Raw genomic sequence first — 55665 nt, forward strand, 5'->3', positions numbered from 1 at the left:
AAACTTTTCATATAACAAATGAATAAAGATAAAACGTCAATAATGCCACTTTTGATGAAATGCAGCGAGCAAACGCGATAATTTCCGATCTTTATATCTCCACGGCGAATGTCCGCTAACCACTTCTGCTGTTCAGCTCCCTCTTGTATTTACCTTCGTTTTTATCTTTCTTCCGGACTGTAAAGTTAGATAACTGTGTCTCACGGTCACCCCGACTGGCAGTTATTTACAGCTCAAAAACGGGCCGTTTTCGCGTTTTTTAACGGGTGTGAAAGTTCGCGTTTTCAGCATCACTAACATGTACCGGAAGTGACGCTTGTACCCCAGTTGGATTTTGCGGTCACGTGGGTGAGGATCTATGCTCCAGTGACCTTTCGTGAAATCACCCTATACTTTCTTTTGAGAATCTCATGAGTTTAATCGAGGGCAACTATGGGGCTTTCAGCATTTTCTTTTTTATCTTGCTGTTAATTTATTTTGCTATGTACTTTGTCAGTAAACCAGCTAGTAATGTATATTTAGAAATGAACGGACGGTTAGAATTTTTTTTATTGTCTGGAAGTCTCCACCAGCAGCAGATCCCAGTCGATTCCTTCACAACATGGAAGTTTGATACCGAAGACAGACACAAAATGCTGGAATAACTCAGCGGGACAAGACAGCATCTCTGGAGAGAAGGAATTGTGACGTTTCGGGTCGAAACCCTTCTTCAGACCTAATCCTTCTCTCCAGAGATGCTGCCTGTCCCGCTGAGTTACTCCAGCATTTTGTGTTTATCTTCGGTAAACCAAAGATCATAGAGCGGAGCTTGGTGTTAACCAGCATTCTGCGCTTGCTTCCCAACATGGAGGCTTGTTGTCCCACCAGTGGCTGCGCCGCTGCAGCGGATGGCGAGGCAACTGATGTCTTCCGGGTAATTTTAGTTTTAGATCCGGTTTAATGTTAGGTTTGAAATGGCGGACCAATTGTTTACGGGCTTGGAGTCGCAGCTCAGGAAGGTGAATGGAGATTCAGTGCAAAGTGAAATGGGTGTAAGAGCGAAGGGCGCGACGAGTCAAACGTCTGGTGGAGCCAAAGCCGATCTCCGGAATCTCGAACGAACAGCGAACCACTGGATTTTGGAGTTTAACTTCCACTGTGCACTTCAGGCTTTTCGAGATGGCGAGTATGAGGACTTCTACGCCATCCTGGACGTGATAACAGGTGAGAAGGGAGATTACGTTTTGGTGCTGGATTAATGATCAGGGACACAGTCAGTTAAAAAATGCCCCAAAGTAATAAATGTTGGTAAAACTCAGCAGGCCAGGCAACCTCAAGGATACAAGGAGAGAGCGAACGTTTCAAGTCCGAGACATAAACCCTTCGTTCATATTTGCCGTTTTTGAAGATTGATAAAGAATATATAACCTGCTCGGTATAGAGAGGAAAGGAGACATTCGAGTTAAGGTTTTTTCATTGAACTGTTTACACTTGCACCAAATCTTCAGGGAGTTAGCTGAAAACTGCGAAGTGACAGAAAAGCAAAGGTTCGCAGATGAAATAGAAGGAGAAAACGTTGCAGGTTAATTAACATTAGTGAAGAGTCAAACGGATCATCAAGCTGAAATGTGAATTATCTCATCAGTACGAGTAAGAACTTTAAATCGTGTTTTAGGGAAGGTATTAAATAATATATTAATGAACCCGTGAGAATCTTCACAAACTGCTGAGAATACTTAGCAGGTCAGACAGTGTCTGGAGAGAGAAAATAATTCAGGAGACCCTTGAGAGAAAAAAACAAGGTGGCCTTTTGTTACAGATAACGTGGAACAAAGAAACGTTTGCTGATGTAAAATAATGGCAGCAGATCTGTCTGATGAAAATATAAAATACTAGACAATCTCAGCAAATAAGGCATCATCTGTGGAAAGTGAAATAGTTGGTATTTTGGTCTGTGACCCTTTGTCAGAGCTGCTTTCTCTGCCAATATTTTATGATATTTCTCTTTCACCCCACCAGCCTCCACATTCAGTTGATCATTCTGCTCTCTAGGCGAAGTCTTTTCTCTTTCTCGGTTCTGATAAGGTGTCCCTAACCTGATACGTTAATTGTTTTGCTTTCAACAGATCGCATCTAACCTGCTGAAATTTTACATTTTCTGTTTATATTTCAGATTTTCAGCATCTGCAGGTTATAAAAAAACAATTACTTTTATAAACTTAATTCATGATTGCAATTTTGCTTAAAGTATCCATTACTGTAGTAATGCAGGAGAATATCCTAAAAGGCTCTTCAAATAAGGCCCATTTGGGTCAAGAGGCACAGAAAAGTACAGAAACATCATCCGTCCTCTCTCCCCCCCCAGAGATGTTGCCTGAAGAAATTAGCAGTTCGTGACCACAGTGCCCTCCATAATGTTTGGGACAAAGACCCATCATTTATTTATTTGCCTCTGCTCCACAATTAGAGATTTGTAATGGAAAAAAATCACATGTGGTTAAAGTGCACATTGTCAGATTTTAATATAGGCCATTTTTATACATTTTAGTTTCACCATGTAGAAATTACAGCAGTGTTTATACATAGTCCCTCCATTTCAGGGCACCATAATGTTTGGGACACAGCAATGTCATGTAAATGAAAGTGGTCATGTTTAGTATTTTGTTGCATATCCTTTGCATGCAATGACTGCTTGAAGTCTGCGATTCATGGACATCACCAGTTGCTGGGTGTCTTCTCTGGTGATGCTCTGCCAGGCCTGAAAATTGTCGTCATCTTTAGCTTATGCTTGTTTTGGGGGCTAGTCCCCTTCAGTTTTCTCTTCAGCATATAAAAGGCATGCTCAATTGCGTTCAGATTGGGTGATTGACTTGGCCACTCAAGAATTGACCATTTTTTAGCTTTGAAAAACTCCTTTGTTGCTTTAGCAGTATGTTTGGGATCATTGTCTTGCTGCAGAATGAACCGCCGGCCAATGAGTTTTGAGGCATTTGTTTGAACTTGAGCAGATAGGATGGGTCTATACACTTCAGAATTCATTATGCCATCAATGAAGATAAGTGAGCCAGTACCTTCAGCAGCCATACATGCCAGGCCATAACACCCCCACCACCGTGTTTCACGGATGATGTGGTATGCTTTGGATCTTGGGCAGTTCCTTCTCTCCTCCATACTTTGCTCTTGCCATCACTCTGATATAAGTTAATCTTCGTCTCATCTGTCCACAAGACCTTTTTCCAGAACTATGTTTGCTCTTTGTTCTGTGTTTGGGGATTTTTCTTTATTATAGAGAGAATTCTCCTGTCATCAGCTGTGGAAATCTTCCTTGGCCTGCCAGTCCCTTTGCGATTAGTAAGCTCACCAGTGCTCTCTTTCTTCTTAATGATGTTCCACACAGTTGATTTTGGTAAGCCTAAGATTTGGCTGATGTCTCTAACAGTTTTATTCTTGTTTCTCAGTCTCATAATGGCTTCTTTGACTTTCATTGGCACAACTTTGGTCCTCATGTTGATAAGCAGCAATAAAAGTTTCCAAAGGTGATGGAAAGACTAGGTGCTGAGAGCTCTCTGATACCTGCATTAAGGAGGCAAGTAAACACACCTGAGCAATTACAAACACCTGCGAAGCCATGTCCCAAACATTATGGCGCCCTGAAATGGGGGAGACTATGTATAAACACTGCTGTAATTTCTACATGGTGAAACCAAAATGTATAAAAATGGGCTTTAATAAAATCTGACAATGTGCACTTTAACCACATGTGATTTTGTTTCTATTACAAATCTCAAATTGTGGAGTACAGAGGCAAATAACTTCTACTTTCTACTGCAAACCCACTGACTCTCATGGCCATCTGGATTACACTTCTTTCCTCCTTGCTTCCTGTAAGGACTCTATTTCCTACTCCCAATTCCTCCATCTACACCGCATCTGCACCCAGGATGAGGTGTTCCAATCCAGGGCATCGGAGATGTCCACATTCTTTAGGGAATGGGGGTTCCCCTCTTTGACTATAGACAAGGCTCTCACCAGGATCTCCTCTATATCCCGTAGCTCCGCTCTCACTCCCCATCCCCCTACTCGTAACAAGGACAGAGTCCTCCTTGTCCTCACCTTCCACCCCACCAGCTGTCGTTTACAACATATAATCTTCCAACATTTTCACCACCTCCAACGGGATCCCACTACTGGCCACATCTCCCCATCTCCTCCCCTTTCTGCTTTCCACAGAGACCGTTCCCTCCATAACTCCCTGGTCAATTCGTCCCTTCCCACCCAATCCACCCCCTCCTCTGGCACTTTCCCTTACAACCGCAGGAAATGCTACACTTGTAGCTTTACCTCCCCCCTCGACTCCATCCAAGGACCCAAGCAGTCTTTCCAGGTGAGGAAGAGGTTCACCTGCTCCTCCTCCAACCTCATCTATGCATCCGCTGCTCCAGCTGACGTCAGGAGGGAGAGATAGATAAGGAAGTGTGAAGGTGTGAAAACAGGGCAAAGGGAAGGAAGGTCAAGGAAAATGTAGAATAGATCATTGTTAGCTGGGAGAAGGTAACAAAAAAGTACCAGATAAAATGTAATTGGAGACAGTAAGACTGGTCGGAGAACTGGGATGGGGCGGGATGGAGAGAGAGGGAAAGCAAGGATTACTTGAAGTTAGAGAAATCAATATTCATACCGCTATGGTGTAAGCTGCCCAAGCGAAATATGAGGTGCTTTTCCTCCAATTTGCGCTGCGCCTCACTCTGACAATGGAGGAGGTGCAGGACAGAAACACGATATATACGGTAGGAAGCATATTGACTGGTTGCATCATGGCCTAGTTCGGCAACTCGATTGCCCGGGAACAAAGGACATTACAAAAAGAGGTGAGCATAGCATAGTCCTTCACTGGTCCTAACCTCCTCATCATCAAAGAGATCTATGGGGGCTGCTGACACAAAAAAGTAGCCAGCATCATCAACGACCCATACCACTTGTGCCACGTTCCCAGTTTACTCCTGCCATCAGGAAGAAGCTGTAGGAGTTTGGAAACCATGACTTCCAGGTTGAGGAACAGCTTTTGTTTTGCACTATATTGTTTTTTTTTTTCAATTTATTGAACTTTTTTGTTTGTTATTATGTTATCTATTGAATACTATGTTTACAAAACGTGTGCTGCTGCAAGTAAGAATGTTTTACTGTTTCGGCACATATTGATACTCTTGACTCTTAATACCAGATAACCATAACAATGTAAAACTGATATCAGTTGTGCAACTTATATCACATTTCTTGCAATCAGATTTTTATTTGATTTCATTATGCATCTTATCTTTTTTTTCTCCCTCTCAAATGACAGCTGTCCTAAATCGACCATACAATGATACGGAGGAGATTGGAACGAAACTGCTAACAATACAATTTCTCTCCAAATTTGGTAAGTAACTGTTGTTTCTGACGACAATGCACTTAAGGGTCTGAAGAAGGGTTTAGGCCCGAAACGTTGCCTATTTCCTTCGCTCCATAGATGCTGCCGCACCCGCTGAGTTTCTCCAGCAATTTTGTCTACCTTCGATTTTCCAGCATCTGCAGTTCCTTCTTGAACAATGCACTTATTATCTTGGCTCTCTATGGCACTTCTCTGTTCTGATCTTTACTGTATCATAATATTAAAACTAATATTGCCAGTGCACACAATTGCATTTTATTGAGTTGTCCATTGAGTCCATGGATGCACAACCATTCATTCTAATCCATCCAAAGTTGCCAGTAAACTTCAATTTAATTACTTCAGGAAGCCTGGATCAAAAAATAGTATTTGTAATAGTGGCTGTGAGAGTTCAGTTTTTCAAAAACATCCAAAGAAAAGGAAATCTGCCATCTTCATCCTGTTAACTCTGAAAGTATCCACACCCACAGCTCGGCGATTGATTCTTATCATCTGACATGAACAAGGTAGATACTTGGTACAGGGGGCAGATATACACGAGCAGCAGATGTTGGTCAAGCTGTTGACATCCACATCCCAGGAATGAAATTAAAATTGGTACATTTTTATAGGAAAAATTAAGAGGTGCTATATGTTAGTGCCATTCTAAAGGGCAGCAGGACAGTTGTTATATGATGTTTTTTTTAAACTAAGGATTGTGGAGATCATAAATAGAGGGATTCAAGATCCAAGAGTTTATTGTCATGTGTCCCAGATAGGACAATGAAATTCTTGCTTTGCTTCAGCATAAATAAATACAGAACAGATGCACTACAGCAAAAAGTTACACTTAACTTTTATAGTCAGAAAGTCATACAGCACAGAAACAGTCCCTTTGGCCAAACTTGCCTATGCCAACCAAGGTGCTTGTGTGGGTTCCAATTGGGTGCTTTTGACTAATATCTGTACCTGTCCAAATCCATTTTAAATGTTGTTTGTATCTGTCCCTACCACTTCCTCTGGTAGCTCATTCCATATAAGTACCACTCTCTGTGGAAAATGTTCCCTCTCAGGGTTCCAATTAAATCTTTCTGCTCTCACCTTAAACTTACGCCCTCTAACTCTTGATTTCTCAAACCCCAGGGGAAAAGCCTCTGCATTCACCTTATCTATGCCCTTCGTGGTTTTATACATCGATTGCATCACCCATCAACATCCTGTGCACTGAGGAATAATGTTCTAGCCTACCCAATCTCTCCCTATAACTCAGTTCCTCAAATTCTGTAAACACACTTGTACATTTTTTCTGCGCTCTTTCCAGCTCAATGGCACCTTTCCCCCAGCAGGATGGCCAAAACTGAACACAATACTCCTGTAGCAGCTTCACCAATGTCTTGTACACTGCAACATAACGCCCCAACTTCTATCCTCAGGGCCCTGACTGATGAAGACTAGGTCACGAAAAGCATTCTTCACCACCCTGCCCAACTGTGACACCGCTTTCAGGGAACTATGCAATTGTACTCCTTGATCTGTTGTTCTAAACACCTCACAGATCACCACCGTTCATTGTGAAAATCCTACATTGCTTTGAATTCTCTTTTATGACTGGTTTGGTCACAAATGGAATTTTGTGCCCAATTCTGATCACTGCATTTTATGAAGTGTGTCAGACCTTAAGAAAAATTGCAGAAAATATACCTCTTTCAGGGTTGAGGGATTTATAGCATTGAAGAATGTGGAACTTTTCTTTGGAGAGCAGAAAAGGTTGAGAGCATAAAAACACAATAGAGCTCGAAACAATTTAGGATCAAAACAGCAGTACAAAGTTATTCCACTAATAGAAGCGTTCCCCTAATAGAATGAGACGCCACAGATTTTAGATCTTTGTTTTATATAGCAAGCTTATCTGTTATTATCCATTGAGAAGATGGTGAACTCCAAATTAATATACCTCCACAATATTCTTGTAAATTCTGGGATTTAAATCCAGTAATATAGAAGAATGGCAAAATTGATGTATACATTCAAGATGTTATGTGATTTGGAGGGGAATTTGCCAGAAGTTTGGGAGATGCATTTCAAGTAGTATTAGCAAATACATTTAGTAGATGGTACATGCTACAGCCACAGCAAAGGGGCTAAAATGACAAGGACAGAAACTTTTACTTTATTAAATATATGTTTAGCGTGGAATTCATTGCATAAGGGAGCTTAAAGGAATTATGAGGTTATGGGGGAAATGGATGGCCATGTTGCTTTTGCTGAAAGTAGCAATATTTTGAAAAGCCAAAATGTTCAACTCCTGTGCTGTTGTGATTGTACAAATCTAATTTTCAGAAAGTGATACCTTTCCACTGGGATCTATTTTAACAATTTTGGGCCAGATGAAGACAGAATTAACACTGGATGAGGATTTGTTCGAAGAAGTCAGAGAGGCTGTGGTGAAGCAGGTTATTTTACCCTTATTTCTTTTGTGAAATCAATACATTTTTTGGGAGTCTTTGGTGTGACAGCAATGTTTTCCAATAACTTTATTACAAAATTGTTTGTTATAAAATGTTTGTGGCACTGAAATGATAAAATGTTACATAAATATTTAGCAACTACTATTGTTGCATTAATAGTAGGGAATTGTCCAGGTTAGAATTTGTGTTTATACGTGGCTTCCTCTGTATTTTAACACATCCACATGGAAGAAAGCAACTGTGTATTTGGCAGCTAGGTCTTGCAGTCAGTCATTTCAACCTCATCAAATTAGTGATTCCCAAAATGAACAGGTAAAATGAGGATTGTTGTTCCTAACATTTCAAGCGTTATCCTAAAAAAAGAAATGTGTCCAAAAGAAGCTAGGGTAACTGGTAGAGAAAAGTTCAGCTTCTTAGTTAATCCTTGTGCTGCCAAATATGGAAGATCCACAAAGAAAATAGTGGCATTGGCTCCAATAAATTCTCAGCTGTTGTTCTATTTCTCTCCTTTACAAGTGAGCATCCAAGAATAGCCATTGAATTTCTCTGTAAATTGTATTTCTAAAACATTCATCTAAAATTACCAGCTGTGATGAGTTTATTGGTAGTCAAAGATTTTGCAAAATTATTCTGTTATTTTTATACCTAATAACATGTTGGTCCTCCCTCAAGGCTGTGGTTGAATCTATTAAGAATAGACGTTTTCGAGAAGCATCTACGATATTGGAACGGCATCTGAATAAGGATACTGCTCACCAGGTATGTGTATCAATATTCAGTATTTACTTTAATGTCATTTTAACTGAGTACTTACATACACAGATGAAACGAAAAAATTGTTTATCAATCAGTTCCCATCAGTGCGGTTAATAAAAACAGAATAAATGCATATAGCTTTAAAAATTAAAATTACCATATCTAAAATATGCCTAAAAATTGAAATAAAAACAGGCATTCAGACCGAACAGTGGCTTTGCTTTGACAGGTGCCTAGCTGTCAAAGTATGGGCGAGGTTAGATGTGTTGGTGTATGATATATGGGGAGGGGACACAGCCCGTTAACCAGTCTTATTGCCTGTGGAAAGAAGCTGGCAGAATGGAGAAGATGTGGTGTGATGGACGATAGGGGTCCTTGATAATGGAGATGGCTCTGCTGATGCTCCGCTTCTGATAGATCTCCAACAGGAAATTAGGTGTGAGGCAATTACTTAATTTGGGGTACTAAAATAAGATGATTAAATGCTATGACGGTCATTTTTTATGTTATTGATTTTTTGTTATCAATGTTTTTCCACCCAAGTCAATACCTAGAAATAAATAACTAGAGGTGCCATGGTCTTGTTTAAATAGTGCATAAAATAATAGACATAGGCAGAAGGTGATATGTGGAACCCAATAAGGAATGGATGATGGGCAGATGGAACCAGATGGAGGAGAGGAAAGTGAGGATGGGTAAGGAGAATAGAAAACCATATGGATAGATAAGCGGGTGATGGGCAGACAAAAATTGGAAAAGTGAACAAAGAATGGTTAATTGGTAGGAATGGGAAATGAGGAATGGACAGATGGAACCAGATGTGGGAGAGGAAAAGGAGGAAGGTGCAGGAGACACCAGATGGGTTTCTACTGGGAGCTACTTACTAAAATTGGAACAATCAATGCTCATGCCTTCAGGTTGTAGGCTCTGGCACCCATTTTGTCTATTGTATCTGGTCCTGATATGGCCTCCTCTATATTGGCATGTCCAGACAACCATTTTGCAAAGCGTGTTGGCAATGGCTCTCTTACCTGGAGCTTGTTGCATTTCACTTCAATGCCCCTATCCTCTTCATGTACCAATATGTCTGTCCTTGGACGTCTCCACTGCCTTCTCACTCGGAAAGACGACAGCCCAATGATATGAACACTTTTTTGTTTTTTTTTGTTTTAAGTAACCCACCTAAGATCTCTCCCTTTATTCACCTTTCCCATTTCCAACTGCCCATCACCCAGACACCTGTCTAATTGGGTTTCTGCTTCCCTGACCTACCTCCCAATCTTTTCCCCATCTGCCCATCACATAGAAAATATAAAACATATAAAATTATTAAGAGATTGGACAAGCTAGATGCAGGAAACATGTTCCCGATGTTGGTGGAGTCCAGAACCAGGGGCCACAGTTTAAGAATAAGGGGTAGGCCGTTTAGAACTGAGATGATAAAAACTTTTTCACCCAGAGAGTTGTGAATTTGTGGAATTCTCTGCCTCCAAAGGCAATGTAGGCCGATTCACTCGATGCATTCAAAAGAGAGTTAAACCCCTGTCTCACGGTGCGAGTCCACCCACGAGTGAACCCGAGTTAAAAACAAATCAAACTCGTAATCACGTAGAATTAACGTAGCCGGAACATCGGAACTTGTGGACTGAACTTAGCGACTCGTAACGCTAACGGCAGGTACTCAGGGAAACTTGTTAACTCGTGAAAATGTTTCATCATGTTGAAAGATTTCCACAAGTCAAATTTACTCTTGAAGAAAAAATTTGAAACTTTTAAACTCGGTTGTAATATCGTAGTAGCCCATGAGTTTACCGTAGTGGCTCGTGAGTAACTCGTAGGTTTGGCCTGAGTGCCAGAAGTGAAATGTTTAAGATTAGTCAGATCTTAATGGAAAATGAATGAATGGATGGATGGATATAGGAGTCTGAAATTAACTTGGATACTTTTGATGGGAGTGAGCCGCCGATGAAGCTGAAGGTACTGAGCGAAGATGGGGGCTCAAGCATTGATGGGAAGGGTTAACACCGGGCGGGACGCGTGAAAAGTCACCATACTGAGGGAATTCCCACGTATATGAAGCAGAGAGAAACGTGAGTTCTACATAGAGTACGTTTGAGCCAACAAGGAGACATTTCTTCAGATAATGATTTTACAATGTGAGGTGACATTATAAGACATGGGAGATAGACACAAAATGCTGGAGTAACTCAGCGGGGCAGACAGCATCTCTGGAGAAAAGGAATTGGTGACGTTTCGGGTCGAGATCCTTCTTCAGACTGGTTTTGTGCTGTGCTGTTGCCGTATCTCTGGAGAGAAGTAATGTGTCACCCATTTCTTCTCTCCAGAGATGCTGCCTGTCCCGCTGGGTTACTCCAGCAATCTGTGTCCATCTTCGCTGGCGAGGAACCGTGCCCGCCCTATGCATGTTTTCGCTCTCGAACACAGATAGCAGTGGATTATTAGGAGAAGAAACTCGCGTTCATGCCGCACAACGTGTTTGACCACCTGCCCCCGCTACTCAAGGAGCTTGTACTGAGCGGTAACCAGCTGCGGAGCTTCAACTGGGGCAGGCTTTACCTGCTAAGCTGCGCATCTTCAACCTCACCCGCAACCAGATCTCCAAACTGACCAATGACTTCCTGCGGGACATGGCCTCCCTGCAGTACCTGGATCTCAGCTACAACAACCTGAAGACCATCCAGGCCTCCAGTTTCCCGGACAGCGCCATCAAACACCTTCGGGAGCTGCAACCACTTTCTCTGCACCTGCGACGCCAGGTGGTTCGTGTGGTGGATCAATCAGACCACGGTCTACATCCCTCGCCTGGTCACCGATGTCACCTGCACCTCCCTCAAAGCCCACCGCGGCCACGGCGTCGTCATGGTGGACATGCACTCCTGCAACTTGGACTACCTGGGCATTGGCCTCTACACTTTCTCCGCCTTGATCACCCTCTTGCTCCTCTATTTGATACTTAAAACAGGCCTTCATTCACGGTGGTGCAGCTGCCTGACAGCGAATGCAGCGTTGGAGACCCAGGTTTGATCCCGACTGCGGGTGCTGTCTGTACTGAGTTTGTAAGTTCTCCCCGTGACCTGCGTGGGTTTTCTCCAATATCCCCCCACACTCCAAAGACGTACAGGTTTGTAGGTTAATTGGCTTGGTGAATGTAAAAATGTCCATAGTGGGTGTAGGATGGTGTTAGTGTGCGGGGATCGCTAGTCGGCGCGGACCTGGTGGTCGGAAGGGCCGGTTTCCTCTCTGTATCTCTAAACTAAACCAACAGGGGAGAACACTGGACCTTCTTGGTCAGTTTATTATTTTGCACTTATATACATTACACAGATCACGGAATGTGTAATAAAGCTGGCAAGCCGAGGACATGCAAGAGACGGAGGGAAACGGGAGACGATTTTATTCAGAAACTCCGTTCTGGCAGAACATCTATCCTGTGTTAAGAAACCTAACTTTCAGAGGATTTAAATCTTGAGTTCAACTTCTACCTGAATTTAATCAATTTACAAAAGCTTTGAAGTTCTTCCTGCAGTCCGTTTCTTAAAAACCTTTACGTTTTGCGCTTTTTTTGACAGCCAAGTACTTTAAATGCCATTTATTGCATTGTAGCAATGATAGGCAACGATTTGATAAAAGCGGTTAATTACATGACAAGAGAAGCATGCAGCTACATAAGAGACACAGAGAAGCTGATCATCGGGTCAGTTCTGTCCATGGTCATGGGAGGCTTTTTATAGTTTAAAAAAAACTGCATGACATTTTTATCCATGTGATGATGTTTCCACACGTCGGTAGTCGTTGTTGGCTCAAGAGTAACTCGGGAGAGGAACTTGGTAACTCGGGAGAGGAACTTGGTACATCGCAGAAATGAGAAGTAAACGGCAAACTTAGACATACACGTGGGAACTCGTTTAAACTCGTGAACATAAACTTGGAATCTCGTAGACAACCATGAGTTTGATTTGTTTCTTTCACTTGGGATCACTCGTGGGTGGACTCGCACCGTGAGACAGGGCCATTAGATAGAGCTCTTGGGGTCAGAGGAATCGAGGGATATGGGGAGATGGCAGGAACGGGGTACTGATTGTGGATGATCACATTGAATGGTGGTGTGGGCTCAAAAGGCCGTATGGCCTACTCCTGCACCTATATTCTATTTCTACATCTCCCTTATCTGCTTCCACTTAAATTTTGGTCTCAGTCTATACTTTCCCCTCCCCTCCACCCAGCTGCGCATTTTTTTTTCATATCTGAGGATAATGCAGCTGCTCTGCCGAAGACCACACAAAATTGCAGCCAATTATGAATGCAGTTACACACACCTCTTTACTTCCCCACCCCCACCATCAATTTAATTCATATGTCACACTGCTTCAGGAAAGCTATGTCCTGAAGGAATTAATATCCAGATGGATCTGTGGCTCAATGGCTCAGCTGGTAGAATTGCTGCTTCACAGTCCCTGCAACCAATTCATCCGTAACATATCTGGTGCTGTACAGAGTTTGCACACTCGCCTTGTGAGACCGTGTGGGGGGTTTTACCAGGTGTTCTGGTTTCCTCCCACATCCCAAAGACGTTTGTGAGTTGGTGGATTAATTAATCGCTGTATGTATATAAACAATAAAATTATTTTGTGGGGAGCTGAATTGGAGGGAATGAAAGGAGAAGATGGTAAACGGGTTGGCGGGTGATTGATGGTCAGCATTTGTGGGGCCCAAGGGCCTGTTTCCAGCTGTAACACTTTATATATCCACAAGAGGTTAAACATCCCTGAATTTGCCATCATCAGTCTGACTGGTAGACTCATCTGCCCCTGAGTGTAGAAGTGACCATTGCATAAACGTCCTATTCTTGCACTAAGAATACCCTCCACCTTGTTGTGTGACATTCTATTTGTATTAAATACATAGATGCAGAACTGATCTGGTAGGTCAACCAGGCATCCGTGAAACTGTAGACTATCACTGGCAGTGGCAGAAATGTACACTACGATCTGTAATTTCATAGCCCAGCAAATCGCTCATTTTAATACTGAGCACAGCCCCAACAGAATGCAGTATACAACTGAGCAGGTTCAGAACAAAACATTGGAATCCTGTAAAACCTAATTTTGAATGATGGTTGACAATTTAAACAAAAAATTATGGGCAGAGGTGATACCAAAGAATATTTTATACTCAAAAATGGCAGGGCCCTGTAGATGAACTCTAAAGTTGAACTCCAACATTCATCATCATTAGCTTCTGCCTGAAGTGCTTCCTCGTGATATTTCTGAACTCGCAGAGGTGGTTTTTGACCAATTTGATTCCTGTAAGTAATATCAATACATAGCTGGTTGCAGCAAAGGATACAGGGCCAAATCAGCCCAGCTGTAATGGTGAAGACTTGTGCCTCCAGTAAACCGTTCCAGTACAAATAAAACACTGGCATCTCCATGATGGTCTGAGAAGTTAAGCTGCTCACTAAAAGGAGGAAAAAATACAATCCATTTATATTGCTTGTTCAGTCCACAGTCAATCATCAGCAACATGATGCTACTGATTTGACATCAGTAGTGTTAATATCACTTCATCGTCAATGGCATGGTGAGCGTCACTGACCAGAAGCTCCACTCAGCCAACCATATTAAAACTGACTACCAGAAGCTCTGTATCCTGTGGCAAGTCGCTTGCATCCTTGCCACTTAATGTCTTTCCAAAAGAAATGTCAGCAGTGTTATGGAATAGTCTCCACTTAGCTGGACGAGTGCAACTTCAATAACATGAAGATTAACCTGCCCATTTGATTGATAAATCACAACCACACTATAAACATAAATTCCATCCACTACTGTAGAGCTGAGGAATTTAAGAGTACAAGTACATCGTTTCCTGATGTCACGTGTATACAGGGTAGTGAAGAAAGCTTTTGGCACATAGGCCAAACTGTTTACGAGGATATTATCAGGACTTGATGGACTGAGGTTGGACCAGGCAAGGTCAATTTTTTGGTGTGGAATGTAGGAAACTGTGGGGTAATCTTGTTTAGGTGGATAAAATCATGAGGGGAATATGGTTTTATGAGGGTGAAATCCCCATGTGGGGAATATGGGCGGCACGGTGGCGTAGCAGTAGCGTTGATGCCTTGCAAGCGCGTTCAGCGCCAGAGACCCGGGTTCGATCCCGACTACGGGTGCTGTATGTCCGGAGTTTGTACATTCACTAAACTAAACTAAAAATCGCAGGGTCTTTTCTCAGGCTTCCGCAATAGAGAAATAGGGAGCAAAAGTTTTAGGTGAGAGGCCAAACATTAATTAGGAACCAGAGGGGCAATTTTTTCCACAGCGAGGGTGGTGGGTATATGAAATAAGCTGCCAGAGGACGTAGTTGAGGCAGGTACAATAACAATGTTTAAAATACATTTGGATAGGTACATGGATAGGAAAGATTTAGAGAAACATAGGCAAATGGGGCTAGATTTGATGGACATCTTAGAAAGCATGGGTGACTTGAGTTGAAGGGCCTTTCTCCGTGCTGACTTAGTGACTCAAAACTGATCATGAAAGAAAGATTTCCTGATCAACAGAATAACTATTGAAATTTAACAAGTTAAGATTTTATTTTCCAAGGTAAAAGGAGACCAGACAGGGTGTTCTTGCTCGCTGCTTGTCTGTAAATCTGCGGCTATGTTCCTAGGATTTCACCAAGTAAAGCTGTTCCATTGCTTTCCCTCCACCAAATCTTAGTCTGTTCAATGCTTGTTTTAAGGTCTCTGCTTCATATAAGCATCTCACCAGCCTTTGGAAAACGAATAAGCCTGGAAGTACAGATATCATAAAATTTTACGGAGCATAATAACTGAGATAAAGCTAGTCATCGTTGAAGTGATAGTCAGTGCATTGTGTTGATATAGGGAACAATTGTGACTTATATATACACTGTGTATTGTATTGAATTGAAAGGTATGTGGAAACAGGCCCTTCAGCCCACTGAATCCATGCCAACCCATTGATCAACCATTCCCACTGAATTAGAGATACAGCATGGAAACAGGCTCTTCGGCCCACCGAGTCTGCTCCGACTAGCGATCCCTGTACGCTAGTACTATCCTACACATTAGGGATAATTTTACATTTTTTACCGAAGCCAATTAACCAACAAACTTGTACGCCTTTGGAGTGTCGGAGGAAACCAGAGCACTTGGGGAAAAAATCCACATGGTGAAGGAGAGCCTGTACAAACTCCATACAGACAGCACCCGTAGTCAGGATCAGACCCGGTCTCTGGCATTATAAAGCAACATCTCTGCCACTGCCACCGTGCTGACAGGTGTAGTTCTGTAATGCAGTTCTACATTACTCCACTTTCACATACTTTCCTTGCACAGTTGGGGCAATTTACAAAGGTCAATTAACCTACAAACCTGCACATCTTTGGGTTGTGGGAGGAATCTGGAGCACCATGCGGTCACAAGGAGAATGTGTGCATTCCACACTGACATCACCTGAGGTCAGTACCTAACCCGGGTCACTGGGGCTGTGAGCCAGCTGTTCTACCAATTCCGCCACAAATGACTTTCTAATTAAATTAGAAACTGCCACATTGATGCAGTTTTAAAAGAGACCTCCCTATTTATAGATATTTGATTTGAAAACTTGCAACAAACACAAGATGCATCCCAGTAATGCGGCTTTTACACGGGGCGACTTGACGCAAGAGTTAACCAGAGTTCAACATCGTGGGAACCTCGTGCGATAACAGTGCGGCATTCGTGGACCACCGTGGACCACCGTAGCGCTAACGGCAGGTCATCGTGTAACTTGGTCACTCGGGAGAAAATTCAAGAAAATTGGAATTTCTCCAAGAGTGACTTGTACACTTGTGGTTGAGTATTGCAACATTATATGAACGTAGTGGCCAGTGCGATATCCGTAATAACTCTTGCGGGTACCGTGGGAACTCCTGCGAACGGTGAACCCGGAAGCTGGACAGAGGGGACAGAAGGTGATTAAAAAAGGTGGTCTCAAAAGGACACATGGGAACATGTGTCCTTCGAGGACGTCCCACCTAATTGTCATTGTTGGATAATCTTTTTAACAGGAACACTTGCAGAGATGGCTCCCAGAAAATCTCAAAGGAAGGGGGAAAAGCGGGTCAGAGATGTTTTTGCCATGCAGGAGAATGAGGAGGAGACGCAGCAAGAGAGACAGGTGGAGAGGCAACAGGAGATGCCACAGATAACACTGCCTGTGGGCTCCTTGGAGCAGGGAGAGGGTGAGCAAGGTGCAATTCAGATTGCCTCCCCAGTAGCCATTGTAGGAATAGCCTCTACAGACGCTTATGTAAAGGGAAGATGGCAGAAGGTAAAGCCATATAACTTCACCAGGGAACAAGAGGGGGAACTTGTAGAATGGTTCCAATTTAACGAGATTCTGTACGATAAATCCAGAGAGGATTATAGAAACAGGGAGAGGAAAAGGAACCTGCTGGAGACGAAGGCTGCCGAGTTTCCCGAGTGCTCATGTGAGTTTATATAACGATATATAAGTTCATCAAGAGGAGAACCATTTAATGTTATCCAAGATTTTAAAACATACATTGCTATTGATGTAAAAGTTCTGTGTTTGCAGTAAACTTAAACTTCTCTTATAAGTCTGTCTGTCTGCCCTGCAGCTGCAAAGTAAAAAAGTCGCAGACAGCTTTTACACCCTCTGTGTTTGAAGTTTAAAGAGCCATAAAAAGAATTATGCATGAGGGCAGGCAATTCTCACTTGTAATGCTTGCCTTTAAAAAGGCCATCTGTATTTACCAACTTGTGCTCAGGTATCCAAGAAGCACAAGAAATAGCACATTAAATGCGGAGGGCAGGCTCTATTTACTGTTCAGAACTTTTAATATAACGGAATACATCCAATGCTTGAAGTTCTATTTAATTCCACCACTCTACGTCTCCAAATGAGCCGATTCAACCAAGGGAGGATATATATAGTGTGTGAAAAAAAAAGTTACATCATTTGTGTCACGTGTAGTTCACGATGTTCATTCAAGATTTAACGCGACTGCTCGGGAAACGGCCAAGTAACTCGCACGAATAACATAAATGCCGAGTACCGTGGGAACTCTTTATCTACTGCCGTTATATCGTGCGAGACTCGTGCTGGACCACGACCTCTTCACTCTGGTGACATCTTGCGTCAACTCGCCCCGTGAAAAGGGGGTTTAAACAAGAGGGACTGAAATAGAAACCATGTGAAACACCCTGATCGATCATGTAATTGCAGGGTTTAAGTACATGATAAACTAGTAGGAAAGTACTAGCTGTGATTGAGTTCATTATGATTGGGACAAAGTCTAAACTGTAGATTGGACGTTTGCTGTTATTTGATTTCAGATTTGTTTTGTATTTGGTTGTTTCAGAAATTGCTTTCAGCAATTATTAAGGAGAAGAATTCATCTCATCCAGATCTGGACCTCTTTCCATACAGCAACTTGAAAAAGAGGATGTTGTGTTTTGCAGAAAGCCTAATAGGCAATGCCGTGCCATTTCTTCTTCGCGTACGTGTTGTGATTTATCTCTTTATTTATGTGGTGTAATATACTTTAGAAATTGGCAAAGTCAATCAAGTCTACATGTTCTAGAAATGTATCTGTTCAATCTTATAGTTTGTTTCAGTTAAACATCTTACCTTCACATCTAGTTTGATGTCTCTGTGCCATTCATCTTTTAATTGAAGAGGTTTCTCATTGGTTTTTTTAAGGTTTTAAATTAACAAACAAAATAATAGTGGAAATCACCTCTCTATTGGGTTGGCTTTCAAATTGCATTTAAATTTATAACATTTCAAAAAACATTAAACTAAGTATAATCCAGTAAAACCGGTGTGAAATATAAAATATATTTACAAAAGAACATTTCAGATCAAAGATTAAATTTATTTCTCTTGGGTGCTGAGTGTTTCTAGCATTTTATAATTTTATATACTTTTTTGCTGAAATGCTTTCTCAGTATTACTGAGTAAGGAAGGGGGGTGGAGTACGACTTTACAAAATAAGTGAGTTTCCATTGCTGATGCAGGCTTAAGCTGAGGGCAGCATATTTTGCCCTGCTTCTGACGCTGATTGTGGCTGCCCCTGCTGCTACAGTAGACTTCTCATCAAATCTAACAGGGTGCTAATTTTGCCAGGTCTCCATTTAGGAAGCCTGCTCATTGAGCCTGCACAGGGATAAACTTTGCACAAGCACCATAATCCTTTCCCAGGTGAATGGGCCAAGTTGCTAATGAACAATTAAAAAGAGACAATGAGTTATAATGTATTTTATCAATGTTTAATGTATTTCTCTAAATGATCAAGTGTTTTAAAAATACTTTAAATATTTTTTAATGTATTTGTATATTTATTCCAACTGTTATTAAATGTTTGTGTATGCCAGAATGGTCATTGAGTATGGAGTAGAATTAGGCCATCCGGATCATCAAGTCTACTCCATCTTTCAATCATGGCTGATCTATTTTTCCATCTCAAACCCATTCTCCTGCCTTCTCGCCATAACCCCCAACACCGTTACTAATAAGAATCTGTCAATCTCCACCGTAAAAATATCTTGATAGTCCAGCAAACACTCAGCACTGTGACAACCCATCTACACCACTGGGCATTGCTGAAGTGGTAGAAACCAGGCTCAGCTAAGGATCAGGCTGGATTAGTATTTAAAGATCAAAGCTATACATCTCAATGCTATACATATTAAAGATCAATATGCTCCAAGTTCTCAGAATTTGCAATGCAAATCAATTTTCATTTTGCATGGAATACAGTGAAAATATTTGTTGTGGCGAATGGTATTGTAGTAAAATGCAAAAAAATAATCTTAGTCCTGTCATCAGCTTTTTTTTGATGGAGAAAAACATGGCATTTTAACAAGGCAGTAAAAGCAATTATTGTAGAACAGAATTTGTCCCTCTCATGGTTTTATACATCTCCATACATTACTTTTCAGCCTCCTGTGCTACAAGGAATATAGTTCTTGCTGGCCCAACATCTTCAGATAGCACAGATCCTTGAGTCCTGGAAACATCCTCGTAAATGTTTAATGGCATCTTTTCTAAAGCAGGGTGACCATAAGTGAACACAACAGTCCAAATGTGGTCTGACCAATGTCTTCTATATCTGTAATATAATCTCCCAATTTCTGACTGGTGAAGGCCAATGTGCCAAAAGTTGCCTTCACCACCCTAGTTACCTTGAATGTCACTTTCAGGGGCCTATGTATTTGTACTCCTGGATCCCTCTGTTCTACAACACTCAATAGACAGGTGCAGGAGTAGGCCATTCGGCCCTTCGAGCCAGCGCCGCCATTCAATGTGATCATGGCTGATTAAACCCCAATCAGTACCCCGTTCCTGCCTTCTCCCCATATCCCCTGACTCCACTATCTTTAAGAGCCCTATCTAGCTCTCTCTTGAAAGTATCCAGAGAACCGGCCTCCATCGCCCTCTGAGGCATAGGATTCCACAGACTCACAACTCTCTGTGTGAAAAAATGTTTTCTCATTTCTGTTCTAAATGGCTTACCCCTTATTCTTGAACAGTGGCCCCTGGTTTAGGACTACCCCAACATCAGGAACATGTTTCCTGCCTCTAGCGTGTCCAAACCCTTAATAATCTCATATGTTTCAATAAGATCCCTCTCATCCTTCTAAACTCCAGAGTATACAAGCTCAGCCGCTCCATTCTCTCAGCATATGACAGTCCCGCCATCCCGGGAATTAACCTTGTAAACCTACGCTGTACTCCCTCAATAGCAAGAATGCCCTTCCTCAAATGAGGGGACCAAAACTGCACACAATACTTCAGTTGTGGTCTCACTAGAGCCCTATACAATTGCAGAAGGACCTCTTTGTTCCTATACTCAACTCCTCTTGTTATGAAGGCCAACATGCCATTCGCTTTCTTCACTGCCTGCTGTACCTACATGCTTACTTTCATTCTGATGACCAAAACCCCCCAAATCCTGTTGTACTTCCTCTTTTCCCAACTTGACACAATTTAGATAATAATCTGCCTTCCTATTTTTGCTACCAAAGTGGATAACCTCACATTTATCCACATTAAGCTGCATCTGCCATGCATCTGCCCACTCACCCAAACTGTCCAAGTCACCCTGCATTCTCATAGCATCCTCCTCACAGTTCACACTGCCACCCAGCTTTGTGTCATCTGCAAATTTGCTAATGTTAATTTGAATCCCTTTATCTAAATTATTGATTTATATTGTCCCAGGCACATTGATGTATACTCCCCCAGGCACTAACTCCTCATTGTGAAGCCCTTCTTGGTTTGACTTCTAAAAATGCAACACCTCTCACTAATCTGAGTTAAACTCAATTTGCCATTCCTCACCCCACTGTTCAGCTGATCAAGACCTTACCATAATTTTTGATAACCATTTTCATTGTCTACTATATCTAGTTTTGTGACATCTACATAGTTATTAATCATGTCTTGTGCATTTCTACTCATAAGTTGAGTAAATTCCATAACTGGTTTCACAAAAAAAGCTAAGGAATAATCATTGTGTTTATACGTTTTTGTGTTTTATTTTCAGAGAGCAGAGAAATCCACTTCAACCATTCCAGAGATACAAAAAGATGTAATATTGACCCGTGTTCAAGTAGAGAATCAGAACATGCTGACTTCCGATGGAAATAAATGCCTATCAAGGACAGGGGATGAATGTTGCGTCTGTTCAAGCAGGTCATTTTTATCTTTTTACCACTTTGACTATCGCACTGCACCTTAACGTAATTAAGCTGAGGTAAGGGTGACCATCCTATAGACTGGGAGTAATGAACAGATAGTGCAGGAGTCTTGAGTCAATCTCATTCTCCTTTCTTGACACTTGGAGGCAATGAATAGTTCCTTGGAGGAAATATGGCTTCCAGGTTTGGCTGTATTCCAAGAAGTATTGGAAGGCATTGCAGAATAGGGTCACAATGTGAATTCCTCAGATGAAAAGATTGATGTTAGAATAAAGGTTCGACCAATAGAAGAAAGTGTGTAGAAGAAAGTGAGGTTGACTTCTTAAAAGGCATAACATTCTGAGGGTGGATGTTGTGTTGATTCCCTAAGTCAGAATTCTTGAAACTCGTGAACTTAGTTAACTAGTTAGTGAACTAATGAATAGCTGACTTTTTCAGATGGGGATGAGGGGACATTTCTTAAGAGTTGGGAATCTTCAACATTCTTCAGAGAGTCCTGAAGGCTGGGGTTTGGTGGGGGGAGGATGGGGTGGGGGGGGGGGGGGAATCATTGAGTAGATCCAAGGCAGGGCTGCTCTTGAGTACATCCGAGATAAAGTGACAGACATTTAAATCAAAATGAAGTTGATGGTTATGTGGAGAGAGCTTGAGGCTAGGATTGGATGAACAGATGGTTCAATCCTGTAAGCTGCATTCGGCAAGATCACAGCTGCTTCCCTGCCTCTGTCATTTTCCTTTTCGATCGCTCCATCCCTTGATCTCCCTAATATTCATAAATATATCAATTTCAGTTTTAAATCACTACAGTCCCCTGAGCTACAAAATTGCACAAATTTGAAGAAATCTCTTCTCAAGTAACCCCTCAATAACCTACAACTTATTTTGAGACTGACTCCTAGTTCTGGATGCCTCGGCCCAGGGAAATATCCTGCATCCATTGTGATGAGCATTGTACAAATTTTACAAGTTTCAATGAGGATACCATCCATTCTCCTCAACTAAAGAAGAGACCTTGCCGATGCAATTTCTCTACGTCTCAGACTTGCCATTCTAACAATCAGTGTGATAATGGGCATTGCACTGCCTCAAGCAGATACATGTTTTAAAGTAATGAAATTAAAATTGTAAGCAATGTTCCAGCCGTGACACCAATAAAGTCTTCTGCATTTGTGATGAGACATCTGAGGTTACCATTTGCTATCATCATTACAGGTGTTCTTGCATCATAGCACCAGATGACTTGCTCACAGTCACCCAAATCCCTTTGAACGTCAACATGTCTTCTCCCACATTTAAAAATCAGTTTTTTTTAAATCCACTGTGGCTAATCTCACATTTTTTACCATAGTAGCCGTTGTGCACATTAACTCCAATTTTCTTAATCATTTTGAGGCCTCTTTGCATTCTGATCTCAACTCTTATTCCTACTTTTGTCTTGGCAGCAAATTAGCAGGTGTTTCATTTTGCCCCTCAACCAAATTATTAACCTAGATTGTGAATTGTTGGAGCCCAAATGTTGATTCCTGTGGGTACAAAGTAACGGCCTGTCAACCTGAGAAGGTCCCATTTATCCCTATTCTTTGTTTTCTGTCAGCTAATTGTCTCTCAATTTGCACTTGGAATGCATCCTGGAGTTCCCATATGGAATTCAATACATCTGAAGTTTCCATTTGTGCCTCTGCCTAGTAAATTACCTGGACTAATAGAATATTCTGAAAATGTCATTACTATTAAACTACTTGGCCTGATGGATTTCTTCTTTGCATTCTTTGACAATTTAAACCAAAGGCTTGTTTGAATTTATCAGGTGAGCCACGTTCCTTTTAAACATACTAATACCTTTTTTTCTGTTCTGGTAGTTGGTTTGTCAAATATTTGATATTTTCATGTAATTTAATAGTCGGCATTGGTTCAGTTTAAAAAATATATATAACTTTTTTGTTAACCACTTGTTATTTGTTGTATTTGCATGGTAACGGTAAACATGGGCAACATATTTTGGTGTCTTGAAGTGCATGTTAAAATATCAAGATCCAGAGAAACATTTATGCTATAATGTCAAATTTACTTTATTTCTAGGGTGGAGGAAGCACAGCCTGGCTTCCCTTGCAGTTTCACAGCCCTGCAAACTGCATTCTGTGCCCTGCATAAATCAACACTGGATCCATTGGCATTGTTTGAAAAGATGGACATGTCCGATTTTAACGTGTGTGAAAGCAGAGAAATGCAATGTAGGACACGAAGTAAGAAGCAGAAAACCAAGGCAAAGGAGATTCAACGATTCAAAAAACCTAGTGCAAATTGCATACAGGCTGTGTCTCGGTTTGTTATAGATCCAGACAGTCAGGATGAGGTAGAATGTCCTGATACCGTATCTGATGGCAGAAAAACGATTCACAATGATAGAGAGAGTCCCACTAAGTCGCACAATGGAAATGGTGCTTTTAAAGAAATTATGAATCAAGAAACCAGCCTGAATGTCAAGAGGTAAGAATCGTTAAAAAAAAACAGCCTACTGCCATTATTACAGACCTCTTTACAATAGATTTCAGTTAGAAACCATACCGGACGGAGACCATACATTAATCAGACACCACTGTCTCTTTAAGAACACGGGCTGCTAGTGAGAGGTTATTGAACACAGTGAGAGGTTATTGAAATTGACAAGCAATTGCTTTGATCAATAGTTGTGCAATGATATTCTATTAAACAATGTAACAAACCTCCTTTAGTATTATGTAGGAGGAACTGTAGATGCTGGTTTTACTGTGGATAGCAGACAGCAGGCAGTGATAAAATAGTCTGTGAGATTATGGCCTGGTGCTCATCTGTGGGATCATGGTCCAAGGATAAGTAGAAAAAGGGTCTCAACCCGAAACGTCACCCATTCATTCTCCAGAGATGCTGCCTGTCCCGCTGAGCTACTCTAGCATTTTGTGTCCATCTTCAGCCTTAGTATTGTTAGCTGGCAGTAACAAAAATACATTTTTAGCTGTTAAAAACTTTATACATTCAGCAGGTTAGGCAGCGTCTTTGGAAACAAAAACTGTGTTACGTATAAGATTGATGTCCTTCCTTTCACCCTGAACTCCGTACAGGCAGCTAGTCGTGGGGATGTTACTTACAGGGGGACAGGGATTCCTCACACCAGCACCTCAGTGTCCCCGGATCTCCCATTTTGCTCTCAACCTCTGAATGCGGGAATGGGATGCAAGGGCAGCTGTTCTTGCCGTTCCCTGGCTGCGCTGGATAAGGTGGAGCCTTCTCGAGCTGCTGTGCTCCACACGGTGAGGGAGATCCGACTGGGCTCTCAGTGATAGGGTTCCAGGAATCCGACCCAGTGCCGAGTGGGCAGTGATGTCAATAGGGAAAGTTATAGCGGACAATCGGCAATAATGGAAACTATTTCTCATTCTCCCTCCCCATCATGCTCCATTATAATGAGGTTTATCTATATGCCTGTATGTAATGTCTACAAGAGATCTCGACAAATTGAATTCTGAATTATATATTATCTATTTTCTGTTGCTTTTCCTGTCAATGACTTCCACTGCAATATCACATGTATAATATCCTCTCATACCTTGGATCAAATTTACAACTCAAACTAAATTACTTTTAAGGTTATTTGACATGGGGAATACCAGAGATTTTTTTCTCTTCTTTTCTGGCCTCCCTCTTAGTATCGACATGTGGAGTTTATAATTTGAGATCACAAGCTAACATCAAGAAAAAGGAACCACAGACACTTAAAGGCCAGTTTGTCACCTCTTCTCAGTTCTTCTATTTTTCCTGAGAATGTGAAAATGTCCTGTTGAGTGTTATAACTTGGAACAGTAGATTTAGGTGGTCACTTGTTTTTTATGAGAATTTGTTTAATAGTCTTAGCTCACCTACTGTCAGGGATATCAGATTTGTATTCTAAGTATTGGTCAAAAGACTATAGCCTATAGTCATCTTATTGTCGAGCCACAGAAGATTGGTGAGGTGTTAAATGAATATTTCTGGTTAGCATTTACCATGTGGAAAGAATATGGCTGCTAGATAATGTAGGGGAGGTAACATGATGTCTTGAAGAGAGTTCCCATTTCAGAAGAGGAGGTGCTGGTGATCTTAACATGCGTCAGGTAAATACCCCGGACTCGATCAAGTGTATCCTAGGATATTATGGAAACAAATTGTGGGCCCCTGACAAAGATATTTGATAGACATGAATGAGGTGCCTGAAGACTGTAGGGTGGCTAATTTAGTGCCTTTATTTAAGAGAATCTGTAAGTAAAAGCCTGGGAACGATAGCTTAACATCAGTGGTGGGTAAGTGATTGGAGGAGATTCTGAGAGTAGATGTACATGCATTTGGAAAGGCAAGGACTGATTAGGGATAGGCTGCATGGCTTTGTGCTTGGGAAATTGTGTCACAAATTCGATTTGAGTTTTGTTTTGAAGGGGTGCCCAAGACGATTTATGGGGGGGGGGGGGGCATTAGGTTTTGAGAAAAGCAGGGTCTTTGTTGAGATATGGTTTGTTGGCTGATCTGGAAGATTAGATCACATGGATTCTAGGGCAATCTAGCGAATTGGATACAAAATTGGTATAAGCCTGAGGATGGTGGTAAACAGTTGTTTTTCAGACTAGAGCCCTGTAACGATGGTGTTCCACAGGGATCGGTGCCAGGCCCACTGTTGCTTGTTATTCATATTAACGATTTGGAAGAAAATGGAGATGGCAAGGTAAGCTAGCTTGCAGGTGACACCAAAATTGATGATATGGTATAGATGATATATAGAAGGTCATCTAAGATTACAACAGGATCTTGATCAACTGGGCCAATGGGCCAAGGAAATGGCAGATAGAGTTTAATTCCGATAAATGCAAAGTGTTGCATTTTATTAAGACAATCTAGGGCAAGCGTTGCATGGTAAAGGTAGGGCGCTGGAGAGTATTGTAGAACAGAGACACATAGAGTTGCAATTACATAGTTTCATGGAAGGGGTGATACAGGTAGACAGGGTGGTGAAGAAGGCATTTAGCACGTTTGCCTTCATTAGTCAGTGCATTGAGTACAAAAATTGGGGTGTCATGTTAGGAGTTGAACAAGACATTGGTAAGGCCACATTTGGAGTACTGTGCAAAGTTCTGTTCACCCTGCTACAAGAAGGATGTTATTAAAGGTGGAAAAAGTTCAGAAAAAGATTTATGAGGATGTTACTGGGTCTGGCGTGTTTCATTTCTAAGAAGAGGATGGATAGGCTAGGTTTTCCCTGGAGCATAGGGTGACCTTATAGAGGTGTGTAACATCGAGAAGGGCATAGATAAGGTAAATGGTCAGTATTTTCCTCGGGGTAGAGGAATCTACAAATAGTGCTAGAGGAAGTGGTTGAAGCAGGTACAATAACAGCATTTAATAGTCACTTGGTCAAGTATATGGATAGGAAAGGTCTTGAGGAATATAGTCCAGGCACAGGCAAGTGGGCCTCACTCATTTAGGCAACTTGGTTGACATGGATGAATTGGGCTGAAGGGCTGTACAACTCTGTCTATGGTGGTATTTCACTTGTCACTAAGCCCAACCATTGGGTAGTGTTTCTGTCTGCTTTATCCACACACTAAGATGTTTGTAACATTTTCCTTTGGGCATTTGACATAACATATCTCAGGTTAAGTGAGAAATGTGGTAACAATATTTACTACAAAGGGAGTTGATTTTAGTTTAGGCAGCAATGCCATTGGTAACAGTTAGTGTACTTTCTTTTCTCTCAAACTGCCAATTAGGCAAAAGCTCTTCAATCATCCAGGTATAGTTGAGAAGAAGGAAGACTGGAGTGATGAAGAATTACTTTTTGGCGTACCTCGAAATAATTCAATCCGTGAGTAAAATAGTAATTTGTTAATTTTGATGCCTCATTATGAACAGTGAGTTTCAATGCAGAACCTGACGTGTCTCGTAAGAATAGTTGGTCTTTGAACCAAAGATCTTATAGCGGAGCAAGATAGGCTACTCCTGCGAAATGCAATGGACTGACGTGTAGTACGCTATGGAGGGGATCATGGGCATTTTTCCACGCCCATTTTAGTAACCTGAGCCTACCTGACCCGACCCAACTCGCACTGTAATCAATGTTGTGGGGCAACAGTTTGTGTGGGTTAGATTCATAAATCTGTCAGTTCATACTTCTTGTCAACAATAACATTTGATTCTGGTAATTGTCTTTTTTAATGTTTTTTAAATCATTTCTTTTTAAATGGTTCACAAGCGGTGTTTGAGTTGATTTTGTAGTAACCGGAACCGACCCGACTCGCAGGGTGATTGACATTGCGGAACTTTTTGTGCGTGATATAGGGTTAGATTCATAATTCTGTTAATTCTTGTTAAAGAATAAAATGTTTATAAACACACATACATGAAAATTATATAAATGTATATAATCATAAAACACACACAATTATATTTCTTCTGATCCAATAATGAACTTTATTTCAGACTAGACAAGGGACATTAAATAAGAAACATTGTAAACCTCCCCGCAACTTCACACACACTAGGCCTTATCCCCCCCCGGCACTCCCTCGCTGCCCCCTCACTACGATGCCTCCCCCCCTCCTATGCCCCTCTCCCTCTCCCGCTGCCCCGGGCCCCGCACTCTCTCTCCTCGCTGCCCCGGGCCGCGCACTCCCTCTCCCCGCTGCCCCGGGCCCCGCACTCCCTCTCCCCGCTGCCCCGGGCCCCGCACTCTCTCTCCTCGCTGCCCCGGGCCGCGCACTCCCTCTCCCCGCTGCCCCGGGCCCCGCACTCCCTCTCCCCGCTGCCCCGCACTCTCTCTCCTCGCTGCCCCGGGCCCCGCACTCCCTCTCCCCGCTGCCCCGGGCCCCGCACTCCTTCTCCCCGCTGCCCCGCACTCCTTCTCCCTGCTACCCCGGGCCCCGCACTCTCTCTCCTCGCTGCCCCGGGCCGCGCACTCCCTCTCCCCGCTGCCCCGCACTCCTTCTCCCCGCTGCCCCGCACTCCTTCTCCCCGCTGCCCCGCACTCTCTCTCCTCGCTGCCCCGCACTCTCTCTCCCCGCTGCCCCGGGCCCCGCACTCCTTCTCCCTGCTGCGGATCCAATCTTTGGCCGGAAGCAAGAGGGCGGAGCAAAATGGCGAAACAAGATGGCGGGGGCAGGTTGCTAAAATGAGTCATAAAATCGCCCATGAGCGTACTACACGTTTGCGTGAGAGTAATCCATCTTGCTCCGCTATAGGAGCTTTGCTTTGAACTGTTAAAAACCTTGTGGGAATACAGGGAAATTCAACCATGTGATGGTAAGGGAACTTAAATTATACCTCCAAGTCAAAGAGGTCTGATTAGTAGAGCCTTTCTTGAGGTATGTTATCTGTGGCTGGTTGTTAGGGCTGGAAATATATTTGTGTTTCTGGAGCACATTTTATAGGTAACCTGAGATAGAAGGAATGTTTTGTCATATTAGGTGCAGATCTATTCAAGCAAATCAGTTTTGTTTTCAATAATGGCAAGTTTCTTGGAATTAAAATCAGTTACTCAATTGTTGAGTATTTCTATTGGAATCCAGAGTAAAAATTTAACGGGGTAATGGGATTGGAAGAGGGATTTTCAATGTTTACTAGAACAATAATTATTGAAATGCAAAAATTTTTTTAAATGGGAATTTGGAGGAAGATGATGACTTGGCCGAACGTCATAAGTGATAGGAGCAGAATTAGGCCATTCGGCCCATCAAGTCTACTCCGCCATTCAATCATGGTTGATCTATATCTAACCTAATTCTCCTGCCTTCTCCCCATAACCTCCGACACCTGTACTAATCAAGAATCTATCTATCTCTGCCGTACAAATATCCACAAAGCTGTGGACTCGCTCTAGAGACAGTCAGGCGGGGAGTATGTGGCGATACACTTGTCACACTGTCCTAAGGTGAGCTCAGGGAGAACATAAGCCTCTCATGGAGCAGAAGGGCAAAAAAATGCTTGATCGTGATTTTCAAAATTGTTTTTATGACCGGAGAATGGCAGAGAGAAAATTGTCCAGTTCAATTGAATAGAGACAGCATGGATTCCAGAAAGGAAGGTCATAGATGTAACAATATCTATCATGATATGTATAGTGGTATTTAACTTGTGTCACCAAGCCCGACCTTTCTGCACAGGGTTTTCTCCAGGATATATATAGCATTACAGTACATTGGGATCAGAGGACTGTCAAATGTCAACCTGCCCCCGCCCTCTTGCATTAGAAGGACTGTCAAAAAAAAAATAAATTGGCAGATGGTTATTAACATTTTAAAGAGAAAATTAATCTGCTTGTCACAGAAGAAGGGTCTTGACACGAAATGTCACCCATTCCTTCTCTCCAGAGATGCTGCCTGACCTGCTGAGTTACTCCAGCATTTTGTGTCCACCTTTGATTTAAACCAGCATCTGCAGTTCTTTCCGACACAACCATATCTCTGTTCCTTGCATATCCATACGCCTATGCAAAAGTCTTGAAATTGCCACTTTCGTATTTACCTTCCCCACCATGCCCGGCAGTGCATTCCATCACCTCCTCTGTCTAAAAAGACCTTGCCCTTCACATATCATTTAAATTTTGCCCCTCTTATCTGTAAGCTATGCCATCTAGTATTTGATATTTTCCATCCTGAGGAAATGTGTTCTGACTGTCTACCCTGCTCATGCCTCTCATAATGTTAGATGCTTTTATAAGGTCTCCCCACAACCTCGGGTGTTCCCGAGAAAACAATCCAAGTCTGTCCAACCTCTGCCTGTAGCTAATAACCTCTAATCCAGGCATAATTCTGGTAAGGCTCCCTTTAACCTTTTACAAAGCCTGCAGTAGGAACCCATGTATCCAGTAGGTAGCTATCACAGTAAGTATAAAAATCTTTGGGGTTTTCTTTGATCAGTCATGCCAAAACAATTTGTGGCTCCTTTGGGCCCTTCTAATTGTCCGCTTGAGTTATTTTCTCCTTTTTATTCTCGAAGGCCCATTCTGATTCCATCCACTTAAACATTGCATGCACTTCCTTTTTCTTTTTGACCAAATTGACAACATTTTTGGTCATCCAAGGTTCCCTTACTTTGCTGTCCTTATCCCTCCTCCTTACTGGAACATGCTGGTTCTGAATTTTGATCAGTTAGACCTTAAATGCCTCCCACGTGTCAGATGTAGACGCCCTATAACAATTGCTCTCATTGTTCCCAACCAAGCTCCTACCTAATAAAGTAATTTGCCATCACTCCAATTTAATATCTTCCGGCAAAGTCTAGCCGTCTCCCTATTTAAAACAATCTTGTCTACGATTGTCTAAGCATTGCAATTTCCTTGTAGGATGGGCTGAAAAATCTTGGCCTTTTGTCTGTTAGCTTCCGGTTAAAAAATCTTGAACAGCATGTTTCTGATTTGTGTGGAAGATACAAACCAATTTTTTACTAAAATTTGAGCCTTGACCATGTCGGGTCCAAATTAGCCCTGCCATTGCCAAAAAGGACTGGAACACTGAAAGTTTACTATCTGTACAGTCTCAATCCTTCAGGTTTTAACCTGGTAAAGATTTTGAAGATACATTAAATTATTTGCTTTTCCTTCCTCTTCACTCATTGAGCAGATTTTCTGTATCTGTAAATTAATTTACTTTTTATCTCCTCCTTGGTACCAGCAATGTTCATTGTACTTCAATCTGATTAGTTCCGGAGGAACACAGCTACTTGTCTTATTTACTCTGGTCTCTGACCCATACTCCTTATTCTGGGCGATTATTGGCTTGCATTTTGTCTGTCAGACACAAAGAAATGTAACCTAAATATGCAACGTTATGTCTAACAGAAAATTCTTGTTGATATATTCCCGCAGCAAAATGTGTGAATTCCTGCACTGGCTATGGTGATTGATTTACTCCTTTGATTGCTTACAGAGAATGGAAGAACTTCACCAACAGAGAGTACTTTTTCATGCTCAAGCAAACGTCAGGTAAATTGCATGCCTTGAAACATTAATAATTTACAATAACATCCAAAAAATGAAGATAGTATTGTGTGCAGTTTACCCACAAAACTGAAAGTTGTAAGTGTTAATTAATTTCCTTTTTTTTAAAGATTCTTTGGGAAATGACAAGAAATAAACAACATTACATTCATTAATGTGATTTAATATTTGCATGGTATGTCGCTGCCTCACAGCATCAGAGACCCAGGTTCAATCCTGACCACTGGTGCTGTCTGTGGGGAGTTTGTATGTTCTCCCTGTGACCGCGTGGATTTTCTCTGGGTGCTGCGTGTTTCTCCCACATTCCAAAGACGTGCAGGTTTGTAGATTAATTTGGCTGCTGTAAATTGCCCCTAATGTGTAGGATGTGAAAGTGGGATAACATGGAAATAGTCAGTGTGTGATCAATGGTCGGCATGGTCCGAAAAACCTGTTTCTATTACGACCCCAAGGAGGAGTAAATCATCTGGTGTTATCTCGAGATTATCATATAACCCAAAACTTGTAAAACTGCCGATTCCTTCTGAAGACAGCATGAAGCTTGCATACACCTGTTTATCATATTACATCAGCAAGAGTGTTGAAAAAATGATAATTTGAGCAGGATTTAAATTAATTGAATTATAAATAATAGATGCGGTTAACTATCAGATGTTTACAAAAGTCACTGACAATCTTGGCCTTGTATTTTGTTCAGACATCTGAATGTTTCTAATTTATATTATAAAAATTACTTTCCAGAAATGGACAATTGAAGAAAGTGAATGGATTAAACAGGGTGTACAAAAATTTGGAGTGGGAAATTGGCTGAAGATCCTGAAGCATTACCCATTTTGTGATCGTACTAGTGTCACGATTAAAGATCGATGGAGGACAATGCAAAAGCTAAGCGCGACTTAAAGAATTTGCTCTTTATAGAATTTTAACTATTTTCCAGATATAAAAAGTAAAACATGTTAATTTTGTATTATAGAAGACTATTCTTTTGTATCTACTGTTGCAATGTTTCATGTGAGAATAATTTGTTGACGCTATTTTGTGTGCTTAATATGTGTACTGATACAAATATTTTAATCTAGAAAACCTCTGCAAAACCTCTGAAGAAATAAAAGAATTTAGGCTTTTTTTCCTGCATAAGATTTTTAATTTTGTGAACTATATCCATTTTGACTTGTAATACTTAATGTAAATGTGCAGTGCATACAGACATTTGAAGCTTAATCATCAGATAATAAAAATGTGAAACCACCCAACGACTCCATGGCAATCTTTGGATGGTAGTAATATTGAAGTTCTTCGAGAGACTGGTGATGGTGCCAAATTACTCCCTCCTCCCAGCCAGCCTTGATCCACTGCAGATTTTTTACTGTCGTAACAGGTCCACAGCACGTGCTATCTCCCTGGCCCTTAACTCATCTCTGGAACACCTGCACAACGAGGACTCAGATGTTGCACTTGTGGCGGCTCCCAAGGATCGTGCCATCATACTGTCGAACCCCTCGGCACGGGAGTGGTTCAGTCCGGAGGCGGCCCTCAGCCAGAGGGTTTAAAGGCAGGGGTTTGGGTGCCATCTTTCTCTAGTTTGGTCTTCCCTACATAGAAACATAGAAAATAGGTGCAGGAGTAGGCCATTCGGCCCTTCGAGCCTGCACCGCCATTCAATATGATCATGGCTGATCATCCAACTCAGTATCCTGTACCTGCCTTCTCTCCATACCCCCTGATCCCTTTAGCCACAAGGGCCACATCTAACTCCCTCTTAAATATAGCCAATGAACTGGCCTCAACTACCTTCTGCGGGAGAGAATTCCACAGATTCACCACTCTCTGTGTGAAAAAAGTTTTCCTCATCTCGGTCCTAAAAGATTTCCCCTTTATCCTTAAACTGTGACCCCTTGTTCTGGACTTCCCCAACATCGGGAACAATCTTCCTGCATCTAGCCTGTCCAACCCCTTAAGAATTTTGTACGTTTCTATAAGATCCCCCCTCAATCTTCTAAATTCTAGCGAGTACAAACCGAGTCTATACAGTCTTTCTTCATATGAAAGTCCTGACATCCCAGGAATCAGTCTGGTGAACCTTCTCTGTACTCCCTCTATGGCAAGAATGTCTTTCCTCAGATTAGGAGACCAAAACTGTACGCAATACTCCAGGTGTGATCTCACCAAGACCCTGTACAACTGCAGTAGAACCTCCCTGCTCCTATACTCAAATCCTTTTGCTATGAATGCTAACATACCATTCGCCTTCTTCACTGCCTGCTGCACCTGCATGCCTACTTTTAATGACTGGTGTACCATGACACCCAGGTCTCGTTGCATCTCCCCCTTTCCTAATCGGCCACCATTCAGATAATAATCTACTTTCCTGTTTTTGCCACCAAAGTGGATAACCTCACATTTATCCACATTATACTGCATCTGCCATGCATTTGCCCACTCACCCAGCCTATCCAAGTCACCTTGCAGCCTCCTAGCATCCTCCTCACAGCTAACACTGCCCCCCAGCTTCGTGTCATCCGCAAACTTGGAGATGTTGCATTCAATTCCCTCGTCCATTGAATGCAACATCTCCAAGTTTGCGGATGACACGAAGCTGGGGGGCAGTGTTAGCTGCAACCGGGAGGAACATAATTAAAGGTGCCTCTCAAAACACTGGACTTCATGCTTCCTTTTGAGACTCACGCACTACATTGGTGACCCCCGACGCTCCATTGGCGTCATGATGGAGAGAAGAGAAAGCCCTACCTCCTCACAGGCTGGCCCGGTCCTGTCTCTGGACGCGGTCTCGGTGAAACTGCCCAACTTCTGGACCACCCGGCCGCTCATCTGGTTCCAGCAGGCGGAGGCCCAGTTCAACCTGCGGGGCATCACGGTCGATGCCACCCGCTTCTATTACCTGGTGGGGGCCCTCGACCAGGACACGGTTGAAGAGGTCACGGACTTCCTCGCAGCCCCCCCGGACACTGATAAGTATCTCGGCCTTAAGGAGCTCCTGCTCCAGATTTATGGCCAAAGCAGGATGGAGCGTGCTGGTAGGATCCTGCATATGGGGGGGCCTAGGCGACCGACGGCCATCTAGCCTCCTAAAGGAGATGGTGGCTCTACTGGACGGGCACACGCCATGCCTGTTGTTCGATTATACATACCTGCATCTGCCGCCGGCCTACATCCGTCTGCAGCTCACAGACGCCTCGTTTGCCGACCTCAGGGCCCTCGGGAGGCGCGCCGACGCGCTGTGGATGGCGCGCCCTGATGACGTCAGCGCGCTGGCCGTCAGCAGAGACGGGGTCGCGCTAAGGCTGACGCGCCCTGTTGACGTCAACGCGCTTGCCGTCGGCAGGCGCGCCGATGACGTCTCCCAGGCAGCTCCCGATTTCCTCCGGTGGGGCGGGGGAGCTGTGGAAGGAGTGACAGCTCCAGCCCGACGGCCCATACGATCGCCCCCAGCGGCAGTGAGGGGTACTGCACCTGCAGTCCAGCACCAGCAAGCTGCAGGCACCACCAGCGGGAGCAGGCAAGCTCCAAGTAACACCAACATGAGGCGCTGGTGCTATTTCCATCAGCGCTGGGGTGCTGCAGCACGACAATGCCGCCAGCCGTGCACGTTCCCGGGAAACGCCTGGGCCGGCTGCCAATAGTCCCCGCGGCGGCCGGCCAAATTCACCGCCTCTTCGCCTGGGATCGGCGCTCCGGAACCCTCTTCCTCGTGGATACTGGAGCGGAGCTCAGCGTCCTGCCCCCTTCGCTGGCCGACATTCGTTCCGGTAAGCGGGGGCCCGTCCTCACCGCGGCGAATGGCAGCCCCATCCGCACATATGGAGTGCGCATGGTTCCGATCGTGTTCGGCTCCTGCCATTTCTCGTGGCGGTTCACCATTGCCGACGTCTCCCAGTCATTGCTCGGGGCCAATTTCCTCCGGGCGCATTCCCTCATGGTGGACGTCAGGCGTCAGCGTTTGGTCAACGCCGCTACGATGGAGCCGATCACTTTGCGTTTGTATCAACCGGTGGGAGGGCTCCTGGCGTCCGTGGACTCCCGCTTCGCATGGATCTTGGCCGCGTTCCCAGACATTCTGACCCCACAGTTTCGATCATCGACCCCCAGCCACGGAGTGGTACATTTTATTCAGACTACCGGCCCACCCCTCCATGCACGAGCACGCCGACTGCCGCCGGATAAACTGCGTCTGGAACGGTGGGAATTCCGCACAATGGAGACCTTGGGGATCGTCCGCCCTTCGAGCAGCCCTTGGGCGTCCCCACTCCACATGGTCCCTAAATCGAGCGGGGCTGGCGACCTTGCGGGGATTACCGACGGCTGAACGCCGCAACAACAGCGGATCGATACCCCGTACCCCACATCCAGGACTTCACCGCCCATTTGGCAGGGGCCATAATATTTTCCAAAGTGGATCTGGTACGGGGTTATAACCAGATCCCGGTTCATCCGGATGACATACCCAAGACGGCGATCATCAAGCCATTCGGACTTTACGAGTTCACGCGGATGCCGTTCGGCCTCAAGAACGCGGCGCAGGCCTTTCAACGCCTAATGGACGGGGTTTGTCGCGACCTCGATTTCGTGTTTGTGTACCTGGACGACATCCTGGTGGCCAGCCGCTCGCAGCAGGAGCACTGCGCCCACCTTCGGCAGCTCTGTCAGCGGCTCAGCGAGCATGGTTTGGCCATCAACATCGACAAGTGCCGTTTTGGTGTAACCGAGATTGACTTCCTCGGCCACCGCGTGGCTGCGCAAGGCGCGGTTCCCCTGCCTGACATGGTCGACGCCATCCGCCGGTTTCCCTGCCCACGCACGGTGCGTGGCCTGCAGGAGTTTGTCGGCATGGTGGCGTTTTACCATCGTTTCGTGCCGTCCGCGGCCCACATCATGCGGCCTCTGTATCAACTTCTGGCGGGTGGGCAGAACAAGAACGTTGAATGGACCCACGAGGCAAGGGCAGCGTTTGACGGCGCGAAGGAGGCCCTTGCTCGGGCCGTACTGCTGGTGCACCCGCGGGAAGATGCCCCGACTGCTCTCACGGTGGACGCCTCAGAGTCGGCGGTTGGTGCTGTGCTGGAGCAACTGACGGGCGGAGGTTGGCGGCCCCTGGCCTTCTTCAGCCGGCACCTCAACCGTGCGCAGACAAAATACAGCGCATTCGATCGCGAGCTCCTGGCTCTGTACCTGGCAGTGCGCCATTTTCGCTACTTCCTGGATGGCCACCCGTTCACCGCCTACACGGACCACAAGCCGCTCACTTTCGCCCTGGCGAAAGTTTCTGACCCCAGGGCCGCACGACAGCAGCGGCAATTGGCCTACATTTCTGAGTATACAACATCTATCCGCTACATCGAGGGGAAAGAGAACCGGGTGGCCGACGCATTGTCCCGCCCCGCTATCAACGCCGTGTTCGAGGTGGCGCCCGGAATTGACTATTCTGCTCTGGCAGAGGCACAGCTCACGGACGATGAGGTGCCCGCCTACTGGACTGCCATCTCGGGCCTCCGCCTTGAGGATGTCCCTCTCGGTCCTGGAGGAGTGACAATCCTGTGCGATGTGTCGTCCGGTCAGCCGCGCCCCATCGTCTCTGCCACCTGGCATCGGAGGGTGTTCGAGGTGATCCACGGACTGGCTCACCCATCAATCCGGGCGACAACGGCACTAGTGGCCGCTCGTTTCATGTGGCACGGTCTGCGCAAGCAGGTTGGCCATTGGGCTCGCACCTGCATTCCGTACCAGACGGCAAAATTCCAGCGCCATGTCCGTGCGCCTCTCCAGGAGTTTGGTCTACCTCACCGGCGATTCGACCATCTCCACGTAGACATTGTAGGGCCTCTCCCGCCGTCCCGGGGCATCACTCACCTTCTTACAATGGTGGACCGCTTCACGCGGTGGCCGGAGGCCATTCCGCTGGCCGATACTTCAACGGCTACGTGTGCTCGTGCGTTGTCCGCGCACTGGATTGCTCGCTTCGGGGTGCCGGCGCACATCTCCTCAGACCGGGGGCCACAGTTCACCTCCGAGCTGTGGTCAGCCATGGCTCGCTTGCTGGGGGTGCGGCTACACCACACCACGGCTTACCACCCGCAAGCTAACGGTCTGGTGGAGAGGTTCCACCGGCAGCTAAAGGCAGCACTGAAGGCACGACTCTCCGGCCCGGACTGGATGGACGAGTTGCCGTGGGTCATGCTGGGCATCCGGACTGCTCCCAAAGAGGACTTGGCCTCATCATCGGCGGAGCTCGTGTACGGGTCGCCACTCACGGTGCCCGGGGAGTTCGTGTCGTCGGCACCGGGGCAGCAGGGAATGCCCTCATCCACCTTAAAGCGCCTTCGCGAGCGAGTTGGCAGGCTCGCACCCGTCCCGACGTCCCACCATGGGACATTTCGCCAACACGTGCCATCAGCCCTCAGGGACTGCCCATACGTCTTCCTACGCCGTGATGCCCACCGGACGCCACTCCAGAGGCCGTACGAGGGCCCGTTCCGGGTGCTGGAACACGGGCAGTCGACTTTTGTCCTGGACATGGGGGCCCGGCACACCTGGACATTGACCAGCCGGTGCTGGTTGCCCAACCTCGGCCTCGAGGGCGCCCCCCTTCACGGCTCCCTCCGCCTGTCACTCCACCTGTCCTCCCGCCGGTCCCTCGACCTGTCCCTCCACCTATGCCTCCGCCAGCCCCACGATCGGCTGACTTCCGCACGCGGGCCGGCCGGGTCGTGCGCCCGCCGGTGCATTTCGTGCCTCTGGTTCTGGGCGGGGTCCTGTGGCGGCTCCCAAGGGTCGTGCCATCATACTGTCGAACCCCTCGGCACGGGAGTGGTTCAGTCCGGAGGCGGCCCTTAGCCAGAGGGTTTAAAGGCAGGGGTTTGGGTGCCATCTTTCTCTAGTTTGGTCTTCCCTACAACCGGGAGGAACATAATTAAAGGTGCCTCTCAAAACACTGGACTTCGTGCTTCCTTTTGAGACCCACGCACTACACACTCATCTTTATTGACTATACCTCAATCTCATCCAAACTCATCACCAAACTCCTGAACCAAGGAATCCCCCCCCCCCCCCCACTTGGCTTTCTGACACAAAGACCACAATCAGTGAGGATAGGTGACCCCGCCTCCTCCACAATAATTCTCAATACTGTTGCCCTGCAATTATGCGTTTTCAGTCCACTACCGTACTCCCTGTAATCTCACAATTGTAGCTTAAATTCACCTCTAATTCTATTTCTAAACTAAACTAAACTGAAACTAAAAATTTGGGATGACACCACTGGTAGGCCGAATCACAAACATGACGGGTTTGAGTACAGGAAGGAGATAGAGAACCTAGTGACATGATGTCAGGACAATCACCTCTCCATCAATGTCAGCAAGATAAATAAGCTAGTTATTGATTTCAGGAAGCACAGTGGTGTACATGATCCAATCGGTATCAATGATGTGAAATTAGAAATACTTGAGAGCTTCAGGTTCCTTGGTGTTAATATTATAAGTGTCATGGGCCAACCACATTGATGTGACAGCCAAGAAGGCACACCAACGCTTCTACTTCCTAAGGAGACTGAGGAAATTCAACATGTCTCTGGTGACTCATTAACTCTACAGGTGCACCACAGAAAGCATTCTGTGTAGGAAAGAATTGCAGGTGCTGGTTTAAATCAAAGGTACAGTACCCTCCATAATGTTAGGGACAAAGACCCATCATTTATTTATTTGCCTCTGTACTCCACAATTTGAGATTTGTAATATAAAAAATCATGTGTGGTTAAAGTGCACATTGTCAGATTTTAATAAAGGTCATTTTTATACATTTTGGTTTCACCATGTAGAAATTACAGCAGTGATTATACATAGTCCTGCCATTTCAGGGCACCATAATGTTTGGGACACAGCAATGTCATATAAATGAAAGTAGTCATTGTAGTGGCCATTTGGCTTGTTTTGTGTGTCATTAATTATGGCATTTGCCTTTAACTGTTAGACTACCCCTAATTATGTGGGTGGAATTTATTACGTATTCAAGGGCGTGTTTGGTGCTAGGTTTCTTGCGCAGAAGCTTAGTGTTGAGTTTAGTTTTGCACTCACATGGGGAAGGTTAACTCTTCGATCATGTGAAGTGTAACCGAGACACAAGGAGTTTTCTAACGTTTTAAGCGATATGCTGGAGTTTGACGAAGGTTAAAGTGTACGAGTCGGAGAAGAAGGTCGGATATATCTTATTGTTTTTCTTCAACAAAATTAAAGCAACTGGAAGAAGAATTTGTTCGTTCAATTTAAATCTGCCAAGACCTGTTTAAAATCATGGAGCAAGAAGATGAAGAAGAAGCCACGCCAGAGGAACCACAAGGTGGCGAAGTCAAGACAAGCTGCCTACCTGAAAGAAACTAAGAAGGAGCAAAACTCGATATGGGAACAAGATAACGAGTCAATTAAAAGCTATTATATTGAGAAGAAACAGATAATACTCAAGTTGCCTACCTGAAAGAAGCCGAGAAGGAGAGAAACAAGTTAGGCAACAGGTTATCAAATCAATTGTAAAAACAGAAGAAACGAATGGAATCAGTGCAGAATGCGATCAAAGTAGAATCTAATCTAGGCCAACTATGGAATCTCTGCCAAGAGGTAGGAAAGAAACAAAATGTGCTGCTGTGTTCACAGCCGCCTCGGGAAGAACGCAAAAGACACATCCAGTGGTGGGAAGACAGGGTGAAGATATTCAATGATTTCATGGATAAGGCAGAGGAGTGGTTATCTTAAATTATACCACAACTTACGCGCTTAACAGCTGAAGGTTCGATGCAACAAGGTGCTGGAATGGAAGATGAGATACACCATGAGATAATATTTCGAATATATCTACACGAAGATCAGGACATAAATCTGGTTCTATAGCCAGTTCGGTATCAAGGGTTTCTGTTCGATTGGGAGTTGAAGCTGATCTAGCCGCTCTCTCTCAATAGAAGCGGATGCCTTGAAGAAGAAACATGAGATTGAGCGACAAGAAGAACAGATTAAAGAATGAGTGGAACTAGACACAAAGATGGCGGTGCTTAAATCAAAGAGGGAGATATTGGAAAGTAAGGGTTCAAGATGCAGCTCTGGAGCATCGAAGACGATGATCTCTGGACCAAGAGGAAAAACTGCTGCAAGCGAGTCAGCAGTTGGATCAATTCCACAATCGAGGTCCACAGGATTTCATGGCATTGAATACCCATTGGAACAGAGTAAGATGGGTAAAACTTCATTTCAGCAAATAAGTGCTAGATCAAAACAAACTATTTATGGAGCGTCTGTAGATGCTTGGGACAAACCAATAGCGGACCACACTTTTCCGAGGCCTTGTGCACAGGCTCGAGCAAGTCAGTTTCAGCCACGGCCTGTCTTTATCGTCCATTGGAGCCGACCCAAGATTATCAGGATGGACTATTTGCATTGGCGAAAAGGCAAGCTGAATTCAACCAGATCTTAGCTCGACAAAATACCACTCTCACTCTACCACCAGCAGAAATTCCTACATATGATGGAGATTATTTGCGGTATGAAGCTTTCGTAAGGGCATTAGAAGAAGTATTAGAAACGAGAATTACGAATGAAAAGGAGCGTTTATGATTTCTGGTGAAGTATACGTGGAAGTGTGAAGGTACTTGTGGAAAGTTGTCAAAATGAGCTTGACAGCCAAGGCTATTAAGAGGCTAGAAGGTTACTTAAAAAATGTTATGGTAGTGAACAAAGGATTGGTAGCGCATACATGGAGAAGGCCCATGCTTGGAAAGATATCAAGCTAGAAGATGGGGAGGCATTGAGTAATAATGCAATATTTCTGAGAGGTTGTTGCAACTTGATGAAAAATCTCGGCCACATGGAGGAAGTCTGCGATTCATGGACATCACCAGTTGCTGGGTGTCTTCATGGTGATGCTCTGCCGGGCCTGTATTGCAGCCATCTTTAGCTTATTCTTGTTTTGGGGTCTAGTCCCCTTCAGTTTTCTCTTCCGCATATAAAAGGCATGTTCAATTGGGTTCAGATTGGGTAATTGACTTGGCCACACAAGAATTGACCCTTTTTAGCTTTAGCACAGGGGTCGGCAACCTACGGCCCCCGGGCCGAATGCGGCCCGTAACCCAAAATCATCCGGCCCGCAGGCGGGTTTTTTTCCCCGTAATCATCCGGCCCGCCGAGTGCCCCGAGCAGCGGCCGGGCACCCCGAGCGTGGCCAAGCTCTGGCTGTACCGCATCCTGCGCAAAGCCGCCGGCACGGCCGCGCACCTTCTGTGAACACGTTTAAGAAAGAAGTGCAGATGCTGGAAAAATCGAAGGTAGACAGATGCTGGAGAAACTAAGCGGGTGAGACGTGCAAGGATTGCATGAGGCTGCCTCACCCGCTGGGTTTCTCCAGCATCTTTGTCGACCTTCTGGTGAACATGTGATTTGATGCCTGCCATCCAGGGTGGGATGGGGGCGGGATCCATGTGTAGATCAGTTGTATCATCAATGAAGATAAATTTTATCATCAATGAAGATAAGTGAGCCAGTACCTTCAGCAGCCATATATGCCCAGGCCATAACACCTTGTTTCACAGATGAGGTGATATGCTTTGGATCTTGGGCAGTTCTTTCTCTCATCCATACTTTGCTCTAGCCATCACTCTGACATAAATTAATCTTCATCCCATCTGTCCACAAGGCCTTTCTCCAGGACTGTGGTTGCCCTTTTAAGTACTTCTTGACAAATTGTAACCTGGCCATCCTATTTTCTGCAGCTAATCAGTGGTTTACATCTTGTAGTGTAGTGTAGAGGGAAAGCAAGGGCTATTTGAAGATAGGGAAGTCAATGTTCATACCGCTGGTATGAGATGCTGTTCCTCCAATTTGCGCTGGGTCTCACTCTGAAAATGGAGGAGGCCCAGGTAAGAAAGGTCAGATTGGGAATAGGAGGGGGAGTTAAAGTGCTGAGCAACCGGGAGATCAGGTAGGTTAAGGCAGACTGAGCGGAGGTGTTTAGCAAAACGATAGCCGAGCCTACCCTTGGTTTCGCCGATGTAGAGAAGTTGACACCTGGAACACCGGATGCAGTAGATGAGGTTGGAGCAGGTGCAAGTGAACCTCTGCCTCACCTGGAAAAACTGTCGGTGTCCTTGGATGGAGGTGAGGGAGTAGGTAAAGAGACAGGTGTTGCATCTCCTGCGGTTGCAGGGAAAGTACCTGGGGAGGGGGTGGTTTGGGTGGGAACGGACGAGTTGACCAGGTATTTGTGGAGGATAGAAAGCATACTATCGGGCTGCATCACAGCATGGTTTGGGAACAGCTCTACCCAAGTCAGCAAGAAACTGAAGAGAGTTATAGTTGTAGCCCAGTCCATCGCACAGACCAGACTTCCTACCATTGAGTCCATCTACACCACACTCCCTCAGAAAAGTGGGCGATACAATCAAAGACTTGTTCACCCAGGTCATTCCTTCCTCTCCCTGCTCCTGTCCAGGAGAAGGTACAGAAGCTTGAAAACATTTACCACCAGACTCGGGAACATCTTTCCCTCTGGCATCAGGCCTCTGAACAGTTCTTCTATAAGCTATGGTACAATCCAATTCACCTTAACTCCATGGAGGACATTGGACTTTGTCTATGGAACTGATGCGCCACAAAGCTGAGATCTATATTCTGCATTCTGTGTCTTCCCCTTTGCTCTAACTAGTGAGTTTGACTTGAATGTATTTACGTATGGTATATCTGATATGTTTGGATAACATGCAAAACAAAACTTTTCACTGTACATCAGTACACGTGATAATGATGATAAACCAATATCTTCTGCAGCTTTATGGAAAACGTTTGAATCTTGTTCCCCGGGAAATTTAAGAGAATCCACCAATGTAACTCGGTAATAGTTTTGCTCCAGATTTTGGAGGGATTTTGTATTTCATTTGTTATAGGAATAGGAAATTGGAGGGCTTTGGGATCTGTGCATCAGTCGTAGGAATAACATTGCAATGCTGGCAAGGACAACATCTGCCCTTGAAGGTTGGTGGTTGGCTACTGCTTTAAACAGCTGCAGTCCATCTGATGAAGGAGCTTTCAAGGAACAGGTCAGTCAGGAGTTCCAGAATTTCCAATTCGGAATGCTGGGTGATTTGAGGGGAAGCTGCGGCTGATGGACTCACACATCTCCATCTCCTGTCCTTCTTGCTGGTAGAAGTTGTGGGTGTAGTGGACTGTTGCTGTAGCCTAGGTGAGTCTGCAAATGATGTGCACTGTAGCCACATTGTGCAGGGTTTGGAGGAATGAACAAATTACATGAGTGATGGGCTGGTTGCCTGTCAAACAAGTTGTTTTGTCCTTATTGCTGTTGAGCTGCTTACGTTGTTGAAGTTATATTTACCCAAGTAAATTGAAATCATTCCATCACACCTTCGTCTTGGAGATGATGCAAAGTAATGCCCCTGTCCCACTTAGGAAACCTAAACGGAAACCTCTGGAGACTTTGTGCCCCACCCAAGGTTTCCGTGCGGTTCCCGGAGGTTGTAGGTGGTAGCCGGAGGTTGCAGGTAGTGGAAGCAGGTAGGGAGACTGACAAAAACCTCCGGGAACTGCACGGAAACTTTGGGTGGGGCGCAAAGTCTCCAGAGGTTTCCGTTCAGGTTTCCTAAGTGGGACAGGGGCATTATGGGACGTGTAATGCAACTTGGTCGGCATGGATAGAGTGGGACGAAGGGCCTATTTCTGTGTTGCACAGCTCTATGAATCTATGACAAGTCCAGTTGAGTTTCTGGTTAATGGTAACTTTTGGAATGTTAACGGTGGTGAACTCAGCAATTATAATGCCATTAAATATCATGGGGAGGTGGTTAGACACATTAGAGGCGGCCATTACATTAGATGAACATTTGCAACTGGAATATTACTTGGCATTTAACATATCTATTTTGAATGTTGTCTAGATCTTCTGTGAATGTGAATGGACTGCTACATTTGGTGAAGTGTAAGCTAATGTACTTTCAGATATTATAATCCCACAATATAGGACTAGTGACTTTTCATCGGCTTATTTTTTTATTGCAAAAATAAATCTTCCACTGTGCAAGCTGTGTACTTTTCCTTTTTTTTTTTTTTTTTTTTTTTTTTTTTTTTAAAGCTTTAAGAAAAAGATAGAAGTAAGGAAAGTAAAGAAGGTGCGCAAGAGTTGTGAAGTGCAGGAGAGTGTTGGGAAAAGAAAGCCCCTTAGAAAAGAAGTTAGAGAAGGAAGTAAAGTAAGAAAGTAGACCCTAGAAAAGAAAGAAAAAGAAAGTAAGGACAATCGCTCTATTATAACATTAAACTCCGCAGAAAGACTACCAACCAAGTCTGTTTTTGTTGTTTTATCTCCCAATGCCAGGTCCTGATACCATTTATTTATTTATTTATTTTTTAAATTACTATTGCACCTCATGCTTGTAATAGGTCCATAAACGTAGACCACGTCTTTTGGAATTGGTTTGCTTTATCTGCTAAGAGGAATCTCATCTCTTCCAGATGTAATGTTTCAAACATATTTGATATCCACATTTTTATTGTTGGTGTGGGCGCATTTTTCCAGAATTTAAGTATGAGCTTTTTTCCCATTATTAGCCCGTAATTGAGTAAATTCTTCTGATACACGTTTAATTCAGGGATACCTTCCGATATCCCAAAAATGATCCATTCTGGTTTTGGTACCAGTTTTATTTTAATTAATTTTGAAAAAATATCAAATATTCCATGCCAGAATTTTTGGATTTTTGTACAAAAAACAAAAGAGTGCGCTATGGTAGCTTCTTGACACAGACATTTATCACAGATTGGTGAAACATTAGGAAAGATTTTATTTAATTTAGTTTTTGAATAGTATAGTCTATGTAATGTTTTGAATTGGATAAGCGTATGTCGTACATTGATCGAGCATTTATGCACCTGTAGTAAATGTTTATCCCAGCTCTCTTTTGAAATTTTTATAGCTAATTCTTGTTCCCAGTCTCTTCTAATTCCATCTGTTGTGGGTATTTCTATGTTTAAAATGATATTATATAAGTACGATATTAAGTTAGCTGATTCCGCCTTTGTCTTCATTGCTTCATCCAGTAAGTCGGAAGGCATATTATGATAGTCTTTTGTGTATTTTTTCAAATAATCACAAATTTGAAGATATTTAAAATATTGGTTATTTTTCAAATTATATTTCAGTTGTAGTTGTTGAAATGATAGTAATTTTCCCACTTCATACAGCTGTGTACTTTTCCATGTTCTTGTATTGGATAACAATCAATCTACAGTATAAATGAACTAAACTTCAGTTTTCCTGTTTTTCATTCTCCGTTTGTGTTTTAAGATGCACTCTGGCAGTCGTTTTTATGTGTATCTAAAAGTGAAAGATGGCACATCTGGTAAATATTGTCTTTCCCAGTAATTTCAAAGGTTATTTCAAAGAAAGATGGAAATCTTCCCAACTGTACCATTTTATTAGATCAGAATGAGTCCATGTTTCCAAAAAAGGTAATTGGAATATGACTGAATCTTCTGAGAATGCTGACAGTAAGTTTGGTGCTTGGCCTAGCACAGCGGTGACCACTGCACTTGGAGAATGTAAATGCTTTCCATTTCGTAATCGATTGCAGTGAATAATTGTGACAACTTTTAAATAAATTAACAAAGATTTAAACATAGAGAAAACTCCACAATTTGTATACTTGACCACATAGATGTCTTCAAATATTAAAATCTTAGCCTTTTCTGTTTTATAAAAATAGGTTATAAATGGAAATATTTAAAAAATGTATTTTTTATGGTGATATATTGCTTGAATAGATGTTAGTCAAAGTTATGATGCCAGTAAATTTTGAACAGTGTATTTCATTCCATTTTGGAGTTCAGTGTCAAAAAGAATATGAACAATGAATTTACATAATTCTTCAGCATTCCTTGAAAACATCTCAAAGCATTTTTAATCCAAAAGTACATTTTCATTTAATCTTGATAAATGCAGCCACTAATTTGTAAACAACAATGTTGCTTATGTAAAACGAGCTGAATAAATTACTGAAGATGCTGGTAATTTACATAATTTTTTAAAAACTGAATATACTCAGCAAGTCAGGCAGCATCAGAAGAGAAAGAGTTAAATGTTAATTGATGATAGCCTTTCATGAATAATTGAATGTTGGCATTCGTTCAAGTAGTACCATTGTATACAAGCAATCACAAAAGGGTATGAAAGATGAATTTATGGTTTCCTGCCTGATTTAAATATATTTGTCATTTTAAAGAGGCTCTATTTTTCTGTTTTTATTGCAACCTAAGTATTGTGATCACCTCTTTTTCCACTCAAGATACTATTTGAATATTTAAGTGCATTCTTCCTTATAACCCAGTTGCCATTCAGTCCTCATGATTCACCAGAAGTGGGAGATTTGGAAAATCATAGTAATGTTGCATGGAAACAGGCCATTTGGTTCAACTTGCTCGTGCCAATCAAGATACCCCATCTACACTAGACCCACTTGCCTGCCTTTGGCTTGTATCCCTTTAAACCTTTCCAATCTGTGTACGTCCAAATGTCTTTTAAATGATGTTTTAATATTTGATTTAACTACATTCGCTTGGAACTCACTTCATATACCCACCACCCTCTGTGTGAAAAAGTTGCCCCTCAGATTACTATTAAGGGGTGGGATTGGATCAGAATTATTGTGTGTAGAGCTGAGAAATTGCAAGGCTAAAAGATCCTGATGGGAATTATTTATAGGCCTCCAAACAGTAGGCAAGAAATTGTATCAGGGGATTCAATCGACTTGTAAGGAAGACGATGTTACGGTGGTCATGGAGGATTTCAATATGCAGGTAGACTGGGAAAATCAAATTGGTACTGGACCCAAGAGAGAACATTTGTAGAGTGCCTACGAGATGGTTTCTTAGAGCAGCTTGTAGTTGAGCCTACCAGGGAAAAGGCAATTCAGAATTTGGTATTGTGTAATAAACCAGATTTGATTAGCGGGCTTAAGGTAAAGGAGCCACTAGGGAGGTAGTGACCATAATATTATTAAATTTGAGAGGAAGAAGATGAAGTGGATATGTCCGTATTCCTGTTGAGCAAATGTGATTACAGAGGCATGAGGGAGGAGCTGGCTAAAGTTGTTTGGAAAGGGACCCTAGCAGGAATCATGGTGAAACAGCAATGGCTGGAATTTCTGGGAACAATTTGGAAGACACAGGATCTTTTCATTCCAAAGAGGAAGAAAGACTCTAACGGGAGAATTAGACAATAGTGGCTGACAAGGGAAGTCAAAGGCAGTATAAATCTGAAAGTGTAGGCATTTAACATTGCAAAGATTAGTGGGAAGCTGAAGGATTGTGAAGCTTTTAGTTAAACAACAGAAGTTAACTAAAAAGGCAATAGGGGAAGAAAAGATGAATATGAAAGTAAGCTAGCCAATAATATAAAAGAAAATAGCATAAGTTTCTTCAGATACATAGAGTAAGAAAGAGGCAAGAGCGGATGTTCGACCGCTGGAAAATGATGCAGGAGAAATGATGATGGGGAATAAAGAAATAGCAGATAACAGTGGGAGACACCAGCAATGTGCTGGAAATTCAAGACAGTCAAGGGATGGAAGTTAGTGGAGTGGCTAGGACTATTGAGAAGGTGCTTGGGAAGATGAAAGATCTGAAGGTGGATGTCATCTGGAGTGGATGGACTGCACCCCAGAATTCTGGAAGAGGTGGCTTCAGAGATTGTGGAGCCATTAGTTGTGATCTTTCAAGAATCACCATCAAGGACTAGTCGCACCCTGGCCACTCCCTCTTCTCTCATCTCCCATCAGGCAAAAGATATAGAAGTGTGAAAACGCACACCACCAGATTCGGAGAGTTTTTTCCCATCTGTTATCAGGCAACTGAATCATCCTACCACAACTGGAGAGTGGTGCTGAACTGCTATCTACCTCTTTGATGATCCCCAGACTATTTTTCATCGGACTTTGTTGGCTTTACCATGCACTAAACGTTATTCCCTTATCATGTATCTCTATACACCATAAATGGATCGATTGTAATCATGTATTGTCTTTCTGCTGACTGGTTAGGATGCAACAAAATCTTTTCACTGTACCACAGTGCATGTGACAATAAACTAGACTGAACTGAGCACTAGAGTCGGGGTGGTTCTAGACTTTTGGAAAATTGCAAATATTATTCCGCTGTTCAAGAAGGGAGCAAGGCAGAAGAGTATAAACTATAGGCCGTTCAGCCTGACTTCAGTGGTTGGTAAGATTTTAGAGTCCGTTACAAAGGATGAGTACTTACTGTAGAAGCAATGATAAAATTGGCCGAAGTCAACATGGTTTTGTGAAAGGGAGATCTTGCCTGTTGAACCCGTTGGAATTCTTTGAGGAAGCAAATAGCAGGATAGACAAAGGATAGTCAGTATATGTGGTTTACCTAGATTTTCAGAAGGCCTTTGATAAGGTGCCGCACATGGATAGCAGGTTTTCTGAATGACAGCAGGTAAAAGAGTAGCAATAAAGGGGGCTATTTCTGGTTGGCTGCCAGTGACTAGAGGTGTTCCGCAGGGGTGCACTGGGCCTATACAGGAGTGCAGAAATACGAGGGGGGGACCTCATTGAAACTTACCGAATAGTGAAAGGCCTGTATAGAGTGAATGTGAGAAGGATGTTTCCACTATTGGGAGAGTTTAGGACAAGAGGCCATAGCCTCTGAATAAAAGGACACACCTTGAGAAAGGAGAGGAGGAATTTCTTTAGTTAGATTCATTGCCAATTCATTGCCACAGATGGCTGTGGAGACAATGGATATTTTTAACGTGGTGATTGCCAAATTCTTAATTAGTACGGGGTCGGAGTTATGGGGAGAAGGTAGGAGAATGGGGTTGACAGAGAAAGATAGATCAGCCATGATTGAATGGTGTAGTAGACTTGCAGGGCTGAATGGCCTAATTCTGCTTCTTGAACATGAAATCTTTCATCTCCCACCTCAAATGGTTTCTGCTCTTGACTATCAACAGTTTTAACATTGATTTAAGGAGGTTATCTTCGCCACGGTCAGTTTCTGACTAGATACCTTTCAGTAATAGTGTTTTACTGCACCTTTGTTGGGACTTAATTTGTTCCCGACTGGGAGGATGGAGATGGCAATGGCGATGTACGTAACTGGTGAGGATTGAGGTCAGTCGAAGAGGAGAGGGAACCGGGGTCCGGCTGATCGTGCACTCAAGGTCGGCTGCGAGAGACACCCTTGGGGAATAAAGGTGGACGGGCAAGGAGAGGGACATCAGTTCGCAGGTCAACCCGCACGTCCAAGGGAAGGCGACAGCCGGAGGCCCGCAGCAGCCTGGGGCTCGCCTGGAACGGGCACCGCTCATAATACCTGGAGCGTGGACTGGACTTTGAAAATGGAGCCAAAACATGGGACTCCTTTTATGTGGGATCAGTAGACTATTTCTGTGGGATCAGTAGACAATTTGCTAATTAGGAATGTGCTTGGGTATGGCAATACTCAACTTGGCTATTTGTAAGTTAAAATTTTAATTGTGTGTTTGCAGGTCGCACATGTGACAATAAATGCATAATTGAACCAATAATTTGGTGAGTCTATTTTCCTTTCGCTGGAACAATTTGACCTTTCTTGATTATCTTGATATTTTCTCAGGACTCTGGGTAGAGTATTTTCAATTACAACTGTTAAAGTTATCTCAATAACAAATGTGAAGCTAACTGACCTGGTGTCCTTTTTACCTTCTTGGTAGAATAATAGTCACAATGCCATTTTCTAATCTAATGTTCCTCTAAACTAGACCATTTTGAAAAATAATCCAATGCATTATTTCTCACCAGCAACTTATTAAGATACTGAAATGTAGTCCATTCATCTCCTGCCCACGTCTCCAAAAATTTGTTTGTATCAATTACCTGTGTTCCTTCTTCCCTTCCAATAACCCATTTACGACTACTTCTGGAATGGCATTTCTATTCTCTGGTGAAGTCTAATGAAAAATATCCATTAACTTTGTCTGTCATATCTTTACTTTTGATAACTAATTTCCCCAGACTCGCTTTTTGTAGGAACAACACTCACTTTAAGCATGACGTTCTTCTCTCTCCGGGTGTTCTGTGAGACCCTCCCTCACTGTTCCAGGCTTTGGTCCACCTCAAAGTCTTTTTTCTGACTTTCTCCCCCCAACTTCAGTCTGAGGAAGGGTCACTGAAACGTTGGCTGTCCATTTCCTTTCATAGATGCTGCCTGACCTGCTGAGTTCTTCCAGCACTTTGTTTTTTAGCAGAGTTTAAGATTATTTCATTTTCAAATGTCATATTTCTCTCTTAAGTGTATGATTGATCTCAATGTGTAAAGCAAAACAAGACCGAACATTTCAGGTAATTTTAAAGTGTCAGAAATAACCTGCTTATTTATGTAATACCATATATTGCAATCTGGAATTTTTATCTTTGCACGACCTATTGTACTTGTATGGTTTGCATGCTATCCGGTCTGATCATGTGTGTATAGTAGATTATACTATACACAAATAAAGCTTTTCATTGTATCTTGGTACACGTGACAATAAAAAACCAACACCAGTAATTTTATACAATAGTTGTTAGTTTACACTCACCACTGCAAACTTTCTCCACCGTTATTTAATATTTTAAAATCTAACTACAAATTTACTGAAAACACTGGTAGCCAAATATATGAAGTTGCACTTCTCTTCCCAAACAAATAAATGTTATATATTAACTATACAAAATAGAATATCTTTTAAAAGTATAATTATAAAAGTATTCTCTTGGAGTTCAGAAGATGTTATTTTCCACTAGTCATGGTCGATGTAGCCTGGTAGTGACACATAAAATGTTGATTTATTTTCACATTCAAAAGAAACAATGAACAATATTTTGCAGAAATAATGCATGCACCTTCGTAGATTGTGGAGTTGTAATTTGGTGAAAGTCATTTGTTTAAAAATGTACAGGTGTGGAAGACATTGAGTACGATTAATAGTAATGTAGATTAGATTAAAAAAAAGTTAATAATTTCCTGAATTGTAAGTTTTCTGCTGGTTGGCCTTCTTCAAATGTCATTGCAGTAAAATGTCTATACAAGGATGTACATTTATGTACCTATGTGTTGTTTTGCTTATAACTGGAAGATGTCAACCACCTGAATCTATGGGTGAATCCGACATATTTCATGGTGCTAATCAATATGATTTCTCTATCATTGTTGAAGGAGGTAAACAGGAATGCTTCTGGCAGTACGCTGATCAAAAAGGCAATTTTTACTTCAACCATGAGGTAGGATCTTGCAATTCATTGTTTACCATGTCGGTATGTGTATTTAAAAAGAATTGTTGAGAAATTATAAAACGCTTTCTTTCAACTGTTTAAAATTCTGTAATTAAATATTTCAGCATGCTACAATTATTGGGATGTTTAGTGAATTATCGGTTTGTCACTTATCAGCAGGATAGGACATTGGTGAGATCGCCTTTGGAATATTATTCCAAGTTCTGATCGCCATACTGTAGGAAGAATGTGTTAAGTTAGAGCGCGTACAGAAAAGATTCAAAAGGATGTTGCCCTCGCTGTTTGGTCTAACTTATGAGGAGAGACTGGATAGACTATTTCCCTGGTATGAAGGCAGTTGAGGGCTGACCTTATGGAAGTTTATAAAATCAAGAAGGACATAGATAAGGTCATGGTCTTTTTCTCATAGCGGAGTCTAGAGGGCATCAGTTTAAGGTATGAGGGGAAAGTTTTAAAGGGGACGTTTTCACACAGAAGATGATGATATGTGAAATGAGCTACCAGCGGAAGTGGTGGCGGAAGTTGCAATTTTAACATTTATAAGATATTTGGGCAGGTTGCTGAATAGGAAAAGTTCAGGGGGATATGGGACAATGGTATTGGCTCAGGCATGAACGAGTTGGGCTGCAGGGCCTGTTTCCATGTTATATGAATCTGTATTCGGTAAAGGTACTTTGCCATTTAGTTTCCAGCAAACTCCCCCCCCCCCCACCCCCCGATTTCCGCTGCACTACTGCTCTTCAACCATGTATTCCACCTATCACTTGCCAGGCTCTGCCCTGCCTCCACATCTCTTTTCCAGCTTTCTCACGACACCAAATAGCCTGAAGAAGGATCCCGACCTGAGATGTTGTCTGTCCATTCCCTCCACAGATGCTGCCTGACTCGCTGAGTTCCTCCAGAACTTAGTTGCTTTGGTCAAGATTCCAGCATCTACAGTTATTCAGTCTCCATTATATTGTTAAAAATAATTATCTTAGATTATTAGTAATGCAACAAAGCATGTCATACCTGCAAGTCAGTTAAATGAGGAATAACAGATACATCTATGTCTACAATTTATTAACAACAGCATTTCCTTCCATTGCTACGCAGACGATACACAACTCTATCTCCCCCTGAAGCCCAAAAACCAATCAAATCTGCTTAACCTTACCCGCTGCCTCGAGGATATAAAGTGTTGGATGGCCCAGAACTTCCTCCAATTAAACGAGAGTAAGTCTGAGGTCATCCTTCTCGGCCCCTCGGACGCGATCAAAATGATAGCAAGCAGCCTTGGAAGCCTTACCCCATTACTCAAACCTCACGTCAAAAACCTTGGCGTGATATTTGACTCAGCACTGAAATTTGACAAACAAGTCAATGCCGTGGTAAAAGCAAGCTTCTTCCAGCTTCGGACTATAGCTAAAATAAAACATTTCCTCCAGTTTGATGACCTCGAAAAGATCATCCACACATTTATCTCCTCCCGCCTCGATTACTGCAACTCCCTTTACACTGGCATCAGCCAATCTTCCCTGTCCCCCCTGCAACTGGTCCAAAACGCCGCAGCGAGACTCCTGACGGGCACCCGAAAAAGGGACCACATCACCCCGATCCTGGAATCTCTCCACTGGCTCCCTGTGCGGTTCCGAATAAATTTCAAGATCCTCCTCTATGTCTACAAAGCCCGCAATGGGCTTGCCCCCACCTACATTAAAAGTCTTCTTACAGGTCGGCCGACTTGGGGTTGCTGAATATCCCGCGTTCTAGGCATAAACTCAGGGGCGACCGCGTCTTTGCGGTTGCAGCTCCTAGATTGTGGAACAGCATCCCTATTCCCATCAGAACTGCCCCCTCTATCGACTCCTTTAAGTCTAGACTAAAAACGTATCTGTGCTCCCAAGCCTTTCCTGACACCCTGTGAGCGAGGGCTATATGTATATATGTATGTAGTTTGTTTATGCTATTTTTATAACAAATGTAAAGCACTTTGGCCAACGAGAGTTGGTTTTTAAATGTGCTATATAAATAAATGTGACTTGACTTGACTTGACATGCACTTTTGAATGATTACTGAGGTCATCAGCTGCATAATACAATATATAATAAAACATTTCATAAACTTGAAACAGCTCTTTTAAAATATTATTCCTAGGTTCAATGGGTAATGGGATTACAGAACGACAGAGCTGTCACCGCCACAATTAATGCACCCAATGGATATTTGATAGAAACATCCAGTGGAACAAGTGGCCAAATTAACTTCAGAACAACTGAATCAGGTATGGGGCATCATTTTAATTCGAACAATGGTACCAGTGAGAAAATTATGATTTTAATCTGTCTCCCGCACTCTGTTCCAGCTTGCTGTGCCCCTGGCTCCTGCACTTTCTTCTGGCTTGTGGGGATCCAGTGGCTGACCTCCTATTCAATTTACTGGGGCCCCTATTTCCAATGCTCTCTTCAAAGTGACAAGGACCTGTTTCTCGCACTCCCTTTAAACTTATCTTTACTGCCTCATAGATCATTCTTAAATCATAAAGTTTTATCTAAAAATCTGGTTACTCCCACAAATTCCTTCTCCTTTCTTCTCTTTTAAAATATGTTAAATATACTGCATAAATCTAAATGCAAGTTGTTAATAATGCATATCATACTATTTCATTTACACGAACCATCATAATTTGATTTTTTTTTAAAGGTTTTTATCAACTTTGCTTGAGCAACTTCTTGTCACATTTTGGATCAAAACAGATCTTTATCAGTTTTGGAATTTACTTTGATGATTTTGCTGAGAAGGAGGAAACAGTAAATGTTCAACTGAATGATACCGTTTCAGCTATTCAGGTAAGAGACATTGATCAAGATATCATCAAGTTATTGACGAGTTCTTGTGTTAATTTACTCCTCTTCAAAGCAATATGTCTTTTCTGTGGAAGCATAAAGACTGCAGATGCTGGTTTCCAAAAAAAGTGTTGGAGTAACTCAGTGAGTCAGACAGCATCTCTGGAGAAAATGGATAGGTGTTGTTTTGTCTCGGGGTATTCTTCAGACTGATTATGCTGGGAACTCCCTTTCCCATAATCACCTTTCTGATGCGTGCCAGAGAGAGGCCACAAGCAAATTGGAGGAACAGCATCTTGTATACCGCTTGGGTAGTTTACAAATCACTTGCTTCTGCTAGTCCTTTGTGAATCCTGCACTAGGATAGAGATCATTCTTTAGTTACAGGACACCCTGTACGTATGGAGGGTTGTTTGGGAGACTGGGGGGGAGACTGGGGGGGGGGGGGGGGGGGGGGGGGATAGATGCGTTTGGATTTGCTGCCTCTGCTCACAGAGGCCAGATTGCACCACTGCTCACTCTCCCGTCACAGCTGTTTCTGTCATCTTCTTACACATACACACACAAACACTGTTGTGTTCATTTCTAACATGAACAGTTCAGGTTATGCACAGTTCTCAAGATAAAACCCTCATTGTAACCTCATAATCACCTTTCTGTCCTGGCCTTCACCATTGCAGTGAGAGGCTGCATGCAAACTGGAGGAACAGCACCCTCATATTCTGCTTAGGGAGCTTGCAATCTAACAGTATGATTTGTCCAATTTTAGGTAACCTACCTACAAACAACCCCCCCCCCCTTCTCCCAACCACCCCCACCCCAACTTTTTTCACCCTCTCTTCCCTGTGCCCCACCTGGATTTGCACTCCTTCCCCCTCCTCTGTTTCGACTTCTTCTTGCGTATGGCGTGCACAGCCTAAAGTTGTAGGACAACTTGTTCTATTTGATCTTACTTGATTGTGCATGCAATTTGATTGTTGATTGCATTCGTCGAAACAGGTGGACCACGTGAAGGTTGCAATCTCCCATTCCTCCTCTGTTCCCTTCCACCTATATTCCTTCCTCTAGCGTCACAATTAGCACCTCTTCTTCTCTCATATATTTTGTCTTTTCATCCCAGGCCTTTGTCCAACCATTTGCCTATCTGTC

The 55665-nt window shown here is 43.3% G+C and overlaps 2 protein-coding genes across 2 annotated transcripts in view; both read left to right on the forward strand.

The window, feature by feature from the left end:
* Nucleotides 1–932: 932 nt before the first annotated feature.
* On the forward strand, nt 933–32609 carry terf2 (telomeric repeat binding factor 2). The gene is made up of 10 exons (XM_033035732.1): nt 933–1203; nt 5321–5398; nt 7730–7842; nt 8530–8616; nt 18025–18162; nt 21214–21362; nt 23447–23854; nt 27139–27233; nt 31291–31346; nt 32103–32609. The coding sequence occupies exons 1-10, from the start codon at nt 954–956 to the stop codon at nt 32259–32261; spliced, it is 1533 nt and encodes a 510-aa protein (XP_032891623.1). The 5' UTR covers nt 933–953; the 3' UTR covers nt 32262–32609.
* Nucleotides 32610–40403: 7794 nt separating this feature from the next.
* tmed6 (transmembrane p24 trafficking protein 6) overlaps nt 40404–55665 on the forward strand; it is a 19388-nt gene continuing 4126 nt past the window's right edge. The window contains exons 1-5 of the mRNA XM_033036507.1: nt 40404–40596; nt 40713–40899; nt 51534–51678; nt 53828–53954; nt 54374–54519. Of these exons, the coding sequence (XP_032892398.1) occupies nt 40404–40596; nt 40713–40899; nt 51534–51678; nt 53828–53954; nt 54374–54519 (798 nt within the window). The remainder of the gene's footprint in view (nt 40597–40712; nt 40900–51533; nt 51679–53827; nt 53955–54373; nt 54520–55665) is intronic.

This window comes from Amblyraja radiata, chromosome 17, assembly GCF_010909765.2.
Source record: "Amblyraja radiata isolate CabotCenter1 chromosome 17, sAmbRad1.1.pri, whole genome shotgun sequence".
Taxonomy (NCBI): domain Eukaryota; kingdom Metazoa; phylum Chordata; class Chondrichthyes; order Rajiformes; family Rajidae; genus Amblyraja; species Amblyraja radiata.

Excerpts from the sequence above, each read along its gene's own strand:
- terf2 (XM_033035732.1), top strand. The coding sequence starts at position 954 with ATGGCGGACCAATTGTTTACGGGCTTGGAGTCGCAGCTCAGGAAGGTG. Across the intron at positions 1,204-5,320 it reads CATCCTGGACGTGATAACAG|CTGTCCTAAATCGACCATAC; the intron begins GTGAGAAGGGAG and ends CTCAAATGACAG. Across the intron at positions 8,617-18,024 it reads ATAAGGATACTGCTCACCAG|AAATTGCTTTCAGCAATTAT; the intron begins GTATGTGTATCA and ends TGGTTGTTTCAG.